This window comes from Helianthus annuus, chromosome 1, assembly GCF_002127325.2.
Source record: "Helianthus annuus cultivar XRQ/B chromosome 1, HanXRQr2.0-SUNRISE, whole genome shotgun sequence".
NCBI classification, from domain to species: Eukaryota; Viridiplantae; Streptophyta; class Magnoliopsida; order Asterales; family Asteraceae; genus Helianthus; species Helianthus annuus.
In genome coordinates this window covers 132,826,372-132,898,460 of record NC_035433.2, presented here as the reverse complement: position 1 = coordinate 132,898,460, position 72,089 = coordinate 132,826,372, and the positions used below count along the sequence as shown (strand labels likewise).

General features: G+C 39.7%; 5 protein-coding genes and 2 long non-coding RNA genes across 12 annotated transcripts in view; 4 read left to right on the top strand and 3 right to left on the bottom strand.

Annotated features, from left to right (window-relative positions):
• Positions 1-3,146, bottom strand: part of LOC110878932 (alcohol dehydrogenase 1) — a 5,975-nt gene extending 2,829 nt beyond the window's left edge. Inside the window, exons 1-5 of one of the 2 annotated variants that reach the window (XM_022127331.2) lie at positions 3,024-3,146; positions 2,798-2,940; positions 2,092-2,129; positions 1,593-2,004; positions 70-309 (exon numbers count right to left, since the gene is read on the bottom strand). In XM_022127331.2, the coding sequence (XP_021983023.1) occupies positions 70-309; positions 1,593-2,004; positions 2,092-2,129; positions 2,798-2,940; positions 3,024-3,117 (927 nt within the window). In that variant the 5' untranslated portion in view covers positions 3,118-3,146. The remainder of the gene's footprint in view (positions 1-69; positions 310-1,592; positions 2,005-2,091; positions 2,130-2,797; positions 2,941-3,023) is intronic. The other variant, XM_035974948.1, reaches the window with a different exon arrangement.
• A 36,025-nt stretch (positions 3,147-39,171) lies between these two features.
• On the top strand, positions 39,172-39,798 carry LOC110939951 (crooked neck-like protein 1). The gene has a single exon (XM_022181513.2). It carries the CDS (start codon positions 39,220-39,222, stop codon positions 39,619-39,621), a length of 402 nt encoding a protein of 133 aa, XP_022037205.1. The 5' UTR covers positions 39,172-39,219; the 3' UTR covers positions 39,622-39,798.
• LOC110931646 (pre-mRNA-splicing factor CLF1) lies at positions 39,676-41,366 on the top strand (the record flags this gene model as incomplete). The annotated part of the gene is made up of 4 exons (XM_022175034.2): positions 39,676-40,065; positions 40,321-40,381; positions 40,476-40,671; positions 41,078-41,366. Coding segments are annotated over 4 exons (756 nt in total), but the record flags the coding sequence as incomplete, so codon positions are not given.
• An 895-nt stretch (positions 41,367-42,261) lies between these two features.
• Positions 42,262-44,332, bottom strand: LOC110878600. Its single transcript, XR_002558105.2, has 2 exons — positions 42,618-44,332; positions 42,262-42,540 (listed from the first exon to the last, which is right to left on the bottom strand). It is a non-coding gene; the product is annotated as an uncharacterized LOC110878600 (long non-coding RNA).
• Positions 44,333-45,115: 783 nt separating this feature from the next.
• On the top strand, positions 45,116-48,434 carry LOC110878606 (eukaryotic translation initiation factor 2 subunit gamma). Of its 3 annotated transcripts, none has more exons than XM_022126950.2 (9): positions 45,116-45,307; positions 45,511-45,621; positions 45,745-45,806; positions 46,097-46,209; positions 46,298-46,400; positions 46,489-46,716; positions 46,800-47,018; positions 47,561-47,821; positions 47,913-48,434. In XM_022126950.2, the coding sequence occupies exons 2-9, from the start codon at positions 45,516-45,518 to the stop codon at positions 48,213-48,215; spliced, it is 1,395 nt and encodes a 464-aa protein (XP_021982642.1). In that variant the 5' UTR covers positions 45,116-45,307; positions 45,511-45,515; the 3' UTR covers positions 48,216-48,434. The 3 variants fall into 3 exon arrangements, with proteins under 3 accessions (XP_021982642.1, XP_021982635.1, XP_021982649.1); XM_022126943.2 differs by having other exon boundaries at positions 45,506-45,621; XM_022126957.2 differs by having other exon boundaries at positions 45,149-45,307; positions 45,490-45,621.
• A 1,732-nt stretch (positions 48,435-50,166) lies between these two features.
• LOC110878625 lies at positions 50,167-53,588 on the bottom strand. Of its 3 annotated transcripts, none has more exons than XR_004861825.1 (3): positions 53,066-53,588; positions 52,856-53,004; positions 50,167-51,553 (listed from the first exon to the last, which is right to left on the bottom strand). It is a non-coding gene; the product is annotated as an uncharacterized LOC110878625 (long non-coding RNA). The 3 variants fall into 3 exon arrangements; XR_004861827.1 differs by having other exon boundaries at positions 50,167-51,534; XR_004861826.1 differs by having other exon boundaries at positions 50,167-51,567; positions 53,066-53,587.
• A 567-nt stretch (positions 53,589-54,155) lies between these two features.
• LOC110931653 lies at positions 54,156-54,644 on the top strand. The gene has a single exon (XM_022175040.1). It carries the CDS (start codon positions 54,156-54,158, stop codon positions 54,642-54,644), a length of 489 nt encoding a protein of 162 aa, XP_022030732.1.
• Positions 54,645-72,089: the final 17,445 nt, after the last annotated feature.

Sequence of the window (72,089 nt, the reverse complement as noted above, 5' to 3'; positions counted from 1 at the left end):
AAACTTATGTTTATAATGGTAATCAAGAAAATCATCAAAATTAACAAATTTGGGTTGTGTTGAGTGTACAATTTTAGAGGCCTCGAGGGCTTCATTCAACAAGGGTGCGACTCCGGTGCACTCGAAGGAGTAGTCGACACCTAACCCGTTTGTCATTTCTTTCACCAAATCCGACACCGATTTATCGGGATGGTTTTGAGGGTTGATGAAATCGGTCATCCCAAAAGCCTTTCCTATTGTTGCTTTCTTTTCATTTATGTCCACGCCTATGATCGTAGACGCCCCTTGCATTTGTGCTCCTTTAATTGCCTGTAAAGTGTTTTAGTATATGGTTTTACCTAAGGGTGTAAACGAGACAAACCGCTCGTGAACTACTCGAGATTGACTCGTTAAAGTTTGAATCGAGTCGAGCATAAACGAGCTCGAGCCTACAAAAAGCTTGTTTAATAAATGAGATTGGGCTGAGCTTCATTTATCGAGCTCAAGCCAACTTGCGAGCCTAAATGAACCTATTATTTATCTAAATTTAATAAATATATATTTTATAATAATCATTATTGGTGTATATAAATAGTTATAAAAATGTTAAAATGATTACCAGTGTATATAATTGTATATAATTTTAACTGATAAATAATAAACGATTCAACCCGAGCTAAAGCTTAAAAACTACTACAAAAGAGCTTAGGCGAACTTGACTATCACAAAACATTTTTGAGATGAATTTTTAAAGGCAAATTGGAAATAAATAATCCCAACTCACTGTTATCGGCCAATAATAATCCCAACTTATGTAATCACCAATAATAATCCGAACTATTCACTTTTGTTTGTAAAATACTCCCACGTTAAAAGAACACTAACTAGATTAAAATATTGCTGATGTGGCTTAACAAGTGTGGACTGACGTGGCTGGTTAACATCTTACCTGTGTATAAAATGATTATCAACCTCATTTGCACACACAATCGACTGAATTTTCTCAATTTGTAGAATTAGGGTTTTGAAGGAGAGTGCGATTGTGTGTGCAAATAAGACTGATAATCATTTTATACACAGGTAAGATGTTAACCAGCCATGTCAGTCCACACATGTTAAGCCACATCAGCAATATTTTAACCTAGTTAGTGTTTTTTTTAACGTGGGAGTATTTTACAAACAAAAGTGAATAGTTCGGATTATTATTATTGGTGATTAAATAAGCTGGAATTATTATTGGCCAATAACAGTGAGTTGGGATTATTTATTTCCAATTTACCATTTTTAAAAGAAAAAAATATACGTAATAGGAAGACGCTTTTGCTATGGATAGCACTATGACCATTTGCGACGAGCAAAAGGTGTTGCAATCCATCGTAAAGTACCATTTTATTACAATGGTTTTGGTTAGTAGCAAAAAAAAATTTTTTTGCTAAATTTATCTCCGTAGTATGCGATAGATTTTGATTTAGATTTTTAAATAACTTTTATATATGTTTTTTAACTTGTTTCGCAATTTGCAACACACTTTTCCAGACAATATTTTATAATTTTTCAAAAATTTATTTTTATATCTCACTACGGATAATAGGAGTAAAAATTAAAGCATATACCCCAAGACCAACAACACCAAGGCCAAAAACCGCAACCGAAGAACCCTTAGTGACCGTGGCTTCCTTCCATGGTGCACCAAGGCCCGTTGTGAAGCCACATGAGAGGAAACTAGCATGTGGAAGAGGCACCCTAGGGTCAACCTTAATAACGTAGTTGACATCAATGACCGTGTACTCAGACCATGTGGCGCAACTAAAGACGTGGTAGGCGGTTTCTCCGGTTACCGCCATAGACATTCTTGAAGTGCCGTCACGCATGAGACCATTCAAGTTAATTGGGTGAACATTACAAATGTTAGTCTTTCCAGATTTGCAATTCAAGCATTCACCACATTCGCCTAAATAGAGCGGCATCACTATGTCCCCAGGTTTGAGCCACGTCCCCACGTCTTCTCCAATGCTCTCAACCATCCTACACCCGAGTCCTAACCATGTTATATACTGTATATTGATTCCAAATAATACATTGAAGCATTGTTATCATACATGGCATACTTACCCTACACCTTCGTGTCCAGGAATACGCGGAAACAAAGGCTGCATGGTTGACAAAACTATTAAAAACAAATATTTAAAACCCATGTTCTCAAAAGTAGAGGGGAACTTTCACAAAATAAATGATTCTACTTCTAAATTCTCATTTAGTGATTTATATACTTCAAGCTCCAGATTTTGGTTATTTGAGGGTTCATATTTTGTTAGCTTAAATAAATGCACACCAAAAGATAGAATAGTTTTACATTTAATTCTAAATTTTATGTGTGCATAAAACAAAAATATTAAAACCAAATATTAAATAGTTAGTATTGAAATCTTAGAAATTATAAAACGATATTTTCAAATAAGATATGACTAAAATTACGTTTAAGTTACTAACTGATATTTTCATATACTTGAAGTAAAATATCTCATATAAGTAACCACATTGAGATATTTAATATATTATGGTTTATTACTATAAATACAAATGCTGAAATAAAAGAAGCGAGAAAAAAGAACATTGGACTCACATAATTAGAATATGTGATACAATCAATTACTTATTTATTAGATGTGTATATATATTAAATTTTATATTATTTCTACCATTACACATTTTTAGAAACCATTCCAACTAGTGAACTTATAAGAAAACTGATTCAGTAACCAGTCCAATTACAAAATCATTGTTGGAAACTTTATGTAAATAGTTGGAATGGACATACAATAGGCATCCCATTGCAACATAGGATGTCAGTATGGCATATACTCGCACACAACGTCTTGATCCTAACTTCCATCGCTTTTGGTGGGTCCACCTTTATCTCCTCCACAACGATTGCTCCACCCGCCTCCCTTACCACGGCGGCTGCATCCCAAATTCGGTTAACGACAACTTTGTTAACATTGTTTTCAAATAATTAAGAATATTAAAAGATCATAAGTATGTACCTTTGCAAGTAATAACATGTGGGATCTTGGATGTCATAGTGTTGAAGATGGGAGTGTGAAAAGATATACAAGGATGGAAGTTATCTGATGGCATCAATATTTATTATATATATTGTCTATATAAAATGAAAGTTCTCAGTACCACAAAAAAGTTATACAATTATTAAAGTAAAAATAAAAAAAAAAATTGGTGCTTGATTGAGTCATAATTGATTGATGAGTATGGGAACGTGGCCTGATATATAAATGGCAATATTTAGTATGGGAACGAGGCCTAATAGATAAATGGCAATATTTAAACATTTGTAGTTGGATTGTTAGATCATGCGTAGTGGGTAAGATCTGGCGTTTTTTAGATCCAACCACGCCCCATCACGCCAAGCACCCCACCCCCGTGGGCGTGTTTGGGCATTTTTTTCGCAAAAAAACCCCTCCGGCGTGGTTTAAATCATGCTTAAAAGGAAAATTGTTGGCCAATCAGATTTATCCCTCTTTTTCTTGGTCAATCTATTTTTTTGTTAGTTTTTTTTTATTTAATTCTTACACCCCTTTTTTACATAATACGCATATCTTCACTACACCTATTTTAGAAAAACGTCCAATAATGCCCCTTGCTGACTGGACTGCCATATGACGAAAAATGCCCAAAGATGGGGGGGCATTATTCACCCTTACCACTACGCATGGTCTTAGAGATAGGAGTGAAGCTTGACTTCAAACTTCCATTGAAGAACCAACTTTCGATGATGTAAACATTTTTTTCCGTTTATAAATATTAGAATACAATGTTTTATTTTAATCATGTCTCAATACATAATTTAAATGTAAATATTTTTTTTTCGTTTATAAATATTAGAATACAATGTTTTATTTTAATCATGTCTCAATGTAAATTGTATTCATTGTATTCTATTCTATTCTACTACATATAAATGAAAATTCTCATAAATAGTAACACAAAAAAGTTACATAATTATTAATTAAAATGGAAGGAGTGGTACTTGATTGACTATAAATGGTGAGTATAGGAACGTGGCCCGATAGATAGCAGTATTTAAACATTTGTAAGCAACTTTCGATGATGTAAACATGTTTTTCGTCTATAAATTTTAGAAAACATTGTTTTATTTTAATCATGTGTTGATATAAATTATATTTTATTTTATTATATTATATTATTATATTTTAAATTGAAGGGGTATGGTCCCAGATCTCGCGTCAGCATGGACCGCGAGTGACCATTACCCTTATCAAAACCCCCACTAACTAACAACCTACTTGTGCCCATGCGGGAACGCGTCGACACAAGGGTTGAATCCAATCTATCTAGTAACAAAGAAGGACTTACATGGAACATGAGAACGGTAGAGTGATGCGACATAGCATCACATCTGGTGTATGAAAACGGAAGTATTCACAGCGATGCGGCATCGCACCGCATCCAGTGAACACTTCTATCAATACAGGAAAGCCTTACCTTAGGCATAGAAGAAGATGAACGTAGCGGTACGGCTGACACCGTACCATACGGACATTTTCGTCACGACAAGGGATGCAGGCAAGACGACGATGCGGCTAGCACCGCATCTCGCGTATTCCTTGATCACAAGTAGGAGACGCGGTAACTTCAGATGTTACCGCACGTAGCGATGCGGCTTGCACCGCATCCTATGTACTCAAGCAAGTGGTACTGACACCACAGTGCAAGTGGCACCAATGGCAGTTACCTGTCAGAGCTACGTAAGCAATGGACTGACGTGGCGTAACCTCCATAACCGACGAGCCTGACACACCTGAAAAGGTGCAGCACGTCGTCAGTCCATCCATCATCATCCTCCTTCACTCCTCGGCTATAAATACCAACCCCAAACCAGGTTTGAGGTATCGACTCACAACTCTCTCACTATTACTACTATCTTACTTTGCTTCCCAAGCAAACTACTGATTCTCACGCCGGAGAGTGGTAACAAGGAGCACCCCCCCACCCCATCCTCCTTGTTACGAGTCACGGCTTGTTTCCTTGTGCAGGAGATCAACCACCGGTGATCCAGCCAGCGATCCTCGAGAGGAAGGGATTAACCCTTCTTGACGAGACCAGTGTGTTAACCCTGCCCGGTTAACCATTGTTTCATCATTGGCGCCCACCGCTACTCTTAGCATTTTCTAAACCATCCCTTTTTCCCCTCTCACGATCATGACTGATCACCAAAACAACACTGCGGATAACCAAAATCCTCCAGTCCCAAACCCGGTGGGGGTCAATGCCTCGACCTCCCAACCCGGACACATTGGCACGTCCACACAAAGGAGCCCCTCCTTTATGTTCGGACATGACTTATCACAGTTCCCATCTGTGATCCCACCAGGCATGACCGTTCATGCCTGGTACGAGCAGCAGGCAGCCACGCTGACTGCAGCATACAACCGCGCTTGTACTGAAGCGAATATACGAGCTGGGCTTCCCCCAGCACCGCACACCCCTGTTGAGCGTATTTTACAATACGACGGCAGGATACATTCACGCCCGGCTTCAAGAAGCCGACGTGAAGAACGGGGATCGTCTTACTGTTCGGTCCACACCCTCAACGAGGATGATTCCTCATACGGGTCCCACACCAGAGGACCGGTACATACCCGCCTTGGCCCCCATGGCGAGGACAGGAGGCGATCAACCTCCAGACGCGGCCCAGGCATTCATAGCCGATTGGGCCCACAACCATACACCGAAGGGTACGGTCATACCGACCCTGACGACCACAGCTACCGCGGTGATTCGCATGACACCAGTAGCAGACCAGGAGGACGCAACTATGTTCCTCCCAGTCACCCCCGCAACACATACCTTAGGGCGGCAAAGCGCCCTGCGAACGAACCATACAGGCCAAAGGCAGCGGCCGAAAATTCCAAGTTCGGCACGCGGATTGCCAACGCCCATGTCACCACGACAAAGTTCCCATTCAACGTTGGGAAATACAGTGGTTCGACCGACCCGGACGACCACATGAACGTCTTCATGGGCGCGGGCATCAACGGCCAGTGGGACGAACCCACTTGGTGTAATTTTTTCCCTCAGACCCTTACGGGCCTGGCCAGGGCATGGTTCGATTCTTTGCCAGTGGGATCACTGGATTCATTCGAGGACTTGCGTACCAAGTTCCTCGCACATTTTTGCCAGCAGCGACGCCACGAACCAGATTCGTGTGATGTCATGAACATCTGGCGAAGGAACGACGAATCGCTCGAAGCATTCGTCGTCCGATATAATAAAGAGTGCCTGGAGATAGGTGACGTGGCAGACCAGATGGCACGAAACCACTTCATCCGGGCCGTCAAAGACAGAGAGATGATCATGACCATCTCTGGCAAGGAGGGCTTGCCCAAAAAATGGGAAGATGTCATGACTGCGGTCAAGAAATACGCCCAGACACAGCGGTCACTCGAACCGCATGTGACAAAGGCAAAACCCCAAGCCGAAACATCCCAACAAGGGTCCAAGCGTAACAATAAACGCAACCGGGACGTTGGAAATCGCGATATTTCCAAACCATACTCCCCGTAAACCAACACGTTCGACCCAAAGAACTACAACCCCGCCCGAGACAGTCGGGCATCAAAGAAAGAATCTCGGGACCGCAACTGGACCGAGATCACCATGTCGCCAAGTGAGTTCCTCCTTGCGGACCCACAGTTCTTGCGACCGGCCCAACCAATGAAGTCCAAGAAAAATCAGGACCTCACACTCTACTGTGAGTACCACAAGGACTCGGGCCACACCACCAACAGCTGCATCAGTCTCCGACTGGAGATTGAGCGCGCCTTAAAGGAGGGGAAACTGCAACATCTTTTGCCAGGTGGGCAAAAACCCACCAAGCGCATTACCCCTCATGGCGAAGGTACCTCCTCCGGGAAGAGAACCATGCACGTGGCTTCCACCCACATGATCCACGGAGGCAAGGGCAGGCCGCGAAAAGCGGCAAGAAGGCCGGAATGTGACTGGAAGGACGAGCAAGTCGTCTTTCCAAAGGTCCGAGGCGGACCGCGCGATAGGCGCGCCGTCGTCATTTCAGGCCAACTGGCACACTACTGCACCGAGCGTCTATTCATCGACCCGGGCAGTACATCTGATATAATCTACGAACAATGCTTCAACCAGTTCGACCAGGAGGACAAAGATCGGTTGCAAGCAGTAGATTACCCGTTAACCGGGTTCGCAGGGGAAACTGTCTTTCCCCTAGGCCAGATTACTTTCCCTGTGCGTCTTTCCAGCGGAAACCGCACAAGGACAGAAGAGGTAAACTTCATGGTTTTACCTCACACCTCCAGATATGACGTACTCCTCGGGAGAGAATCCCAAGGAGATTTCAATATGATTACGTCGGTCCCCCACTCTGCGGTTGGTTTCCCAACCGAATCGGGGGTCGCGATAATCTATGCCCGCAGGGACGTCATGATGTCGGACGACGTACGTCCGACCAAGGTCGCAAGGCCCACCCCCAACGACCAGCCAGAAAAATGGGTTCTCAACGCGAGATACCCAGAACAAAAGGTCACATTGGGTCACGCCTTGTCCCCGACCACCAAAGCGCAACTGAAGCAGCTCCTCTTCAGGAACCAAGACATCTTCGCGTGGACACCCGCAGACATGACCGGGGTCCCACGTGATATTGCGCAACATCACTTGAATACCATGCCAGGTATCAAGCCAGTGATCCAAGGCCAACGCCACCTTGGGTCAGCTAAAAATCAGGCGATGCAAGAGCAGATCGAAGAACTGCTCTCCGCAGGCATCCTGCGGGAAGTTAAATACCAGACTTGGTTGTCCAACCCAGTCATGGTAGAAAAACCGTCCGGGGGCTGGCGCATGTGCGTCGATTACAAAGACCTTAACAAAGCCTGCCCCAAGGATTGTTACGCGCTTCCAGAAATCGACGAAAAGGTCGATAATCTCGCACCATTCAGGTGGAAGTGTTTCCTCGATTGCTACAAAGGATACCATCAAGTACAAATGGCAATCGAGGATGAAGACAAAACGGCATTCCGGACTCCCACCGGAAATTACTGCTATACAAAAATGCCGTTTGGGTTGCGCAACGCGGGCTCAACCTACCAAAAGTTGATGAACGACACTTTCCGCGGCCAAATAAGCAAAAGTGTCGAAATCTACATGGACGACCTGGTCGTCATGAGCATGGAAGAAGATACCATGCTCACAGATATTGAAAGAACATTCCAAACTCTGCGAAGCGTTAACATAAAGCTCAATCCAGGGAAATGCTCGTTTGGAATGGAAGAAGGCAAATTCCTTGGGTTCATCGTGACTAAAGATGGATTCAAGGTAAACCCGGAGAAAGTCCAGGCGATCGAGCGCATGCCATCGCCTTCATCGATGAAGGATATGCAACGGCTAGCCGGCAGGCTAGCGGCACTCAACAGATTCTTAGCCAACCACGCAGCTAAGTCTTATCCGTTCATCAAGACCCTGCGGAGCTGTTCAAAGAAAGAACAATTCCAGTGGACCGCAGAGGCTGAACAGGCCTTCCGGGAAATGAAGGAGTGTTTGATACAACTCCCAACTTTAACCGCACCACGCAAGGATGAGCCACTCATACTATACCTATCCGCCGCGGACAACGCGGTGGGTGCGGTACTAATTGTGGAGCGAAAGGGGGTTCAAACACCCATCTACTACATCAGCAAGATGCTCAACGACCCAGAAACGAGGTACTCAATAATGGAGAAATTGGTGCTAGCATTAGTGCACGCTTCAAGACGGTTGCGACGCTACTTCGTAAACCACGTCATCACAGTGCTAACCAATTACAGGATCGGCCCGATCCTCTCCAAACCCGACATCTCTGGGAGATTAGCGAAATGGGCAATCGAGCTGGGCGCGCACACGATACATTATAAGCCGCGCCCCGCGATTAAAGGCCAGATCTTAGCTGATTTCGCCGCCGAAGTACCGGTGAATCGCATCCAAGAATGCGAAGAAGCACAAACTCCTGCACCAACGCCACCCTCCTCAGAGACATGGGCACTCTTCACAGATGGTGCCTCCAACGATGAAGGGGCGGGTGCAGGTCTGCGACTCGTCAGCCCTGACGGCCAAGAACTTACATATGCAATCCGCCTCGAATTCAAAAGCACAAACAACGAGGCAGAATATGAGGCTCTGTTAGCGGGGCTACGTTTAGCAGTCAAAATCGGCGTGCAACATCTGGAAGCCCACGTCGACTCTTTATTAGTTGCAGGCCAAGTACGCGGCGACTATGCCGCAAAGGGGGATATCATGATCCTCTACCTCGAGCAAGTCCTGCAACTAAAATCCAAATTCGCTTCGTTCAATATTCGCCATATTAATCGAAGCGAAAACAAGTCCGCAGATGCACTATCAAAACTTGCATCTACCAGCTTCCAACACTTGGCAAAGGAGATACGCATCGAAATCCTGCAAAATCCTTCGGTACCCCTGCGCCAAGTCAACGTCATTCAATACGGTTCAACATCGTGGATGACACCTATTATCGCATATCTACAATCAGGTGTGACTCCCGAAAGCAAATCAGAAGCACGCAAACTACAATACAAAGCGTGCCATTATCAAATGGGAGACGGTATCTTATACCGCAAATCATACCTCGGGCCACTACTACGATGCGTCAACCCCCAGGATGCCACATACCTCATTCGAGAGATACACGAGGGCATATGTGGCATACACGCTGGACCACGCATGGTAGTGGCCAAAATCATGAATGCCGGGTATTACTGGCCCGGCATGCACCTGGACGCCGTCAAAGAGTTGCGCAAGTGCATCGACTGTCAACGTCATGCTCCAAAAACCTTGCGGCCAAAAAACAACTTAGTCCCCGTCACAACCGCATGGCCCTTTCAGAAATGGGCAATTGACGTTGTGGGACCTTTCCCTGACGCTCCAGGTGCGGTTAAATTTATCATAGTGGCGGTTGATTACTTCACCAAATGGGTAGAAGCAAAACCACTCGCCTCAACCACTGCTATGATAACAAGAAAGTTCATTTGGGAACACATCATCTGCCGTTTCGGATTACCAATGTGCATTGTCACCGATAACGGCACCAACTTCGCTGCCGACGAATTTCAAAAATGGCTAGAGGAACTACATATTGAGCACATATTCTCATCAGTCGCACACCCGCAAGGGAACGGCCAAGTCGAGAGTATCAATAAAAGCCTAGTCGAAGGGATCAAGGCACGGTTGGGAACGGCCAGGCGTGGCTGGGTCAATGAACTCCCAAGTATCTTATGGGCTCACCGTACAAGCCCAAAAACAAGCAATGGGGAAACACCCTTCAGCCTAGTCTACGGGTCAGAAGCGGTGATCCCCGCAGAAGTAGGTCTCCCCTCTCCTAGAATGTTGGCTATTGAAAAACTAGACAACAACATGGAACGCAGGATCGATTTGGACCTCTTGGAAGAAAGGCGCGAAAACGCAGCCATCAATGAGGCCAAATATAAATCCAAACTTGAAAAGTACTACAACGCGCGCGTCCGCGTTTGTACTTTCAACCCAGGAGACTACGTCCTACGCGACAATGAGGCATCTAATGCCGAGCGCCCAGGCAAACTCGCCCCCAAGTGGGAAGGACCCTACCTCATCAAAGAGGTCTTAGGGAAAGGCGCGTACAGATTGCAAACACTAGAAGGCGAACCTATCGCACGCACATGGAATGCACAACAGCTTCGACGCTGTTATATGTAAGCCATGTTCTTACATTTCTCTATGTAACCTATCGGGCCGCAGGCCATTTGCAAATAAATAAATACGCAATTTTATACATTATTGTTTGTTATTACTATTACAAATGCGTGTTCCACTTTGCGGTATCCCAAAAACAGATTGGCAAAATCTTCATTCGAGATACCCATACAAAGTGGTAACCACACACAAATATTGTAATAGGCCAGCAAAAGGCAAAAAGACTTGCATGTTCATCCGGCCGGATAAACAAGTTTTGTCAAACACTTGACACAATTCCTGAGCCCAAAAAGGCAAACAATGGAATTGACGCGGACTCATACGACAAAGGTATGGAGTACACTTGACCCCATTCACAAATGGGTAGAGTTCCGGTAATATAAGCTTTTACAAAGCTTAAGCAATTCTAAAACCCTCACACTGTAAATAACGGAATTGACGCGGACTCATACGACAAAGGTATGGAGTACACTTGACCCCATTCACAAATGGGTAGAGTTCCGGTAATATAAGCTTTTACAAAGCTTAAGCAATTCTAAAACCCTCACACGGTAAATAACAGAATTGATGCATACTCATACAACAAAAGTATGGAGTATACTTGACCCCGTTCATAAATGGGTAAAGTTACGCATACATACGTTCAGACATGCAAGAATTAAAAACACTTGTACAAACGGAACAAAGAAACTTTATATTCAAAAAATTCAAGTATCCACATGATGCTTAGTGAATTTACATAAAGTTCCTATTCTATACAAGAGGAATACAAAAAGGAGGCACACTCGCCAACCTAAACCCTATTTTGTACCGCTGGTCCCCGCATCTCCTCCGGCACCACCAGCGGGTTCTTCCTCTTCCACATCCGGATAAAGCATCCGCAAGCGGTCAACATAGTCCGCAACCTCCAAACAATCGTCCAGCTCCCCTACACAGGCAAGGGGCGTGTCATAAAAGGAGGCTACGGCAGCTTTCAGACGACCTTCGGTATCCACATCACGGAACCCGGATGCCTGATCAGTATAACCGCCTGCGGAAATACATTGATATGCCCAATGCAGCGGTTGTAACCAGCCTTGAAGCCAGCATCGCGCGCACGTTCCTTAACCAGGTCCAAACCAGATGCGGTCTCAGGGGCATTCATTATAGCCTCAACAATCTGCAATAAAGGGATCATAAGTCTTGGATACTAACCCAAGCAAATGCAAAGACAACGGATACTTACACGCGCGATGCCGTGCGTCCGCAACCACTCACGGTCAGCTTCCAGCTGGTTAAAAGAGGACACCAAGGCATCCTTGGCCTCAGCAGCAGCGTCAGCCCGCTTCTCCGCAGCAGACACGCGGGCAGTAAGGTCCGTAACCGCGACCTCCCGGGCCTGAACATCAGCCTGTCAAAAAATAGTAAACAGTTTACACGATAAACATTTACGAAACACGAAAGGAAATATACAACAAAGGTAAAAGAACATACCTGCAGGCTGGCAACAACTTTGTCCAAACGAATGCGCTCCGCATTCGCCTCTTCAAGAGCCTTAGAAGCACGGCTCTCCTTCTCTGCGGCCTCTTCAAGGGCCTTTGAGGCACGAGCCCCGGCTTCTTTGGCCTCTCCAAGCGCCTTCAGGGCGTCGGCCTTCGCCTGCAGTGCTTTAACAGAAATGGCCTCAGCCGCAGCCTTCTCCTGGCTCAAGGTAGCGTTCGCTGCCTTGGCATTTGTCAGCTCCTGCCGAGCATGAAACAGAATGTCATTCTGCTTAGCCCACGATGCATTCCACTTCTTGCGCTCATTGGACATTTTTTCATTCCAACTCTTGCGCTCATCAGCAAGAAGTTTAGCAAGGGTACGCACCTGTTTCAGCTGGGCAGCGGCAGCCCATTCAGAAGTCTGCTTCTGCTTCTCAAAAGCAGCCTTGTCCTTCTCGAGCTGCCCCGCACCCACACGAGCTGCCTCGACCAACTTCTCCGCCTCAGCCCGCATGCGAGCTGCTTCCTCCTCGCGGCGACCCAACACCTTGTAGTCTTCCAAGATGGCATTCGCCACAATAGAAGACCCTACTAACATTGTTGAGAGCTGGTTTATGCGCAGCTCACGGGGCGCAGCGCGGGCTCGCTCAACCTCAAAAGGGGTGCCTAGACCACCCAGAATCTCCTTGCATGCCGACGGGTCATTGGAAATATCATCCCCCTGCATAACAGTCCAGGGGGGTCGGTGATACACAGTACTACGACCCTGGGTATAGGTGCGGTAGTAGTACTCCAACTCAGACTCCCCAGGCTGAATTGGAGGCCCATCGTACCCCGCACCACCGGCAGACGAGCTGGTACCCTTATCAACAGGAGACTTCTGCGGCTCAGCATCATGCTGCCGCGTTTCAGCGCCAGTTTTTTCCGGTTCGGCATCAGACCGTTGCTTCCCGGTATCAGCAAACCGCACACTCACATTGTCTCCCTCATTGGGAGAAATCAGATTGTTGGACGAGTCAACAGTGTCAAAAATCTGGGTCGCAGCATTCTCTGCGGTACCCTCTGTCCGCACCGTCGACTCCGACACCACCTTGGCAGGGGGTGTCGATGGCACTTCAGTTGCACCCGCATCCGTGGCACGCGGGGCCGACTCCGGAACATCAAAGATAGAAAAATCTTCATCTTGAGGCTCTGCAAAAAACAACGTCAAATAGCTATCAAAACAAGTTACACATAACAGTTAAGACAAGCTAGCATACACTTACCAATAACAACCGCAGGTTTTTTCTGCGTCGGAGCAGACCTCTTGGTTACCAGTCTCCGACGTTTGGTTTCAACACCACCAGCAGCTTTCGGCTCTGGCTTTCTCTTCTCACCAATCACAGGGGGACCCGCAGCTGTCCCTCCCGCGGCCGTCTCCTCTGCCTGCTTCTTCGCAGCACCAGAACGCGACCCCGCGGCTGTACCCAAACCCTCAAGGGTATCAGATACTATCACATAATCCTTGTGTCGACGAAAAGAGGAGTGAGAGATACCTGCCACCTGCGGCACCAGATGAGGCACAGTTGTGACCTCCTTTATCTTCTTTTGGAGAAAGCGCACGCCCTTCACAGTTTGCCTCTTTGGCACACCTTTCGCATCAGGGTCCCCTAAGGCCCCAAGATCACCTGCATAAAATCAATCCAAAGGGTGAATCAATAAACCAACATTATCATCACAAGTGAAAAACCTTCCAAATTATACCTTTGCCTGGCTGCAACTCAACTGCCAGTGCGGCCTCAGTAGGCACCCGGAAGTTACTACGGATGATAGCATTATGATCCTCCTCACCATCCGCACAAACTACGGTCTCAACCGTACCAAGAAAATCCGGGGCAAACATCCTCCATGCGGGAGCATCCTCTGATAACAAACATAAAGTCAGTACCGCAAAAAAGAATAGGGAACTCAAACACATGAAACGTACGTACCACCGCTTTTCTCCCGCACCACGGGCCTCGAGTTTTTGTTCCTCCTCGTCAACATCATACGCAACAACCACAGTTGCGTGTTGGTCAGCTTCACAGACTCAATAGTCTGAAGCTGCGGAAACCACTGCACTGATTTCAAACTGGGCATCGCAATGGTCTCCCCTATGATCGTCTCGGTCACGTTCCGAAACGTCATGTCTGCAACAATGGCAGCAGCCTTGACATAGAAGAATTTCTTTTTCCACATCGTCATCCCCTTGGGAGGAGTCATCAGCTTGGGGCTACCGTCTCGTTGACGGAAAGAAAAGAAACCCAATGACACAGTCATCTGATAAAACCGTCGGAAATCTCCGACGGTAGGCTCTATACCAAGAGCACGGAAGGTGAACTCAAAATTACGAATCCGAATCATACCAAACGGACTCATTTGAGAAATGTGGACCTTGTACCACTCCATGACATCCACAACGAACACCGTCAACGGTAACCGGAGATTACAGTCACCAAAAAAGTCGGCCCACATGGTCACATAACCAGCCGGAGCGTCAGCACCAGTATCACCCTCCGATGGATACTGAGCCCCATACTCAGGGGGCATTTGGACGTCAAGCATAAGACGATCAAAGGTTTTTCTGGTCCACTTTAACGCCGGTAATCCACTACCAGCAGCCCCCTCCTCTTCTTCTTCAACCACTACCGGTTGTTCAGGGTTTTCACCCTCCACATTGTGTGGATTAGATGGTTCAGCCATCAAGAATATCAAAGAAACAGAAGATGGTGAACAGAAAAACCAAAACCCTCACTGGAACTTCAAGGAATTTCGTCGGAGAAGACAAAGAACAAGTTTCTCTCACCGGCAAATTTTTGAAAATTTCAAACAAGTGAGGGGAAACCACGAACGGTTTCCCCTTATATACCCATCGCAATTAATGCGGAGGGAGAAAACAAATGATCACGTTCAAAAAGAGCGAATCATATGACACCACGTGTCGAGCGCCGTTTCCGCTGACGGTTATCACGCGCGCGTGGCCGCCCACGCGCCTGACACAAGAGACGTTTACACTCTTCGCTACAGTGCATTTAATGCCTCGGGCAGTGCAAACGTCCTTTCATTTCAGCACATGCCAGGAAGATCTCACCAACTTCCACCAACTCACACGTACGTCCAGCCACGTATGCAACAAAAAGCGACTACATTATCCAATTATAAGCGGCATGCGGTTTCTCTGGTATACCGCACCATAACCCATACCGCATGTCGTTTTTTAACATACCCCTAAAAATAGGTAAAAATATATATCTCTACACTATAAGGGGGTATAATACCTATCCGCACTACCCACGAGCACACGTGGAATATGCGGACATGCCACACACGAGCCCGTTCAGGTGTGTCAGATGCTCAGAACCAGCGCTGGCCGTTGGACTGAACCGCATCTCAGACACAGGGGAACCGCATTGCCTTCATTCTCTTCAAGCTTCAAATCCCTCCTGCCCAGTTCACAACCGCAGAGGGTACATGAACACCTTCTTTAACAAAAGGAAGGAAGGGAATGCACGCGAACGCACATCAGCAACCCTGTCTCCTGAACCTTCAAGAGCTACGTCCGAGCCACACCCGCTTTGAGCAAATGTGGTAATGCAAAACCACAGACACTCACGAGGAGCTACGGACATAACCATAGCTTCCGCAGAGTGGTTGCTACGGAAGAGCCAAGCTCACTCCACATCACCGAACAATGCTACTGCAAGGCAAACTCGGTATTGGAGCGGGAAGGTAAGTGGCTCCAAAACGAACGCAGAACAGCGCTCTAAATAAACCCTCGTCGAACAACAAGCGTCCGAACAGCGGTAACAAGTCTGCTTATGACTTTGTTAGCCCGACTATGGGCCGCATAGAATAAACAATGGTGGGCATACCCTTGCCTATGACCATGTTTATTTACCCATAGTACGAATATACATTGTTCGACCAAACATGGCCAACAATGACGCAACGAGGTAACCGCAAAGAACGTGCGGTTACTAGAGAGCTATGACGATAAACACGAAAACCCAACAAAAAAGGGATCGTCGTCTCATAACTCGATGCTGAACATAGAGCTTGAGCAAAGCACTTGCAAGCATCAACAACTTTTGATCCCAGTCTCAAAGATTGGTCCAAAAGTTTCTTTTCTTCTTCATGCACCAATTCAACAATTGGTATGAAGAAAAGACCACCTTTAAAGGATGGGAAACCTCCACATACCTTCGAACCACCATCTCAGAGGTTGGTTCGAAGTTTGTGCAGCATTACTAACAAGGTCTCCAAGAGACCTTCGGCACAACAACAGGTGGCAGGCCACCTGGTGACATAAATCGGCTGAGAATCTCGCATCAGACGAGATTCCTTCACCGATACGGAAGAGGCGTCAGATGACCCTTCCGGACCTCCAGCTTCATTTACATACAGAAAAGACCACACATGGTCTAGGATCTTCTCCAGACTCCAAACTACCTTCCAAACACCATAGTCCAGCACTCCTCCCACATACACCTTGTATGTGGCAGCAACACTAGACTGGGGGGACTTGAAGGGGTATGGTCCCAGATCTCGCGTCAGCATGGACCGCGAGTGACCATTACCCTTATCAAAACCCCCACTAACTAACAACCTACTTGTGCCCATGCGGGAACGCGTCGACACAAGGGTTGAATCCAATCTATCTAGTAACAAAGAAGGACTTACATGGAACATGAGAACGGTAGAGTGATGCGACATAGCATCACATCTGGTGTATGAAAACGGAAGTATTCACAGCGATGCGGCATCGCACCGCATCCAGTGAACACTTCTATCAATACAGGAAAGCCTTACCTTAGGCATAGAAGAAGATGAACGTAGCGGTACGGCTGACACCGTACCATACGGACATTTTCGTCACGACAAGGGATGCAGGCAAGACGACGATGCGGCTAGCACCGCATCTCGCGTATTCCTTGATCACAAGTAGGAGACGCGGTAACTTCAGATGTTACCGCACGTAGCGATGCGGCTTGCACCGCATCCTATGTACTCAAGCAAGTGGTATTGACACCACAGTGCAAGTGGCACCAATGGCAGTTACCTGTCAGAGCTACGTAAGCAATGGACTGATGTGGCGTAACCTCCATAACCGACGAGCCTGACACACCTGAAAAGGTGCAGCACGTCGTCAGTCCATCCATCATCATCCTCCTTCACTCCTCGGCTATAAATACCAACCCCAAACCAGGTTTGAGGTATCGACTCACAACTCTCTCACTACTACTACTACTATCTTACTTTGCTTCCCAAGCAAACTACTGATTCTCACGCCGGAGAGTGGTAACAAGGAGCACCCCCCACCCCATCCTCCTTGTTACGAGTCACGGCTTGTTTCCTTGTGCAGGAGATCAACCACCGGTGATCCAGCCAGCGATCCTCGAGAGGAAGGGATTAACCCTTCTTGACGAGACCAGTGTGTTAACCCTGCCCGGTTAACCATTGTTTCATCAGAAATGAAAGATCTAATGAATAGTAAGACAACAAAGTTATATAATTATTAAAGTAAAATGGAAGGAGTGGTGCTTGATTGACTATGAATGGTAAGTATGCTTCACTCATTTACGATAAATAATAAAGAAAAAGGCCATTCCATTTCGACAAAAGACCCACACCCAAGTTCCACGATAGATAGCGTATTTAAACATTTGTAGCCTGATTGTTGGGATATGAGTGAAGCTTGACTTCAAACTTCCATTGAAGAACCAACTATTAATGAAATCAAATTGAAGTAATAATGAACTCAAAATGAAGTTTAAGTAATGTTTGATGTAGGATTAGTTGGATATACAAAAATACAGAAAATAAATAGCTTTAAACATGTTTTCGTTTATAAACTTTAAAACACGATATTTAATTTTAATCATGTCTCAATATAAATTCTATTTTATTTTACTATATTATGAAATGAAAGTTCTCATGAATAGTAACACAAAGAGTTACATAATTACTAAAGTAAAATGGAAAGAGTGGTGCTTGATTGACTATAAACGGTGAGTATGAGAACGTGACATGATTTTTTAAAGGAAAACTTCATTAAAACAAGACCAACCTGAAAACTGGGCAGCCACCCACAACCACACAACATTACATAATTACAAATTTACACCAATCTTCCAATAAGACATGTGACGTGTTCGTAACATGTTATTTTTGTATTAGTTTTGTACACGTTTTAGCATTTAAACGCATCGTTTGGTATAGGTTTAATGTACTTATGTTGTGTTGAGGTTTTTAGGTTTAACGGGTGCTAATTGATGGAAAATGAGCATAAACGAAGAAATTTAGAATGCACATGTCGAACGAGTGACTGAAAACAAAGTGCTGGAAAAGGACCTCCCCTACGCCACGCGGGGGAGGAGTGTGTACTTGGCGTGTGTCTCATGAGTGGCTAAAATACAAAAAAAAAAAAAACTAAATTGTTACCTGTCGCGCCACGCGATGGAGGAAGACGACCCCCTCCCCGCTTGCCGTAGGGGAGGCCCGACACGGAAAATTGTGGGTTTTAACCTAAATCGCTTGGGTATTACTTCATGAAACAATTATCATTCTCTTACGAACTCGGAGCAGCCAAAAGTAGATTTTGGGCATGTTTATTTGTGTCGATTCAATATCTGAAGGTGTGATGACTACCATGCGCGGCTAAACTACTTGTGACTTTTCTCGGGTGAATAATTGTTAGGTTTTGCACGAATATGGTGTTTTTCTGATTATTGTAACTAATACATCTTGATTACTGGTGTTGGAAATATAAACATTATTTATATTTGAACTGTTTGTCTTTTATCAAACGTATTGGCGGTTGGTAATTAGGTGGGTAGTTGGCATATCTTAACAGATCAGTAGGTCGTATGGTTATTATTAAAAATTTCCTCTAATCATTGTTCAAATTCATAAATTTCAAGGCCATGTCTATGTGATGTTTAAATCATTGAAATAGAATTTTGTGTTAAACTTGCAACTGAGATTCCAGATGGGGGTTACTTTCTCTTAATCTTATAACACTTTCTTAATCAATTTTCAAGTTCTTCCAATCAATCAAATAAACCCCTAATTTAGTCCAATGGGTAATTGTTTAATAAATTGCTAAACACTAACCACAAATCTCCTTGTAGATACGACCTTACTTTCCCATACTATTTAAGATATTTAAGTACAAAATACTTGTTTTTAATTAGCACATGACAACTACATCAAAATGGTGTCGTTGTCGGGGAGTTCGTGCGCTTAGTGTTAGTTTAGTTTAATTGTTCTTTCTTGTTCCCTAAAAATATAAAAAACCAAAAATATTTTCATTTTATTTGTTTCTTGTTTAGTTTCGTACTACATGCAGTTTCTTGTTTATTTGTGTGCAGGTGATTTCTTTGTTGCATGCATACTAGATTCTAAGGAAGGTCATCACCACTTCTTTTAGACCTAGAGATTAAAAAGATTATCAAGCAGAACCACATTCTTCTTCAATTAGCAGTCAAAGCAAAATCAAATTCAGCACATATGAGTCAAATAGAGAACCAAGAAAAACTTGGAAACCAACCTCCACCACAACAAGATCCAATACCCAACATGCCATCTCCACCTTTTTCCAAAATCAAGCAAACCAAAAATATCAACCACCACCACCACAAAACTTAAACACAAGTACAACCCCAGCATGGCCAACTTCAAGTAATGGGTGGGGAACTAAAATACCCATGGATGGAGCGTCAGCCAAAAAACCAACCACCGCCACAACCCAACCCGCCACAACACCCGCATCGTGCAGGTAATTTGTTCGATCAAGAAAGCAACAGGGCTAGGGTTGAAGACTAGGAAGATGGTAGATATGTTGAAGGGTATGGTGATGATGAAGATTGGGTTGATGATGATGGATATGTAGGGAATCAAGGGGGTCCGTATGATCCATGAAGGAACAGAAATCAACAAGGGTTTCATCTGAGAAATCTAGTTGGAGGAAATGGGTATCAAATTCCACCAAGGGGATGTAACATCCGCCTAAAACGGATCCTAGAACCAGAACCGTATGTAAACCGAATTCTAATTTTTATAATCAATGAAGTTGTGATTCTTTTTTATTATTATTGTTTGTTTAGATAATGGTCCATATTTTTAGGCGCTCATTAGCTAATAAATAAAATAATAACATCCATAACTTAAACCATCTAAACAACACCCTATATATATATATATATATATATATATTCCCAAACGATATAATACTTTGCAATTCAAACCAAATGCTTTGCCATTTGAACTAAGTGACATCACTAACTCCATATCCAAACGATGGCCACCCTCCTTTACATCCCAAACGATAAACCTCCCCTCTTTTTATCCAAGTTCCAAACGACAAGGATACTGCATCCCCAAACGACAACAAGCTCATCCAAAACGATAGTCCATATCATTTCGAGCCACATCTCAAAAGACAGTGCACTGCAATCCCTTCTTCTCCAAGTTGTCGCAAGTATTGAAGTTATACTCAATCAATTCGGTTTGAATTCGCATAATTGGTTTTATAATTTTCCCCAAATAAGTCTATACATTAATGCACACCTAAAACCATCCAAATACATTATAGAATTTCCTAATTTTATTAAAATCAATTCTCCATTAAAGTTTAAAAAAAAATACCCAAAATTTTTTGTAACACCCCAAAAATGGGTTCGTTAATTATACTAAATTAACCAAAAAATAAATAAATAAATAAATAAATAAATAAACGGGTAAAATACCGTTGGTGGTAAAAGTAAACCCGGTGAATATTAGGATTTAAATAAAAGTTTCTAATATTAAATTAAAAGTGAATAAAAGCTTTTGAGGAAATAAAGATTATAAAAAACAACTTGTTGCGGATTGATGGCCTTGGCGGCACGCGAAGAGAAGGGGGTAGGGGCTGGCGTAGCGTGGCGCTACCTTAATCCGAGAATTTTGAATTTCTTACATTTGGCCCCTGAACTTTGATAATATTATTATTTTAAGCCATAACTTCCATTATTAGCAGGGTTTTAAGTATCAAACATGTATGTAACTATAATTCTAGTATCGTGAATGCATGTATATTGCACGTATAATGAGTATCAAAACATGTATTTAAATGATTGATTGCATGAATAACAAATAAGTATAAAGAACGAATTTCATTATGATCAATCTCGGATTACAGGGCTAGAAATAAAATACGATTACAAGGAGAATAAAAGTTTCAAAAAATAGAAATACAAGTAAACTTTCTAAATAAGGAAAGTTCAAGAATGCGAAGCGTTACAGATGGGGTCTTTCGTGAGAAGGTGAGTGATTCGCACGAATGGAGGCCTGTCGCACGAAAGACTATTGGTTTGCATGAATGGTTCAGTTCGCACGAAGGGTTTCAGTTCGCATGAGAGAGTTATGTCGGGCTAGTTTTGCGTATGTTAGCCGGTTTTAAGTATTTCAAATATAAAAGTGTAGGCATTGTACGGAAGAAAATGTCGATTTCCTATTGTATGGCACGAGATCGGAGATGCGCAAATTACCGGTCCTGAGCTGTTGCAAGAAACGACTGACAAAATCCTCCAAATTCGAGACAATCTGCTGAAAGCTCGAAGTTGTTAGAAAAGTTACGCCGATAGACACCGCAAGCCCCTTGAATTTGACGTTGGCGATCACGTACTCCTAAGGGTTTCACCTTGGAAGGGGGTGATGAGATTTGGCAAGAAAGGAAAGCTCGCGCCTCGATATGTTGGACCCTTTAATATTCTGGAAAGGATTGGCAAGGTGGCCTACAGACTCGAACTACCGGAGGAACTTAGCAACATCCACCCGACTTTCCATGTTTCGAACCTCAAAAGTGTTTGGCCGAGCAGAATTTACATGTACCACTCGAGGATCTACAAGTGGACGAAACATTACACTTCATGGAAAAGCCTGTCGAGATCATGGATCGAGAAACCAAGAAGCTTCGACGCTCACGCATTCCCATAGTGAAAGTTCGCTGGGAAGGCAAACGCGGCGCCGAGTTCACCTGGGAACTCGAAAGTGACATGAAGGCTAAGTATCCACAGCTATTCGTTACGCCTGCGCCTTAATTTCGGGACGAAATTCCCTAAAGTAGGGGAGGCTGTAACAACCCGACTTTTTGAAGTCAAAGTATAAGTCAAAGTCAAAGGAAGAAAAGATTGCTAATCAGATCTATCATTCCTTGCTTAATTATTACTTGTACTATCGGATCTCGATAGTCGATACTTTGGTTTATGTTATTTTAGTTGTATTATGTGAAGTAACAACGCAATAAACGCAGTTAAACGCTATCAACTTACCGCTAATCTCATCGCTATCGCATCGCAACGTGAATCGCAGTTCTGGATATTGTTTTTGTGTGTGTGTGCTATTATGTGTTACTTGTGCATGTTTATATTTGTTTTGAGGTGATTATTCGCAAACGCAATCGCAACTCTACCGCAACGCAATCTCATTGCGGACACAAAAACCAAGTAATACTTTTATGGTTATTAGTGGTTATGTTATTTAATACTATCGCATCGCTTACTCGCAACACAATGCAACGCTCAATGCACAAAACGAAAAGTCGGAAACAAACTTGCACAAGCCATCCGATCGAATGACCATTCGATCGAATGGTCATCCGTCTAGATAACCATCCGATCGGAAGGCCCTCCGATCGAACCACTCCACACTGCATTTCTCCTCTTTCCCCTATAAATACCCACCTATCACATCACTGTTCACGTGATGTGACAGCTCTCCTTCGACTAGCGCATTCTCAGCCACATTTCTCTCGATTCCTCGTGATTCTTGTAAGTTTTCATCTCAAATCTTGTACTTTCTTGATTTACACACACTTTCTCATCGATTTCACCCATAAATCACAACTTTTCACCATGAAATCTATAGATTTGAGTTGTTCTAGGATGATGTCATCATGGGTTCTCATGAACACCAAAGTGTGACCTCATTCCCCCAAGAACAACTCAAATCTAAAGGATTTCCACAATGTTTAAACACTAATTTCACCAAAAATCTAAACATCCTTCAAGTGTTTCAAACTTTTCCTCAACATTCTCAACTTTTCACATAAAACCGATAGAATCTGAGCTCGTTCAGGCCTTCTACTTATTCTCTAGTGAAGTGCCGGTCTGAGAACGGCTTACTATCAACGAGATAACCGACTTAACGGTTGAACATGAAGTTCCGTCAAGAACCGTTACTGATCAGACGGGGCGATTCCCATCCGATCGGATGACTTGGACTTGATGGAGTTTCCGTTGTTGACACGTTGTTAAACTGTCTCGGTTAAACCGCAAACTTTCTAAACTTAGCAAATTTTACAAACTTTCAAAATGAACAGGTTACCGAACGGATTGCCGTCTGATTGGATCACCCTCCGATCGAACGACAATCCGAACGGATGACTTGTGATCCTCAATACTTGAATATTTTACAAACTTCAAAGAATATTAGTTCCCAACGAATAGTCATCCGATCGGACGACCATCCGATCGAATGACTATTCTACCTAGGGACTTAAACCTTTAAAACAACTACTCAAACGAACCACCATCCGATCGAACGGCCATCTATCCGGATGACCATCCGACCGGATGGCTGGACCAATAGAGATACTTCTTGTTTTACAAAATGCTACAACGAAAACTTCAAAGTTCACATCATACACAAACACATCCTTCCCAAATGAATGACTATCCCACCGAACAGTCATCAGTCCGGATGACCATCCGTCCAGACGGTCATCCGATCGGATCACCATCCGTCACTCAGCTCACTCGACACCGTTTTACGCACTGTTCAATGCTTATACTGACGATTATCTGATCAGGCTAACTCTCCAGCGCTCCCTTCAATCCAAGACTGTGTTTATTCATTAAACACGATCTGTGAGTACACTCGATCCCTCTTTGCTTAACACACTTTTGGGTGTTACATACGTTACCTATATCCAATCATATCGACACACGACGCAAACACTTTTATACGCTAACCGCTCTGCATGTTATATGTGTTATTCGATGAATGCTTGTATGTTATGTTTACACAGTGATTGTTGCCTGACACCTTAGCAACGATAGTACTATAGTTTGGACTCAGCACCTGTCGTGGACAGGGGTTGTTAAGGGTATTTCTTCACGTGTCACAGTGGTGATATGTGTTGCGCATTCTACAACTCGCAGTCATGTTTTTGCATATTTCATTGTCGATAACTCGCTAGCTTCACCTTTCAACATGTTACATGCTGGTTATGCGTAAATCACTTTTCGCTACTATATGCTATTAAACTTGTATGCTCACCTTTACACTATGTGTATTGACCTATTTTAACGTATGTGACAGGTGTCTAGGATGTTGTTAAATTGCTGGATGTTATGGAACCAAGCTTAGGTGGTCTAGAAATGAACTATATAATTTATGAGTTGTCGGAACAGTTTTTATCTGTCATTGAGAACAATTTGTCTGTAATAACTTGTTACTTAATATCTTACGGTATGGGACGTAATGATTAAATATTTGGTAACTATAGTTGTTATGGAATCTCTTGGATAATCTGTTTCACTCAGTGCCTCACCCCGATGTTTCCGCCATCGGTTGAGGTGTGATAAGCGTGGAGTAGATCGCGCCTCTAACAAATCTATTTTCAAATAAGTGACATAAAAAAGTTACAAACCAAGCAGGGTTGTTCAAACCGCTCGCCACTCATCGCTCGCTCGATGCTCGTTCGGAAATTGCTCAGAAAATGCTCGTTCAATTTAACGCTCGGTTGAAAATGGGCAGTTCTGCTCGGTTCAGTTTGTAAATGAGCCAAGCATGAGCAAAGGTCCGCTCAGCTCGATTCGGCTCGAATTATTGTTTTTTATTAGTATACATATACATATACAGGGGAAGGATCCACTAAAAAGTGGATTTTGCCTAAGTAGCCTAAGAATGATTGTGATGATGACATGTGACACTCCTAATAAGTAAGAATAAAGGGCATTTTGGTCCTTATAAATAGGAGTGAAAATGACATGTGGCACCTCTTTTGTTTTTTAAAAATACAAAAAAAAAATCTAGTACAAAAAAATCTAGCATAAAAAATCTGGTACAAAAAAATATAGCACAAAAAATGTAGTACAAAAAAATATAGCACAAAAAAATCTAGTACAAAAAATATAGCACGAAAAAATTTAGCAAAAAAATGTAGTACAAAAAAATCCAACACAAAAAATTGAGAAAAAAAAATTTAAGACAAAAAAAATCAGCAAAAAAATTAGCACAAAAATATAGTACAAAAATAGAAGCACAAAAAATGTTATACAACACATTTTAGTGGGTTTTTTTAGTTTTCATATTTTATATAGTAATATGGTACTCAAATTAAAGATAAAAAGACGCTCGATTTTACGGTGAAATTTTATGAAAAAATAAAATCGTATAAAAAAGTTATGAACATTTAAAAAATGGGAGTGGAATATGCATGTACCCTTGCACTCCTCCTTTCTCCTACACTTTCATTTTAACCGTTGATTTGAAAAATGAATGGTTAATATTCTTTCTTATCCTACTTAGCCAAAATAAACTCTTTATTTGATCTTACCCCTACATATACATATACATATACACATATAAACATGTAGTGGAGGGTTCAAATGAGAAGAAATTTTTTGTAAAAATAAAAAAGAACAAATTTCAACCAATAAGAATGCTTTATTTTACTTCATTTAATTTTTGTATTTAATATGGGTGTAAGGGTATATTGGTAAAATTAGATAGATCATTAATTGTTAGTCTTCCTTTTTAATAGCTAACTATATTAAATTTGTAACTTATTTTCAAAAAAAAAATATATCTTTTCAAAGAAAAAAAAATTAATTTAAGGTGTAGGATAAATTATGAGGTGTGTAGGATGAATTACGAGTTGTGTAGGATAAATTTCAATATGTGTAGGATAAATTTCAAAAACATGTAGGATAAATTTTGATGTGTTTAGGCAAAAATTTTAGTGTGGGGGATGATAATCTTTATGACTAATTAATTAGTCAAAAAGAATAATAAATGAGATGAGAGAAAACTATTTAATGTTTTACAATTGTACCCTTTGTTCTTTTTCTTGTCAATTTAATTTTCTTCTCAAATGAACATCCCCCTAAACATGTATATACACATATAGTGTGAGGTTTATTGGGGAACACTAAAAAAGTACGGAACCGGGGAACACTTTTAACAATTTAACTTAACATGTTAAAAATCAATTTTTTTTAAATTTTTTTCGGCGCTTTTCTTTATAATCACTTGTAGAAGCATTTTTAATAAAAAAATAAAAACTAAAAATATTAAAAAACAGTTAAAAAAGGCTTAATTTTTTTTACAAAAATGATTTTTTATTGAAATAGTTTCTACCTATTTTTGTAAGGAAAAGCGCTGAATTTTTTTAAAAGATTGATTTTTAACATGTTAAGTTAATTTTATAAGATATATTATTTTAACTGTTTTTAAAGATTTTTTTAAATATTTTTCAGTTTTTTATTAAGAATGTTTTTACATGTATTTATAAGGAAAACGCTGAATAAAATTTAGAAAAAATTGATTTTTAACATGTTAAGTTGAATTATTAAGAGTATTCCCATGTTCCCCACTTTTTTAGTGTTCCCTAATTAACCTTCCCTTACACATATATATACACAAATATAAATTATACACATATATACACACACCTATATATACACACATACATATATGCTTAAATATAAAATTAAATTTATAGTTTTATATATACTACTCTATTAGATTTTGGTCCACGATATAAAAATTTACAACTGTATCTATACGTACTAGCTCAATCACGCCAATAAAAAATTAATATCAAATATAAAAGTTAAACCTTAAACTGATAAACGACAGTTTGCTCATCACCTCAATGTTCATGTCGTTACCCTAAGTTGATCGTCTGCTGATCTCAACGTCATTGTTCGTGCAATAGGATCATCGTCTCGTCAGTTACAACATTGTTATTCATAAGAAAAATATTATACCATGAAATGTGCCTGTCGCAACCCTCGATCCCTTTTCCCCGGGACCGGGCGGCCGCGAGCCTCAGAGCGGTGGTATCGCTGTTTATTAATTTGGCAGCGGAAATTTCATCAGGACCGTAGTTAGGAAATAGTTTATCAGAGTAAAATACCACACTTTTATAATTAATAAATACATGGGAAAAACCCAAGTTTCCATTATAAACATGTTTTTAGGGATAAACCCTAATTTATTGAAATAAAACTTCTTTCTTGTTTAGGTAAACTTTATAGCCACTTTTCCAAGCCTTCAGTGCTCTCCAGCTGGCTTCTATTTGGCTTTCACATTTTGTTACTTGAAACACGTTTTAGAAAGTTTTATCAGCAAGAAATACTGGCGAGTGAATCCCAGTTTAACTAAAACAAGCTTTTATCAATATACAGTATTGAGGGCATCCGCAATTACATTTGTTTACATCTACTCAATTACCACCCACGGTACTGTCAATCCTGACTTGTAGTAATGTTACTACTCACAGTGTAGTAACAAGTTATGTATACAAAACCACAACATACCGACAGTAATTGTAGAATCACAAATACTCAATTACTGTTAAATATAATTTAAAATAATTGAGGTTTTGTAAAAACAGTTTACAAAAAGAGGAATTACTCACATTGCTATTTTAGATAATTCCTGGTGACTTCCTGGTTATAATCTATTTAAAATAAACAATGCACACGCGTTAGTATAATAACCCAATTTACATTAGATATACCCTCCTCCGGAGACAGAAATCCAACGACTGAGTCGGGCAGAGCCTAGAGATGCGTTACGGAGCTCTAGATCAATTGGGCAGAGTAACTAATACGTAACCGGGGGTTATAATACTTACAACGAGGCAGAGCTTCGCTTTTGAGTGGGTATTATACCCGAGCAAAATTTCTATTAATTCAGAAATTGAGAGAGAAGTTTTAATTTTGAACAATTTTCAACTGAAGCTCAATCGTCCAATTTATAGGCTGGAAACAGGGGCGGCTCGCGCCCCGCAAGAGATACACGAATGGCCTTCGCGGCCCGCGAGCAATGTAGGGTAGGATCTAGGTTTGCTGAATCAATGGTATAGGTTGGACACGACTGGGACACGTGGCGGCCTAGGGACTCGTCTGGTGCCACCTTGTCGTGGCCCACGATAGCCTAGGGTTACCTGCGTCGCTCCCCGCGAGCACCCCAAAAATCTTGTTTTATTCGATTTTTAATAAAATAAAGATATTTCGGGGCCGTTTTTTGTATACGGGGTGTATTTTAGGACATATAAGGATGTTTTCAGGATTTTAACAGAGTTGTTATATCCTCCCCACCTTGTTTTAGAACTCGTCCTCGAGGTCTACTGGAACAGATGTGGATATTTCCTCTACATCTCTGATTCGAGCTCCCAAGTGTATTCTGGTCCCATCTTGGAGTCCCATTTCACTTTGACTAGAACTAATCTCTTGTGCTTGGGAGATTCTTGATCTTTCTGTCTTCAATCTGTAGCGGCTTTTCTACAAACTTAAGTTTCTCATTTACCTCTATGTCCTTAAGAGATACCACTAATGACTCATCTGCTAAGCACTTCTTGAGATTACATACATGAAACACATCAAAAGGTCTCTGGCAGTTGTAGCTGGTAAGCTATGGGTCCTATTCTTGTAATAATCTCAAAAGGTCCAAGCTTTCCTCTCTTTATGAATCTGATCACTCCTTTCCATGGAGAAACTTTTAATAATACTTTATCTCCTACTTGAAATTCCAACGGTTTTCGTCTGTTGTCAGCATAACTCTTTTGGCGATCGCGTGCTACTTTTAATCTTTCCTTGACTTGAATAATCTTGTCTGTTGTTTCTTGCACTATCTCTGGTCTAGACAGTTGCTTTTCTCCAATTTCTGCCCAACAGACTGGGGTTCGGCACTTTTGCCTATAAAGTGCTTCAAATGGTTCAGCATTGATACTGGTATGATAGTTGTTATTGTAGGAAAATTCTATTAATAGTAAATGATCGTCCCAATTTCCTCCGAAATCAATTACACAAGCTCTAAGCATATCTTCCATTGTCTGAATTGTCCTTTCGCTTTGTCCATCCGTTTGAGGATGATAAGCAGTGCTTAGATGTAACTTGGTTCCCATTGCTTTTTGGAAACTAGTCCAAAAATGAGAAGTAAAACAGCTATCTCTATCAGAAACAATAGATAAAGGAATTCCATGTAATGAAACGATTTCATTTACATATAACTTGGCTAATTGTTCCATACTGAAAGTTTCCTTCATCGATAAGAAATGACCAGACTTGGTTAATCTGTCTACAATCACCCAGATTGTATCATTACCTTTTCTTGTCCTAGGTAATTTAGTAACAAAGTCCATTGTTGTTAATTCCCACTTCCATATCGGCATTTCTAGTTGCTGCAATAAACCTGAGAGTTTCTGATGTTCAGCTTTAACCTGTGAACAGGTTAGACACTTAGCAACATAGGTGGCTATATCTTTTTTCATTCCTATCCACCAGAAATTTTTTCTTAGATCTTGATACATTTTATCACTTCCTGGATGTATCATATACTTAGACTTATGGGCTTTTTCTAAAATTCAGTGCCGTAGGTTTCCTTGTTTGGGTATCCAGATTCTTTTCTTATAAAATCTCCAAATTCCATCTGTCCCTTGTTCTAATTCCTTAATCATTCCTTTTAATTTTTCAGTATTTTCCTTGATTACCGATTCCTGTACTTCTCTAATTTGCTCGCTTAAATCTACCTGCAGATTTATTTTAAGAGAACGTACTCGTTTTGGCTTTTCATGATACTTTCGACTTAAAGCATCAGTTGCTACATTAGCCTTTCCTGCGTGATACTGGATATTACAATCGTAATCACTAAGAATTTCCATCCAGCGTCTCTGTCTCATATTTAACTCCTTTTGCCTGAAGACATATCTTAGACTCTTATGATTTGTGAAAATGGTAAACTTACTACCGTAAAGATAGTGTCTCCAAATTTTAAGGGCAAAAATTATGGCTCCTAATTCTAGATCATGGGTTGTATAATTCTCTTCATGGTTCTTAAGTTGTCTAGAGGCATAGGCTATAACCTTTTGACGTTGCATTAACACACATCCATAACCTAACTTAGAAGCGTCACAATAGACTATAAAGTCTTCAGTTCCTTCTTGTAACGCGAGTATGGGTGCATTGGTAAATCTTTTCTTAAGAATTCTAAAAGCTTCTTCCTACTTTGGTCCCCATTCAAACTTAACCGATTTACATGTCACTTTTATTAAAGGAATAGTTATTCTAGAAAAATCTCGGATAAACCGTCTATAATACCCTGCTAATCCAAGAAAACTTCTCACCTCCGTTGGTGATTCAGGGACTTTTCATTTATTAATCGCCTCGATCTTTATGGGATCCACATGAATTCCTTCACGATTAACTAGATGTCCAAGAAATTGCACTTCTTCTAACCAAAATTCACATTTTGAGAATTTAGCACAAAGTTTTTCTTTTCTCAGTAATGTAAGGAGTGCATGCAGATGCGCTGCATGTTCCTCTTTACTCTTAGAGTAAATTAGAATATCATCTATAAAGACAATTATGAATTTATCCAGATATGGTTTACATATTCTGTTCATCATGTCCATAAATGCAGCTGGGGCAGTGGTTAAACCAAATGGCATGACTGTAAATTCATAATGACCATACCTTGTCCTAAAAGTAGTTTTAGGAATGTCCTCTTCATGTACTTTCAGTTGATGATATCCTGAGCGTAAATCGATCTTAGAAAAGAATCGAGTTCCTTGAAGTTGATCGAACAGATTATCAATTCTCGGTAATGGGTACCGATTTTTAATCGTGACTTTATTCAGTTCTCGGTAATCAATGCACATACACATTGACCCGTCCTTCTTCTTAACGAACAATATTGGTGCTCCCCATGGTGATGAACTAGGCTGTATGAAACCTTTTTCCAGAAGTTCGACCAATTTTTTCTTTAGTTCTTGCATCTCTGTTGGTGCTAAACGATAGGGTGCCTTGGCAATCGGTGCTGTTCCTTGTAGTAGGTGAATTCTGAATTCAACTTCTCTATCTAGTGGTAGTCTAGGTAACTCTTCTGGGAAAACATCTGAGAATTGAGATACTACGGGAATATCTTTCAATTCTTTTCCTTTAGTGTTAATGATTATAGAAATAATATACACTAGTGATCCCTTCCTTACATAGCTTGTTGTTTTCATTACAGAGATGAATTTTGTGGACCTGGTTGGCTTGTCTCCTTTAATTGTGATCTTTTCACCATTTGGTGAATTTACTTGTATTGACTTTTGATCACATAAAATATTGGCTTGATTGGCTAGTAACCAATCCATTCCTAATATGATATCAACTCCAGCCAGATTCATTGGGTAAAGGTTAGCAATAAATTTATGGTTTAAAATTTCTATTCTTGCTCCCCACAAGATTTCAGTAATCTTAATGGATTCTCCGTTTGCCGTTTCTATCAGACATTCTTGTTGAAGTTTAGTTAATGGTTGATTGAGAAGTTTGCAGAATGAAGTGTTAATAAAACTTTGGTTCGCACCAGAGTCAAATAATACTTTAGCAAAATATCATTAACTAAAAACGTACTGGCAATCACATCCGGAATCATCTTGGCTTCTTCAGCTGTCAGAATAAATGCTCTAGCGTTCTTGGTAGTTTTGCTGTTTGTTGCTGGAGCTAGTTTTGGACAATTCGGTTTGATATGCCCCTTTTTCTCCACAATTGAAGCATATCACATTACTGGGTTTCTTTCTGCAGTCTTCTTCCTTGTGCCCAGATATTTTACAGAAGTTGCAGTATATGGAGCATCTTCCTGAATGCTTCTTCTTACAGTACTTACAGTAAGGTGCAGAAGTAGAACCTGTATTTTTCCCACTGTTGGACTTACCGTAGCGAAATTCCTGGGTAAGTTTTTGGGCTAGGTTCTTCCTCTGGTTTTCTTCTTGTGTACGTACTAATTCATCTGGCTAGTTCTACGGCTTCTTCTATGGTTTGTGGTCTAGCTGCCTTGACTACATGTCTAATCTCACTTATTAATCCCCAGATGTAATGGGAGATTAACACTGGTTCTGGTGAAGCTAGGGTTGGCACTATTCTAGCATATTCGAAGAATATGGTAGTGTAACCCGTACAGTCAACTCCAGTCATTCTAAGGTTTAAGAACTTATTAGCAATTTGTTCTTTTTCATTGGGAGGACAAAATTTTCTTTCGACCATGTTCTTAAACTCAGTCCATTCCATATTGTAACTCTGTCACTTCCCCTAGACTGGAGAATAGTATTCCACCATTCTAAGGCTGCATTCTTAAATAGATTGGAAGCAAACAAAATTTTACCTTCCTTTGCACATTTGCTTATTTTTAAGACTGCTTCTGTCTTTTCTATCCAACGTAGAGCTGCAATGGCTCCTTCATTGCTAGAGAATTCTATTGGTTTGCAAGACCAGAATTCTTTGTAAGAACAACTATATGACATGGTTCTTCTTCTTTTTGGAATGGGCAATTAAAGTAACGGTCCATTATTCACGTTGTGACTGGGTTCAGTAGGTGGTCGTTTACTTCCATTATCAGTTTTATTATTTTCTGCTTCTTTAATAGTCTTGATGATATATGTCATAGCATCTATGATTCCTTGTGCTACTATGTGTTGGATGGCACTGTTATCTATTTGGTTCCCATTATTATCGTTATTCTGTTTTTCCTGATTTACTTCGTTGTCCATCTGAATTATGAACATTTACCAGGTATTAATATCACACAATAAGATTTAATGTAAACAATCACACAAACACATTGATCAAAATCGTCGAGCATTACGACATTCTACTCTTTATATATATATATATATATATATATATATATATATATATATATATATATATATATATATATATATATATGTTACAGTCTACAACGAAAATTGAAACATACTACTAGTTATGCATCAATAGGTATTAGATTATTTATGATTTTTTTTTCAAACTATACACACACACACACACACACACACACACATATATATATATATATATATATATATATATATATATATATTATTACTACTAGGGGTGGTTCCAGAATTGCGTCTCCCATTCGTCGTATTTCCAAACGAGCTTCTCTCCTATTTGTTTAATTCTCTCTCTTTCCTAACCTAACTCCTCATCAAAAGTACGGAGTTCCTGCACATTGGCTTCACTCATGGTTGGCAATGGTGTGGGTATTGGGTCAGGGTACTGGGGCATAGGTTCTCCGTATGGATATGGGTTTTCTAGTATCTCCTGGACATACTGATCGACATTCCAATATGGATCTAGAGGGTTAAGGTTGGTATATTGTGCTATGGGGTTTGGCATTAGGTTTCCCTGTGGATAGAGTTCCTCATCATCCCTATGGTCATCCTCCCATGGATCATACATTAGAGGGTTAGGTGCTGGGATTCTAGGTATCTCGTTTGGGTCAAATGCTGGTATGGGAATTTGATCTCCTTGGTTAAGTTCTATCTCCATTGGTTGAGTTGGGAATAGTAGCAATGGCTGGGGTGCAATTATTTGGTCTAGATTTGGATCTACGGCAGTGGTGGCTAGTATGTGAAAGTTTGCAAGTCGCCTATTGATTATAGCTTGGGTCTGGGCGTTCATCTCCCTATTGGCTGCTGCTAGTGCCCTTTGTTGTTGCAATTTTCTCATTCGCTTTCTGCGCTCATGTGCTCCCCGACTGAACCATCCTCTCTTTTTCGAAGGGAATGGTTCTTCGGATTGCGCCTTAAATATGAAGATTCCCTCTTCTGTATCAGCAGAATACCCCAAAGGAGTAGGCTGTGAGGAAGTTCCTTCACTTTTGGGAGAACTAGCTAGGTGACGATAGGCGTCAGACGGACCTTGATCACTCATACTGTAAACTAACAAATTGTCAAATAACACAAAACAATAATATACATATATGCATGTAATCACACAGATTATTTCTTAACACAATTGATAAAATTTTGGTGTCAGCAGAACACTTCCGTGGCTTAAATCAGTGGTTGTAGCTCTGATACCACCTTTTGTCGCAACCCTCGATCCCTTTTCCCCGGGACCGGGCGGTCGCGAGCCTCAGAGCGGTGGTATCGGTGTTTATTAATTTGGCAGCGGAAATTTCATCAGGACCGTAGTTAAGAAATAGTTTATCAGAGTAAAACACCACACTTTTATAATTAATAAATACATGGGAAAACCCCAAGTTTCCATTACAAACATGTTTATAGGGATAAACCCTAATTTATTGAAATAAAACTTCTTTCTTGTTTAGGTAAACTTTATAGCCACTTTTCCAAGCCTTCAGTGCTCTCCAGCTGGCTTCTATTTGGCTTTCACATTTTGTTACCTGAAACGCATTTTAGAAAGTTTTATCAGCAAGAAATACTGGCGAGTGAGTCCCAGTTTAACTAAAACAAGCTTTTATCTATTTACAGTATTGAGGGCATCCGCAATTACATTTGTTTACATCTACTCAATTACCACCCATGGTACTGTCAATCCTGACTTGTGGTAATGTTACTACTCACAGTGTAGTAACAAGTTATGTATACAAAACCCCAACATACTGACAGTAATTGTAAAATCATAAATACTCAATCACTGTTAAATATAATTTAAAATAATTGAGGTTTTGTAAAACAGTTTACAAAAAAGGGAATTACTCACATTGCTATTTTAGATCATTCCTGGTGACTTCCTAGTAATAATCTATTTAAAATAAACAATGCACACGCGTTAGTATAATAACCTTACATTAGCTATACCCTCCTACCGAGACAGAACTCCAACGACTGAGTCGGGCAGAGCCTAGACATGCGTTACGGAGCTCTAGATCAATCGGGCAGAGTAACTAATACGTAACCGGGGGTTATAATACTTACAAAAAGGCAGAGCTTCGCTTTTTAGTGGGTATTATACCCGAGCAGAATTTCTATTAATTCAGAAATTGAGAGAGAAGTTTTAATTTTGAATGATTTTCAACTGAAGCTCGATCGTCCAATTTATAGGCTGGAAACAAGGGCGGCTCGCGCCCCGCGAGAGATACACGAATGGCCTTCGCAGCCTGCGAGCAATGTAGGGTAGGATCTAGGTTTGTTGAATCAATGGTGTAGGTTGGACACGACTGGGACACGTGGCGGCCTAGGGACTCGTCTGGTGCCACCTTGTCGCGGCCCGCGACAGCCTGGGGTTACCTGCGTCGCGCCCTGCAAGCACCCCAAAAATCTTGTTTTATTCGATTTTTAATAAAATAAAGATATTTCGGGGCCGTTTTTCGTATACGGGGTGTATTTTAGGACATATAGGGGTGTTTTAAGGATTTTAGGAGATTTGTTATAGTGCCTGTTTTTAAAGACATAATAACTTGGACCCAACATTGTCACTATCTCTCTCAGCAAATTTAAATCGGGCGACATGGTTATCCAAATCGCTTAAACTTTGCTCGACACTCGCTCGGAATATTTACTGCTCGTAAAATGCTTGCTTGATTTGAGGCTCGCTTTAAATGTGACGCCTAGCTCGGTTCGGTTTGTAAATGAGCCAAGCACGAGCAAAGGTCCGCTCAGTTCAGCTCGGCTCGTGAACAACCCTAATACCAAGCCCGTGGAGCTTGATATACCCCATACAACGCCTTTTCCAGCTTGTACACCTTGTCTGAGAAATGTGGATCTGTAAACCCAGTTGGCTGAGAAACATACACAGTTTCTTCTAATTTCCGGTACATAAAAGCACTCTTAACGTCCAACTGATAGACCTTAATTCGTTTATGAGAAACGAAAGCTAAAAACAACCGAATTGCATCCAACTGAGCTACAGGAGCATACACTTCTGCATAATCAATCCCTTCTTCCCGATTAAAGCCTTGAACAACGAATCGGGCTTTATTTCGGACAACCACACCTTTGTCATCGTTTTTGCATTTAAACACCCATTTCATGTTAATGGCATGTTGTCCTTGCGAAAGATCGACTAAATTCCACAACTGTAGCTTTTCAAACTGAGCAAGTTCTTCTTGCGTTGCTTCACACCAAGAATTCTCATTCAATGCCCTTTGATAATTCTTCATCTCTAATTGAGAAATAAAGCATTCATGTAAGCTTTTGTTGTAGTAGTCTCCGTGTTTAATTTCTGTAAACAAATTGCATTGTTGTCAACATCCGACTTCTCGTTTGAACTCCCAAACGAGGATTACCAATGATATTATCAATCGGATGATTGACATTTACTCTCGTTGTTGGGATCACCAGAGCAACCATATTATTCCCAAGATTAGATTGAACCTTCCCCTCAGCATTTGCATTTTTCGATTCTTCTTCATCTCTAATTGAGGTATCATTACTCACCCGATTCTTCTTCATCTACAATTGAGGTATCGTTACTCGCATCTTATAATGCGAATTCATCTTCTTGGGAATCATCAGAATTTTCATTATTGGGTATTGGAACTATAACATTGCTATTTGAAGTACTCGCGACTGAACCTCCCCCTGATTTGACATTCGGAGACACATTTGTGGGAATGCTAGTTCTCCAACTCGCATCCACTTCATCTTGATCAATGAGATGTGAAAACACCAACTCCGAGTTTTCATCTGTCAACACAGGAAGATTGAAAGATTCAAATAATTTTTCATATTAATAACCACTTTTGGAACCGAATTCAAATGGTGGTGGATCAAAACTTAAGGGAGTTATGTCATAAACAATTGCCATGAATTTTCACACCAAGCTCGAAACCATCAAAGCTCAAATTATGAATATGTGAGGAAAAAACTAACTTATTATAAGCAATGTAACACGAGTAGTTATCAAGAACTTCAACCAAAGGGCTTGTGGCTTGAAGGTATCATGTGTTGTATTGGTGTCTCTTTCAAGTCGTGTGGGGTTCAATCTTGATGTGTGCAAAGTGTATATATTGTTTTACGGGTTTTCTTGCACAAATATCATTTTAAAATTATAAAAAATGGTATTAATTTATACAAAACTACACATAATTAGGCAAGTGCACATATCGTGTAGTTAGGTGTGGCAAAGTGGGTAGGTTGGGTAGGTTTGGGTCATGGGTCAAGATGGGTATGGACTAGGATGAGTTAAGTTAGGATGGGTATATTAATAAAATGGGTTAGGATGAGTTAGGGTCATGATGAGTTTAGGTTAGGATGGGATAAAAGTAAAAAAATAAAGTAATAATAAAAAGGTGAAAAAATCCACATTATAAAAAGAAGAAAAAAGTTAAAATAAAATAAAGAAAACTAATAATCCCATGACTACTATGTTGTATAACTAGTGTTTAACCCCGCGTTTTGGTGGTGTGGGTTGTAAAACCGTACAAAGTAGTATGCGAACGACAATTAATACCGGAAATAATCATAAAACAAAGACGTGAATTTATAATGCAACATGACGTAAAACGCGAAGTTATACTAGTAGCCCACATGTTCTAAAACTAACCCTCAATTCAGAGTTATAGTTACATGTACTCAACAAAAGTTGTTCTTTTAACAAGGATGAATTTTAAGTTAAAGATAAATGTGTCTCACTGAACTTATATGCAGTTCTATAAATTTGTTGCACAACATTCTCTCTGCTGCAAGTAAAATATGGTACTTGAAGTTAATAGGAGTATGGCAAATGGCTTTAAAATTGCTCACACGATAAATTAACCCTAAATCATTTATTTCATGACAAATTAACCAAAAAAATCATTGATTTCACAACAAATTAACCCTAAAGTTGATGTTTACCTGAAATTACGCATCACAAATTTTTAGAAATACGCAGCACAAATCTTCAGAATAGATAGATGAGATGATTTGAAATCTAATCGATTCAAAGTTTTGAGTTCTGATAATCGGATTTTAAGTAATAATATTAACCCAAAGCAGCCCATGACTTCTATATTAAAGTCCAAATTAGCCCAAATTCAAACTCTTGGGTAAAAATTGTTGGGTGTATGTGTAGTACTTAGCTTGGTTTAAAACCAAGTGTCGACCCAAGGCTTCGGTGTATCCCACTACTCAACCTTCATTGGTGTTTAGTCAGATAACAAGATAGAAGGGGCATTTTGATGGAGAAAAATAAAAAATAAAAGACAAGAAACAAAATAAAATGGGGAGGCGTCAGTCAGGGATTAATCACCTCTATGGTCTTGAATCCCTTTGATGCAATAAGTAACGTTTAAAGTTATGCGAGCGGTGAGGTAAACAGGGCATCCCAATCCCATCCTGAGATGAGAATGACCACATCGGGCGCACATATCCCTCAAACTTACTTACAACTTACAAGACCAGAATGAATGACCTGCAGATAAGATGAAGTTATAAAAACATCTTAAAGAAATTTATACTTCAAATGTAGAATCCTCATGCTAGGTTAAAACGTTCGCCGGGACTAATAATTGTACGTATAAGCTTAATTAGATTAGATTAGATATAACTTAGGGCACAAGTAATTTCCAAAATCCAAGCCCAATTATCACCCTACATCCATATATACCCTTTTGGATTTTGGAATCCTTCAAGAATTTCTGAATTACCCCCAAATCGATTTGGAGGGAAAAAAAAAAAACAGGAACCCTAAGTGGGTGTTTGGCTTTCCTTATTTGATTATTTGAGGGCAAAAGTCCTTTTTTTAAGGCAAAAGTCTTTTTTTTTTGTGTTTGGCTTTCCTAGGCAAAAGTCCTTTGTTTTGGGCAAAAGTCAGGATTTCTGACTTTTTTTTTCCAAAAGTCCTTTTGAAGAAGTTGAAAATAAGCTAAGCCAAACATGCCCTAAATCGATCTTCAGAATCTCTTTGTTTGTTTATTCATCCATCGAGTGTTATCCATAGATTCGTGTTATATTGTTGGTTTAGCCTCAACTGCCCAAACAGATTCAACAATGGCGAATCGAGAATTAGATCCATCATCACTAGGTTACCTAACTCGAAAAGAAACCGAGGTCAAACTCCCCCGTCCAAGGAGGGTGAAGAACAAAACCCCCGCCCCAATCCAAATCACCGCCGAACAGATTCTCCGGGAGGCCAGGGAGCGAGAGGAAGCGGAAATCCGACCACCGAAACAGAAAATAACTGACCGGACAGAGCTTGGGCTCCAAAAACGAAAGGAATTCGAAGATTTAATTAGGAGAGTGAGGTGGAATAAGAAGTATGCAACATGGGAGGAGTCGCACAAGGATTTTAACCGTGCTAGGTCGGTTTGGGAGCGGGCACTTGATGTGGATTATAGGGATCATACAATGTGGTTCAAGTATCTGGATGCCCAGATGAAGAATAAGTTATAATTGTTGACTTGTTTCTGCATGTTCTTGGTTTGACTTTGTTCTAAATAATAAAACAAACAGATTTTCAACAAGTACATTGAGATTGAGCTGCAGCTTGGTAACATTGATCGTTGCCGGAAGCTATATGAAAAATATCTGGAGTGGTCACCTGAAAATTGCTATGCGTGGAGCAGGTATACTGAATTGGAAAGATCCTTGAGTGAAACAGAGCGGGCCCGAGCCCTTTTTGAGCTTGCGATTGCACAACCTACACTTGACATGCCAGAGCTGTTATGGAAGGCATACATCAACTTTGAGATAGCAGAGGGTGAATTTGAAAGAACAAGACAGCTATATGAGAAGTTTTTAGACCGAACAAAGCATTTAAAGGTGTGGATCACATATGCAAAGTTTGAAGCATCTACCATTGAAGAAGTAGAACAACAGGAAGAGCTACCTGAAAATGTGATAGAGACTGAATCTAAAAGAGATGATGAAAACAAAGCTATAACTATATTGATAGAATGAAGAAGACGATACACAATAATACCCACCGAAGTGGTCTAGGGCTAAGCCCTTCTCATGCACAAGGCAATGAGCCTAATCACTAACTAATTCTCTTCCTATCCTTCACTAATGACTAATGCCTTATTTATAGAAATAGAAATACACTTTACCCCCTCCTATAATAGACAAGTGACAATTAACTATAAACCAGAGTATGATTCCTATCAAAATGCTATTATGGAACAAAGGAAACTTTGCATTCAGCGCGCCAGAAGTAAGCATCTAATCTTGTTACTTACAAATGCCATTTTTTTTATTAATAATCTAATTATCCAAAGTAATGATTTGCTAACTTGCTTTGTAATCAGGAGTATTTGAAAATGCAATAAACTACTACAGAACGTCGGCCCTTGAGCTTAAAGAAGAGAGGGCCATATTACTAGAAGAGTGGTTAAACATGGAAAGCAGTTTTGGTGAGTTGGGTGACCTTGAATCGGTGCGTTTTAAGCTGCCCAAGAAACTGAAGAAGAGAAGAGAGATTGAAATAGTGGATGGTTCTGATGGGTATGTCATTGTTCTGTCCTCTTTTTCCATATACGATGTCGTATTGTAGTGTGAGGGTTGAAGACGGGTTGGGTTGTTCCTTAAAACACTCGTCTTTTATCCATTTATATGTTCTTTAATAAACTAGTAATGCGTTAATCATGATTAAAGCAACAATAATATACAGCTATGAGTAAAACAGATTAGGAGGCTAGAAATAGACTTTGTGAGGGACTTCCAACCTATTTGACATGTCTCTCTTGTTGCTAAAAAGATTTTATTTGGCCCGTTTGGGATAAAACACTACCAAAATGAGGATCACTCATAACATAGTTAAATAAATAGATTGATATTGTCATCCCTAAAAGTTATGTTGAATGAAGCACACATCTAGAACAGGCTTGTTAAATAATTTTATAAATTGCAGGCACGAGGAATACATAGATTATCTGTTCCCTGAGGAATCACAAGCATCCAGTTTGAAGATATTGGAGCAAGCATACAAATGGAAAAAAGCAAAAGGTGGTTTCAGATGATGATGATGATGACGATGACATAGTTGTCAATAGCGGCTATAGCGACCGCTATAGCGTACTATGTAGCGAGGCGACCAAGTGTCGCTATCTGGGTCATAGCGACCAATAGCGTGAATAGCAACAGTTAGGTTTTTTTTTTTGTTTTTTTATGTAAATAACAATTAGATATAGACCAAATGTGTAACCTGCAAACAAAAACAAACATTAATAACTAGAACGTAATGAATCAAAGTTAGGGGTTAAAACTACAACATAACCATATCAAATGGACTATCCATCTAATCAACTAAAAATCATAAAATGATTTCAAATTCCAAATTCATGCACCAACTAGTATTAAGCACCCAACGCGTTGCAGTGGGGCCACCAACACTGAACTTGCGAAACGTAAAACTTAGAAAAAATAACTAAGTTGATCTAGGACTCATGCGTTGCGATGAACTGGTCAAACGGGAAAAATAGAAGATGTAAAAACGTTGAATCACACACACGTTACACCATGTTAACTCACAAAATTTAGAATGAAATGTAAAACGAAAAAATTGCATAAGATGAGAAATATAGGGGACCAAAGTTGAAAGTACAAAAGTTGCGAAGTTAAATTGCAAAAGAAAAATTTTGGTGTTACAAGTAAAAAAAACAAATAGCTTTGGGTTAAAAGTGAAACATCATTTTTTTTTAAATATTCCAAAGTATGTGGTACACGTCTCTATACACATAAATGTTATAAATTTAGAGTATGTAAATTCTCATTGTAAATTGATAAATGAGTAAATTACAGGTTTTGTCCTTTATGTTTACATCAAATTGCAGGCGTTGTCCTTTTGGCCAAAAGTTTACAGGCGCTATCCTTAACCTTCCAAAATCTTACACGTTTTGTCCTTTCGGCGAAACCTGGTTAGAAATCTCAATTAATTCTTGTCATGTGCAATGAACATGAAGGTACAATGGTCTTTTTCCCTCTCAACCTTTTCTAATTCCCCCATTTATAACCCTCACCAACCCCTCAATTCATCTCTAGCATTGCTAGCAACCTCAGTTTTTTTGGGCATCTTCAATCCTTAATTCTAAAACATGTTCATCAAATGCTTATTTTAAAACTTCAGCTTGAATGATTTCTCTGTTCAGATTGTTTAATTTCTATCAGATCCCTATTATCATATAACCATTGTCTAGTCATAACCCAAAATATTCATGTTTCTGTAACCTTTCAATCTGCATTAGGCCTCTTCCCGTAAGGAAACAGCTTCACATGTTGTTTGCTTCTGTCGATTTAATTGTGATGTCATCGTCCCAATTTCTTTCGATAAAGCAGAGGCCATGACTTAAAACTCAGCTTTAATGTATTTCCTCTCTGTAAAAATTAATTCTTTATTAAAAAAATATGAGTTACAAGAAAATAATAATCATAATAATTATAGCAAACTACACCTGAATCGTGTACAGCTTCTTCCATTTTCATTTCCATCTCATTATTCTCATTAATGCACTGCTAGTTGTTCCTCCAATTTTTCAATAGCAGAATCAACAGTATCCATGGGATTTCTTAGAACAATTTACTGATTCCTTTTTTATGTTGAGTTCTTTTTCTTTTCTTGTAACCAATGACCGCTCAATTTGCAAGAAATCTACAAGGACTCTAAATTGTTTAGCTTAAGATTCCCAATACGGAAGTAGATCATTTAGTAAAGTGTAAAGGAGAGAGGTGTAAATGTATTTGCAATCCTGTAGTTCGTTCTGCTCATTTACAAATTAAAGATAGAATTGAGGGGTTGGTAAGGGTTATAAATGAGGGAAATAGAAAGGGTTGAGAGGGAAAAAGACCATTGTATCCTCATATGTACATTGCACATGACAAGAATTAACTGAGATTTCTAACCAGTTTTGGCCTAAAGGACAAAACGTGTAAAATTTTGGAAGGTTAAGGACAGCGCCTATAAATTTTTGGCCAAAAAGACAGCGCCTGTAATTTGATGTAAACATAAAGGACAAAACTTGTAATTTACTCTTGATAAATAAAATGTAATGAATGAAAGTTAGGGTTAAAACTACAACATAACCATACCAAATGGACTATCCATCTAATCAACTAAAAATTGTAAAATGAATTCAAATTCAAATTCATGCACCAATTTTCATTGTAAATTTAAATATGTTTTATTTAGTTGTTTGAAAACTTTAAGATCAGATATTAGAGCATGTGTAATGGGGCTGTATATGGCGTCCTTTTCCTTCATAACGCCCTCATAGCGCCCCGAACACCACTACGGGGGGCGTTATGGGGTAAAAATTTTCTCCTCCCGTTATACATTTCGCGGCGCCATGCTTGTTGTTTCTTTTCTCTCCACTCACACAGGCATATATATATACATATATATGTATAGTTTAAGGGTTTATTAATTAATTGGGTAATGATTAGGCGGGGGCTTTATGACTACGGGCTTAAATGCATAAGGCCCCATAACGCCCACACGCTGACGTGGCGCGCCACGTGTCGCATAACGCCCACAAAGGGGCGTTATAACTACGGATGGCCTTAGTATTACACACCATCGTTACTGTTCTTGTGATTTTCAATTTCTAATTGATACATGTATCTTAATGGAATTTAGAATGGCTTCTCTCTTTTATGATACTAAAATACTTTTCTCTATTATAATACGTTGATACTCTATACTATTATTATCATCATTAGAGGACCCGAGGCGCCCCTGGAACTGATCCCATCACTCGTTGATCAACGTCAAACACCGCCGCCGCTCTATTTTTTCCACGCGTAGAACTGATCACGCGTGCTCATCATCACGCGTTAAAGCACATAAAAGATCTGAAAAAACTAGCAGATCAATCAAACAAAAACAGAACAAACCTAGATCCAAACAAGCAAGATTACATTACATCAAACCTGGTCAAATTCAAGAGGGCAGATCTGAAAGATGAACAAACAAATGAAATCAAAAGTGAAAAGGACACTTATTGAGTCGAAATTGGATCCGAAGTAATGAACCCAGATGAGGATTTGGTCTTGAAATGGCGACTTTGTATGTGCATCAATTTAGGGAAGATAGAGAGAGAAAGAGAGGAAATTATACAGAGAAATTACTGGGATTTGATTTATTTTGTTCAAGAAATTGATTTCTTTATGTGAAAATGGTTTCTTTTTATAATTTTATAATTTTATTGTTTTATTGTTAATTTATATTTTAAAAAAAATATCACTAGTGATGGGCATTTACACTAAAATCCATCACTAGTGATGGAATGAAGCTGGATGATCTAGCGAAACTTGATTGGATGTTGTGAGTGATGAAATTTCATCACTAGTGGAGCGCCCCTACTCCTCTTATGATATAACTTCCAATTTATGATTGATACTGTAGATAGAACTTAGTATAAACTTTTCACTCTTTTACGGTATAAAGTTGAAGAACATTTTTTTAGTTTTAGTACTAGGGGTGCAAAGTCCGAACTCTTAATAACCTATAAAAGCTTAAGTTTGAGTTTGCCTCGTTTATTATTTATTTTATATTATTCATAATTATTATTTTTTTATAAATGTATATATAACATAATATTTGTATGTGTATATATATATATTTTAATTTTTATTCATACTTTTATAGATAACATAATTACTATATAAAATATATAAATAATGAGCTCGTTTAGACTCGCAAGCTGTCTCAAGCTCGATAAATAAAACTCAGGCTTGTGTTCTTTTACTAAACAAACTTATTTTGTTCGAGCTCTTTTACAAAACAAACTTATTTTTGAGCTTCAACTCATTAAAGCCGACTCATTTTAATTGTTTTTTCAAACCGATCTCGAGTAGTTCAACCAACTTACAATCCCACATTTTACTTTAGTGAAAACCCGACCCATTTAGCCGGATTATTCGACCCGACCCGATCCAAAGTCCAAACCGTGGTAGCCAAGTCATGATATTTTGTCAATGATACTTTTCTACTTTTCTCTAGTCACAGAACCCTGAACGAAACCCTAGCTACCGTTTGTACTCACCAATATTATCCACATCATCAGCCACCACCACACACACAGTGTTCATCGAGCACAGAATATCTTCAACACCGTAGCGAATCGCCGATTCTTCACGCAAAAAGGTTCAATTTTCGCTTTAATTTTGATTTCTGCAAAAGCAAATTTACGATCCGTTAATTTTCAGCCGTAATTAGTGTTTTAGTTGTGTTTTATGTGTTAGCGATGAGTAAAACATATGAAACTTGTTATTTGATTCACGTTGTGTGTTTAAGTTAGGGTTTATATGGTTTCTGATTTCGAATAGTGAACAATTTGTGTAGGACAGTGAATATGGCTAGAAAAGGTTTAATGGAGCAGGATTTGAGCAAGCTGGATGTAGCAACGCTGCATCCGCTTTCTCCGGAGGTTATATCTCGTCAGGCGACGATTAATATTGGTAATTTGATGTGATTTAGTTGAAGTTTTGTTCAATTTGGTTATGTATAAGTTGTGTATGTTGCATTGTTGGTCTGAGCTTGTAATGTTAGCTGAAGTTGGTGTTTTGTGTGTGTTTAAATAGGTACTATTGGTCATGTGGCTCATGGGAAGTCAACAGTTGTAAAAGCTATATCTGGTGTACAGGTAGTTCTTCTTTTTTAGTTTAATGTTACTGGAATTTTTAAAACTATCAGAGTGCTACTTGTAGGAAGGGAAAACACTGCTTTTGCACTTCCCATGTAACGTCTACCTGTTTTTTTGTTGTCGGTTAACTGATTTTTAATCAGTTGGTACCGACGTGTAGGATGAAGATAGTGAGCTTGGTTTTATTTAATTTAGTTAGTGTAGATGAATCTAAGGCTTTCATATATTTTCTTGTATCGTTTATAAAGAACCATTTAATTGACACTCTAGTTTTTATTACTTATGTCCAGACTGTTCGGTTCAAAAATGAGTTGGAGCGTAACATTACTATCAAGCTTGGGTATGCCAATGCTAAGATATACAAATGTGAAGATGAAAAGTGCCCTCGACCCATGTGCTACAAGTAAGCGTACAGATAAGGCTATATTATTGTATCTTGGCATTTAGCATCACTTAGCGTGTTATTAAAGCTTTTTTTTTTTAATTTGCAGGGCCTATGGAAGTGGAAAAGAAGATAGCCCTCCTTGTGACGTTCCTGGATTTGAGAACAGCAAGATGAAACTGATGAGGCATGTATCGTTTGTTGACTGTCCAGTAAGTATTCAACATGCCTTAGAAATTATCATTGAAATATATCACCAGTGTGGCTCACTGTTTAATATTTGTTTTATTATATCTACAGGGACACGATATTCTCATGGCCACTATGCTTAACGGAGCAGCTATCATGGATGGAGCGTTACTTCTCATAGCAGCAAATGAAAGTTGCCCCCAACCTCAGACTTCTGAGCACTTGGCTGCTGTTGAGATTATGAGGCTCCAACATATTATAATTCTTCAAAACAAGGTTGATCTAATTCAAGAAAATGTAGCCATTAACCAACACGACGCAATTCAGCAATTCATCCAGGTTATCTGCCATGAACCGTTTCCTCCCTTTTGTTCATTAATGTGAATTATAGATAATTTTAAAGAAAGCATTGATGATTTCAGGGAACGGTTGCTGACGGTGCACCAGTGATCCCGGTGTCAGCTCAGCTTAGGTATAATATCGATGTGGTGTGCGAATACATAATAAAAAGGATTCCCATTCCAGAGAGGAACTTCATTTCACCTCCCAATATGATAGTAATCCGTTCGTTTGATGTTAATAAGCCTGGATCTGAGGTTGATGAGATTAGAGGTGGTGTGGCGGGTGGAAGTATCCTCAAGGTTTGTTCTTCCTTTCATTTTTTTCTTTCTTTTTGTTGCTTCTATCTGTGTCCTGAAACTAGAAAGTGTCATAAATAAAAGAGTAAAATGCCATTTTCGTCCCTGAGGTTTGGCCAGTTTTGCGACTTTCGTTTAAAGGTTTGTTTTTTCACATCTAGATCCAAAATGTTTGAAATCATGCCATTTTCATCTGGCTTGTTAACTCCATCCAATTTTCTCCGTTAAGTCAGGGGTATTTTCGTGTTTTTTGTTAACTTAAAGGGTGATTCGGTCTTTTCAATATATGTACAAGCATTTATCATGATGTACAAGTATTCAAAAGACCGCATTGCCCTTTAAGTTAACAAAAAAAAAGACGAAAATATCTTGTGACTTAACGGAGAAAATTGAATGGAGTTAACGAACTGGATGAAAATAGCAAAATTTCAAACCTTTTGGATCCAGATTCGAAAAAAAAAAAACAAACCTTTGGACGAAAAATGACATTTTACTCTAAATAAAAATATCAAACAGAAATCTAACATAGTTATTGTTTTACACAGGGTGTGTTGAAGGTAAACCAGCATATTGAGGTCCGTCCAGGGATTGTTGTTAAAGACGAGAGTGGTAACATCAAGTGCACCCCAATTTACTCGAGAATCGTGTCACTATATGCAGAGCAGAATGAACTTCAATTTGCCGTACCTGGAGGCCTTATTGGTGTTGGAACAACAATGGACCCTATGTTGACCCGTGCTGATCGGTTGGTGGGTCAAGTTCTTGGAGAGGTCGGGTCTCTTCCTGATGTTTATGTCGAACTTGAGGTAAGCATAAGGAAACGCCTGGTACAAATTTCCTTTATTTATTTATTTATTTATAATTTGGTGGGGTTAAAAATTTCATGGTTTTTTGTAGGTGAACTTTTTTCTTTTGCGTCGGCTGCTTGGTGTGAAGACAAAAGGAACAGAAAAGCAAGGGAAGGTATCAAAGTTGTCAAAGGCGGAAATACTGATGTTGAACATAGGATCAATGTCGACTGGGGCTCGTGTTTTGGCAGTTAAGAATGATTTAGCAAAACTGCAGTTGACGGCACCCGTCTGTACGAGCAGAGGGGAGAAGATTGCTCTGAGCAGGAGAGTTGAGAAGCATTGGCGGTTAATCGGGTGGGGACAAATTCAAGCTGGTTTGACTCTAGAGATCCCACCTTGTCCGATTTAGAGTTTTAGACGACTTTTGAACTCCAGTTTTGCCTGCGCTGCTGATACTCTTCTTTGCTACTTCTGATTCTTGGTTATCCGTTTGAGTTTTTGTAGCGTTTGTGATTTTATACTATTCGATTTGCTTTGAACAAATGCTTTGCATGGTGTTTGTGGAGAGGATCATAAGACGAGTGCTTTTCACCATCAAATGTTTTAATTATTGGTTATTTTTTATTAACTTGTAGTCTTATGATAGAAATTTGAAAGTAGACCTGTATCTTATATCGTTTCACAAAGAGATCCTTTAAATCCTCTACTCAAAAGTATAAAAAAAAAAAAAAAAACAGATTTGTGATCTTTTAGCAAGCAAAACCAACAATGCTAATGTGTGAGAGGGGGATTTTAGATAAATAAGGCTGTCTCTTGTGTTTTTTTCTAACGCAAATTATATTGTTTCATTTCAAACACTAGTTCAAATTATATAAGGATAGCAGGTAGGCGAGCAACAAACTGCGTCGCCATCCCCTTCTGAATGGAAAACCCTAATCTACTAAAGAAAGCCGTGCCCCTGAGGGGTCGAAAAGTTATTGTTGATCACACGTTGAACTCTAGCCAATAACCGAACCGCCACCGGCGCCAAGGAGCCGAACGTGTCAAACGCCAGAGAGACAAAGGCATGCTGATTATTCTCACAAGCTTTCGCGTGCTTTTTCACCTTCTTTGACTCTGCTTTCAGTACCACTTGCCCCGCCACAAACCCATTTTCCCGGAACTCGGCTAGGGGGAATACACCTGTGAGATCGACACAAGCATGTTTCCCGCCCTCCCAACCAAAAACTAGCACGTCAGCCGGGCGTAGGGTAGACCTCCCTTCCGCCGGGTCTGTAAGAAAATAAACGGTGCCTCTTTCTTTGCCGAGATCCCTGCTCCTCTGAGAATATCCATTAACGTGTCTCGAACAAAGTCATGACGATACTTAAACCCCGGCAACTCTCTACAGTATAAGTGTATAACACATGCTCCCCGTATTTATCCAGGCATGCTTTACGGCAGACTAGACAAGTTTCATCATTCGGGAGCATGGGGATCATCAGACGGTACTTAAGGATTGACCGGTACTCCATCGCTAACATACGCTGACCCAGACCTTCAATAGGAATAACAGTTAAGAAATCCTGAGCGTGAGGCCTCTGTAGACATTCAATGACGGCTTTCTGGCGGGGGGACAAATGAAAATCTTCTCCCAAACTTTGTGCGATTCGACAACAAAGGGCGTTCACCAAAGTTTTCTGTGGCTTTTTGGGGGCAGTGTCCTTGTTAGAGAAACCGCCGAGATCAAAGTCAGGTAGAGATTCATGCAAGCGTTCCAAGGCCCTGGCATAATCCGAGTCAGTGTTACCAACCCCACTGTTACGTAAGATATGGTCCTGCAACGCCCAAGATTGAGACCTGTAAGCCACAAAGGCATAGACAGGGCTACATCCCGGGCCGAGAGAAGGCCCAACCCACCAAGCTGCATCGGCAAGGTCGCGATCCGCCACTGGAGTTCACCAAAAAAAGGCCCCCCACATACGACATTGTCTTCTATTCCCCACGTATAGCCTAGCAGGCTGGGCATACAGAAATTGAACCCACGGGAATGGAGGGGCAATGGCGATGGACCTCGTGAAGCAAAACCGAACGGTCAACTAAGTTGAAAGCGTTGGAAAAATCAACCGTAAGCATGGCCAGCGAGCCATCTGAATGAAAAGAATTAAGGAACCTGTTAGCGTTGTGCAGCACCGCCTCCGCCCCTTTGTGGACCCCCACCCCAAATTGGTAGTCTCCCAAGTATTTAACAACTTCTTTCTCAACTTTCTTCATGACTACTTTGGAGACCAATCTAACGTGTTTGAATTTTTATAAGAAATGACATTTATCCAACGTATCTTGTTTGCCTATTTTGTAATTTATGTAATGTAACACCCTAATTACTATTTAACGGTTTTACATATAATTACCAACAATTAGTTGTGTAGATAAGACTACACATACTATAAAAATATGGGTTTATTAAAACTTTTACAAATCATAAGTTATTCGACATAACGTAATTGAATTCGTCGTTTAAAATTTACGACGGGACACTGTGCGGAAGCATGTATCTTTATCGTGTTCGGTTCTCCAATGAGCTTGATCGTCTTCCGGCATCCAAAATGTACCTACATTTCATAAACAAGAAATGCTTTAGTCTTACGGGGGTTATAAACGTGTCTAACGAGTTCTGGGAAACGAAACTGATTAAAATAAATTTTGTTACAGGGTCTACCGTAAATTACGGTGGCTACCGTAATTTACGGTAGCCCCTGAATGTTGATTCTTCCACCGTAACTCAGTGGGTTTAAGGCGTAAAGATTTTTAAGGCTACCGTAAGTTACGGTAGCTACCGTAACTTACGGTGGCCTCTGCAAGATTTTCCAAGTTTGCCGATTTCTAAAACGGAAACCTTCATAACTTTCAATCCGCTTGTCCGTTTGACCTACCGTTTCTTCCTACGTGATTGTAAATTGAACCTCCATCAAATGGAGTGAAGACCCAACATCTGGATTAACAAAATTTAAGACTTTTAAGTCTTCGGCTTATTACCCCTTTTTACCAAATTTGACCCGTTCGTGATTTTATCAAACAAACCTGTTGTTTGATTCTAATTTCTCATTTTTAACCAAATCTTGTTTTCAAAACATTCTGTCTAAATAATTTAAATTCTTCGGTTTACCTATTAAGGTAACCGAATGCCCTTTTTTTATTTTGCCTAACTTTCATAGAACTTCAAATTCTACATGATGAGTTAATCTATTATACATACCTGGCTCGGATCAACTTACTAACCCGGTTTAATACTTTGCTTTATAATTGCTAATTAAGAGCGATTCGAGTATCCATTGGATATCTACTCCTGTAAACATATAACTCGACACCAGAATCATTAGTCGATATTGTCAAAAGGTGATGTCTACACCTTTTGACCCGTTTGGCCGAATTGACCGTTTATCTTTGCGAGATAATATTTATTATCATCTCATCTACATGACTCGCTCCTTTTAACACCGTATGCTCATTTTATTTATAAACCGTTTATTACCACTTTCGGCTCTTTATGTCTTACGCGGGAAAGCGTCTTTTAAAACTAACGATTATTGTCAACGTGTGACTAAATTACCATTTGTCTTATTCGTAGTCAATACGACAAAAGAACATTCTAAAATATATGACTAGTGTAAGTTATACTTACCTTGCATCCTTGCGAGCTTCATACTTGAACTTGTATCCGTTTGACCCGTTCATTTCCAAGCTCCTACCTAGCTTGTCAGAGTCAAACTACCATATCATATCTACAAGATGATTAGATTAGTCAACCATTAACATGACCATCACACCTTATGGATTCACACACTTATTCACCAAAGTATGCTATTTATTCAACAACTATATTATTTATTTATTTATTTTTTGTCATAATTCTTTCCATTCACTAACTGTTTGACCCGTTAGTCAAGTTATTTATACAAACTAGTTAGTAAGTGATTTTGAACACTTTAAGCATGTCATATAAAGTGTTACTTGTTCCTAACAATAAATACTTCATGACTAAACAAGTATACGCAATCATATGTCTTTTTCCGGATTAATAATAACATTATTAATGTGCAGCGATTTTCTATTCAGCTGCTGTAATCGACCATTATGACCCATTTAAAGTCCGAACTAGATTAACATGTTCAAAAATGGATCGTAGAAAACTTCAATACCTTCGCAAGCATATAAGGTACACCTTCTAACGAATTTTCTATGATTTTATATGATTTTTATAAAATCAGCACAGCAACTATATTTTCATTTTTCAACCAGCTTTTAAGTTTTCTGAACAGCAGTTTTAATCGGATTTTTGACCTCTTTAACAACCACATTTGTTTCTTATGATTGAAAACAGTAAAAATTTACTTCATAAGCTTTCCGAAAAGGTATAGAACACCCAAGTCGGATAAACGGTTGATTTTATATGATTTTTTTAAGATTAGTCAAAATCCATATAAAAAGCTACGGAAATCATGTTTAGGTTCCTTTCAAATTCGACCCAAACCATCAAATGCAACCCATTTTCATGGCTATAACCCTTATTAAACTCTTGGTAATGGTTTGAAACCTATAACACAGTGATTGTAGGCTAAGAGATGTCAAAAACATCATCTATTTCAGCACTTTAGTTTTCATTTAGGCATTTTAACAAACACCTAGTGTGCATAATTTTACATATTTACTAACTAGTTCATAACTAGTTATTTTTTACCAAAGTTAACATCAATTAATCAAACCTCTAAGTCTAGTGTTCATGAACTACACATCATATTTTCAGAAATCAGTTTCTATGCATCAATTACACTAGATTAGCATTCTACATCCTAGTGTTCATCATTTTCTCACAAAATCCATGGATGACCTTCAATGTACTCATGAAATTTCTAGAATTTAGGCATGATTTCACATGTTGATGTCTAGGTTTTACTCCTAGATACTATATCATCCCTATATTAACCAAATAGCTAACATGCATCATCAAATTTCAGATTTCCCAAATTCATGAGAATTTCAAACAGAGAATTAACATCAAATTTTACATACCTTACAACCCCCTTGCAATGGGGATCAATAATCTATGCTCGATTTTCGATTTTAACTTGGTTTGAGCCTTCAATTTGTGAGATTAGTGAGTTGCTAGGGTTTTGAGAGTGGGGGTCGCCCTCCTCCTTCTGTTTGATCGAACCAGACACCTAAAATGGTGTATTTTGTTATAACATTACAAAATAATTTACCATGAAGATCAAGTTCTACCTCTACATTTACCAAGCAAGTGGATGAACTCTTTGTCAAACTTGTGGATAGCCTTATCTACTAAATAGTTAATCTTGTCTACCAAATAGTTAACATTGTCTACCAAATAGTTAATCTTTTTGTAGTATAAATACTAGCTCAAGATAGAAGAAAAAATGCACCTCATGTATACACTTTTATAAGTTATACAACTCTCTTATACTTTCTCTTATAACATTTCTAAAATTCTTAAAGTTTTAGCACTAATCTTGTGTTAATTCTTGTTATATTATAACACGTTATCAGCACGAGGCTCTAGTCAAGGAAACGTTCAAGCAATTATAATCAAAGTAAGCATTTGATTAATATATAAACTATAATTGCTATGATAAACTAATACCAGTGCAGATGTATCTTACGATGGATATTCGATCGTTGTTGGACTACAAAAACGTAACATGTCTTTTTATGTATCGTGGGATTGTTTTCCTTTAGGAGACCCTGTTATCCAGACACTCCTATCATAAAAACAATTAAGTCCCATACTTAAAAAAAAAATATGAAAAATAAAGTAAAGAGACTGAAAGACTTGATAGCACTTGTATTTATTTATGCATCTAACTTTTATTTATACGTACATACTAACATTTAATTTAGAGTTTACATTCATGTATACTAACATTTTTTTCTTACTATACATCCTGATTTTATATCTTATAAAATAACATTTATGTAATACATCATTTATTACAAATACATATATATGTATATAACCGTTATATAACGGCTATAAAACGGTAATATAACCGTTGCAAAACGGTTATAATTTACCACTATAAATTACCAATTATCAATCTCATTATTCAACAACAAACAGTTTTCTTTTCAAGGCTATTCAAGAAAGAAAAAAATTCAAGGATGATTCACCCGGTTTTAATATTGGCCGGCATAATATTAATATTATTGCCGACCTTAATGTATGAGCTTCCACCTCATCTTTTTAGTACTTATGTATTCGTTTATTTGTTTATAGCTGTACCTTTGTATGTTATCACATTTTTAATGAGTATTTAGATTTTAATATTTACCTTATTTATGTTTAGCGACAAAAATGGCAAACATCGCAAAAATTGAGTTCCCGGCTCTTAATATCACCGGAGAAAATTATATGCCGTGGACGACACATGTTAAGCGACATCTAAAGTCAATGGGTGTTTTGGAAACGTTAACGGAGTGGAACGAATGTAGCGATCAAGACAAGGCAAAAGCCGATGTCTTCCTACATAAACACATTGACGAAATGTTACAATTTGAATATTCAAATTTTGAGGATCCATACGTTTTGTGGGAAGATTTAAAAAGCAGATTTGATAATCAAAGGGAAGTTTTACTTCCCACTGCTAGAGATGAATGGAACAATCTCAGGTTCCAAGATTTTAAAAAGGTGAATGAATACACCTCTGCTTTGTACAGGATATGCTCAACGCTCCGATTCTGTGGGCAAACTGTTACGGAGGATGATATGTTGGAGAAAACTTTCTCCACATTTCATGCATCAAATATAAACTTGCAACAACAATATCGGTTGCAAAAGTTTTAAAGATATTCTGATCTAAATTCATTTCTCCTCGTAGCAGAGAAAAACAATGAGCTACTAATGAAAAATCATCAAGCTCGTCCCACTGGATCATTAGCCATTCCAGAAGCAAATGTTGTTATTAATGATGATATTAAAGACTCTGGAAGAAAATGGGGACGAGGCCGTGGCCGTGGCCATTTTGGTAAAGGTAATGGTCGAAATTATTCCTTCAAAAGAAATAATAGCTTCCGAGGCAATTCCCATGGTCGTGGACGTGGTCGCGGTCGTGGTCGTGGTCGAAATCAAAGAACCCCCAATTACCACACTCCACAAAATACCAATCCCAACTAGTATAACAAAAGGAATGAAGTTGGTAGGTCCGAAAACAATGGCACTTCTTGTTTCAGATGTGGAAGTGCAAACCATTGGTCAAAGGCTTGTCGTACACCTTCACATTTATGTGAACTTTACCAAGCCTCTCTCAAAAGAAAAGAAAAGAAGATGAACCATGTGGATAATTTTAATGATATCAACGTCGAAATGAATGTCGCCGACTTTAACAATAACATGGAACTCTGAAACGAATGTTGCTAAACTATAATAATTATATGCAACAATTATGTAATTTCCTTTATTATATATATCTTTATGTTTCAGTAGTCTTTCTTTTCATGTAACGTCTTCAACTAATAAATAAACTTCTTATTATAAAATAATTCACAATGTCTTCGTTATACACTTATTATTATTTCTCTTTATATTTTCAAGATTAAAATGAATACCACTGGAGCACAAGAACAGACAAATGATGCAGATATATGTATAGCAGATAGTGGAGCCACTCACACTATACTTAAATCTAAGAAATATTTTTATGAGTTAAAACCAACAAAAGGAACCGTTGATACAATATCAGGTCCTACAAACTTGATAGAAGGAGTGGGAAAAGCTAATTTAATATTACCAAATGGTACAAAGCTCTTAATAGAGAATGCTTTATTTTCCCCAAAATCAACAAGAAACTTGTTGAGTTTCAAAAACATATATCATAACGGATATGATACTCAGTCAAGGACTGTTGATAATAAGAAATATTTACACATCATGAGCAAAGACCATATATTGGAAAAACTGCCAATGCTCCACTCTGGTTTGCATTATACACACATTAATGTGCCTCAAGCACATATGGCAGTAAAGGAAAGTTCTTGTGATCCTGAGACATTTAACTTATGGCATGACAGACTAGGCCATCCAGGATCTACAATGATGAAAAGAATTATTGAAAACACACATGGTCATCCATTGAAATATCAAAAGATCCCCCAATCAGATAAAATGCATCTATGTACCTCTTGTTCACTTGGAAAACTAATTACAAGGCCTTCATCCTTAAAAGTTGACAAGGAATTACCAATGTTTCTTGAAAGAATTCAAGGTGATATATGTGGACCAATTCATCCACCATGTGGACCGTTTAGATATTTCATGGTCTTGATAGACGCATCCAGCAGATGGTCTCATGTCTCTTTATTATCAACTCATAATATTGCCTTTGCAAAATTTCTTGCTCAAATTATCAAACTACGAGCACATTTCCCTGATTACACTGTTAAAAGGGTGAGACTTGATAATGCTGGTGAATTTACATCACATGCTTTTAATGATTATTGCATGTCTGTGGGAATTGTTGTTGAACACCCTGTTGCTCATGTACACACACAAAATGGCTTAGCTGAATCATTGATCAAACGTTTACAGCTAATCGCTAGACCATTAATAATGAGAACAAAACTTCCTGTGTCAGTTTGGGGTCATGCAATTTTACATGCTGGATCACTGATTCGTGTGAGACCAAGTGCAAATCATAAATACTCCCCGTTACAACTTATTTCTGGAAATGAGCCAGACATTTCCCACCTTAAAATTTTTGGGTGTGCAGTTTATGTTCCAATTGCACCACCACAACGTACGAAAATGGGACCTCAAAGAAGGTTGGGAATATATGTTGGATATGAAACAGCCTCCATCATACGATATCTTGAACCTTTAACAGGTGACGTATTTAAAGCCCGTTTTGATGACTGTCGTTTTAACGAGACAATGTTCCCAGCATTAGGGGGAGAAAATAAAAAACGAGAAAATGATGTCTCATGGTGTGTGCCTTCATTGTCTCATCTTGATCCAAGAACAAAACAATGTGAGACAGAGGTTCAAAAGATAATACACTTGCAAAACATTGCAAATCAATTGCCTAATGCTTTTACTGATACAAATAGAGTTACTAAATCTCATATACCAGCTGCTAATGCTCCAGCTCGAGTTGAGATCCCAAGTAAGGCAATAGATAATAAGATAGCTCATGAATCTCAAAAACGTTTAAAACGTGGAAGACCAATCGGTTCAAAGGATAAGAATCCACGAAAAAGAAAAGCACTTGTAAAAGAAATTGACCCCAAAGAGAATGATCTTGATAAAACAGTAAATACCGAAACCTCTCATGAGAAAGATGTTGATGATACTAACAAAGAGATATCAATCAACTATGGTCATACACATATCATATGGAACCGATATGAAATGGAAAATATTGATGAAGTATTTTCTTATTCTATAGCAAGTGACATCATGGGTGGAGATGATGATCCTGAACCAAAATCTGTCAATGATTGTCAAAATAGACATGACTGGGATAAATGGAAAGGCGCTATGCAAGCTGAATTAGATTCACTTAACAAACGAAAGGTTTTTGGGTCTATTGTTGTTACACCTAAGGCTGTAAAGCCTGTAGGGTATAAATGGGTTTTCGTACGAAAACGAAATGAGAAAAACGAGGTTACAAGATATAAAGCAAGACTTGTAGCTCAAGGTTTTTCACAAAGGCCAGGGATTGACTATGAAGAAACATATTCTCCCGTTATGGATGCAATAACCTTTAGATACTTAATCAGCTTAGCAGTTTCTAAAAGGTTAGAAATGCGTCTTATGGATGTTGTTACAGCTTACTTGTATGGATCACTTGATAGTGACATCTATATGAAAGTTCCTGAAGGATTTAAACTTCCTGAAGCGTTAAATTCAAAACCCAAAGAAATGTATTCGATCAGATTACAAAGATCTTTATATGGGTTGAAACAATCTGGAAGGATGTGGTACAATCGTTTGAGCGACTATTTGACAAGTAAAGGTTATACAAATAATCTTATCTGTCCATGTGTCTTTATTAAGAAGACAACATCAGGATATGTGATCATAGCTGTATATGTTGATGACCTAAATATAATTGGGACGCAAAAAGAAATTTTTGAAGCAATTGTTTTTTTAAAGAAAGAATTTGAAATGAAAGACCTTGGAAAAACCAAATGTTGTCTTGGTTTACAAATTGAACATATGAGCAATGGCATACTTGTGCATCAAACGAATTATACTGAAAAGCTGTTGAAACGTTTCAATATGGACAAGGCAAATCCTTTAAGCACTCCAATGGTCGTTAGGTCACTTAATGTCGAAAATGATCCATTTCGTCCTTGTGAGGACAACGAAGAAGTTCTCGGTCCAGAAGTACCATACCTCAGTGCAATTGGAGCACTTATGTATCTTACGAATTGTACGAGACCTGACATTTCTTTTGCAGTGAACTTGTTGGCAAGATTTAGTTCAGCTCCTACTAAAAGGCATTGGAATGGGATTAAACATATTTTTCGATATCTTCGAGGCACTGTTGATTTAGGCTTGTTTTATCCTAACGATTCAAAAGAAGGGTTAGTTGGTTATGCAGATGCAGGTTATTTATCTGATCCTCATAAAGCCAAATCTCAAACTGGATATGTATTTATGAACGGAGGAACTGCGATTTCATGGCGTTCTCAGAAACAAACACTTGTCGCAACATCCTCAAACCATGCTGAAGTCATTGCACTACATGAAGCTTCAAGAGAATGTGTATGGCTAAGATCTATGTCACAACACATAGTGACTTCTTGTGGGCTAGAGAAAGATCGAAGTCCAACTCCTATCCATGAAGATAATGCTGCTTGTGTCTCTCAGATGAAAGAAGGGTATATTAAAAGTGACAGAACAAAACATATACCACCAAGATTCTTTGCATATACTCGAGACCTTATTAAAGACAATCAGGTCGAGATGAGATATGTCCAATCCAGTAACAATTCAGCCGATCTTTTCACAAAAGCACTACCTACAGCAACTTTCAGGAAACATGTTCATGACATTGGCATGCGTCATGTACGGAGAATGTGATTCCTTACAAATTGCAAACTTGAGGGGGAGCTATAGACTGCACTCTTTTTCCCTTAGCTAAGTTTTTTCCCACTGGGTTTTTCTTTAGCAAGGTTTTTAATCAGGCAGTACATAAAGACTCCGAAGTTTGCAAAGTGTCATCCAAGGGGGAGTGTTATAACATTACAAAATAATTTACCATGAAGATCAAGTTCTACCTCTACATTTACCAAGCAAGTGGATGAACTCTTTGTCAAACTTGTGGATAGCCTTATCTACTAAATAGTTAATCTTGTCTACCAAATAGTTAACATTGTCTACCAAATAGTTAATCTTTTTGTAGTATAAATACTAGCTCAAGATAGAAGAAAAAATGCACCTCATGTATACACTTTTATAAGTTATACAACTCTCTTATACTTTCTCTTATAACATTTCTAAAATTCTTAAAGTTTTAGCACTAATCTTGTGTTAATTCTTGTTATATTATAACATATTTGGTTTTATTTTGTTACTTTTATTAAACTTAATAATATAAGTTTAGGTTTTAACAACATAAGCCCCTCCACTTTAGTTTGGTTTATAATTTGAGTATTTTGTTCTTTCACTTAATTACAAGACTTGTACTAGGTTATTTGTTTCCTAGTTATTTATCTTGTTCTAAACCCATTTTATTTTAAGTCCCGTTAAATCTCGGGCCTTTTATATACTTTGCTTTCTCAAAGTATTTCTCATCCTTTTGACAAATATTAGATTTATTTATTTAAATTCTAAAATTTACCGGGTAAATTTTACCACTAACTGTATTTTACCCGTCCTGTAGTATTAACGTGGTTTGATTACCAAACCCGTTTTCGGGGTGTTACATGTAAGGTACCCCTTGGTTCTAAAAATTGCGGAAGACGTTTAGGTCCTAAAAGCCCTCGTAAGCGTAGATAACATAAAAGAAACACCATAACTTATTAATATATTAGGTATACACCTATTAATATAACAAGTATAAAAAATCAATCTACAATTACAAAAACTTTAGGAAATAAAATATAAAAAGGTAAAAAACATGTTCTCATATTTTTATACTATAAATTAGGGGTGTGTACGGTTCGGTTCGGTTCGGTTATTAGCATTATCCGTAACTGTAACCGAAGTCATCGGTTAATCGGTTCGGTTAATTCGGTTAATTTGTCGGTGTTCGGTTCGGTTCGGTTAATTTTCGGTTAATAACCAATTCAAACAAAGGCTAATTTTTTTGGTTAGAAATACATGTAATGGAGGTATAAATACATGAAATAGATGTATAAATACATGAAATTGATGTACAAATAAATGAAATAGAGGTATAAATGCATGAATAGATGTTTAAATAAATAAAATGGAGGTATAAATAAATGAATTGAAGGTATAAATAAATGAAATGAAGGCATAAATAAATGAAATAGAGGTATTACTACATGATATGAAAGTATAAAACATGAAATAGAGGCATAAAAGTTAGAAATATATAAAAAAATAAATAATTCGGTTCGGTTCGGTTCGGTTAATTTCGGTTAACCGATGGTAAAAAAATATCCGTTAACCGACTTTCGGTTAATTCGGTTTCGGTTAATTTCGGTTCGGGTTTGTCGGTTTTCGGTTCGGTTTCGGTTAACGGTTCGGTTATTGCACACCCCTACTATAAATAAGCAAGTTTTTCTTGCATTATTAGTTATACCATATGCATAGGGTGATTTTCAAAAAAATTCTTCTTTCATTTTTTTCATTTTCATTTTTCATCTAACATCTAAAGCTTTTCATTTTAACTTTTTTTTATTGATTTACTTTTAACCCAAAGACTTTCATGTTTTACAATTTAACATCTAACATTTTTTTATTTTCAACTTTAATCCTATATACTTTTCATCTTTTGCAAGTTTTTTGTTCTATGTTTCGTTCAAAATTTGGCGAGTCAACACGCTGCAACGTGTGTGTATGATTCAATGTTTTTTGTCTGTTTTTCCTATTTGACAGGCCAGTTGCAACACGTCTATTATTCTTCGTTTGACAAGTTCATTCTAATGTGCGAATCCTAAATTGACTTAGTTTTTTCTTTCTAAGTTTTACATTTCAGTCTAATTTTTTCGCATTAACATACCGCAACGGGTGTGCATGATTCAATGAATTTACATATGTTATTCGTTCAGAGTTATTTTACTCTTTTTATGTATTTTCTTTTACGAGCTCTTCTGTTGTTGGTGGTGTGGCATTGGGCTACTTGGCACGATTTTACACACGTGTTTAGCCTATTAAATTTTTTACTAAAAATAATTTGTTTCAAATTTACCCCTATACTTCCTTTACTTAAAAACTACTTTTAAGTGCATATTTTTATGTACGTGTCGGTATGAATTCGATTTTCTTTATTCGACATAAACTTTTTTCTAGAAATAAGTCAGATCAAATATAATATTTTTTTGTTAAAAAAAACATTTTACATCCATACTTATATGTATGTTTTGGTATAAATTCGAGTTGGTGTATGTTTCAACTTTTAACGTAAACTTTTTTTTTGGGAAATGAGTGAGGTCAAATATAATATGCTTCCTTGCTTATTATATGAATGTTTCGCAAATTTTGTTTTGAACCGAGTGGAGTCAAATTGTGGTTTCTTTTTTTCTCTTTATTTCCAAAAGTTCTAATTAATCTCTTTCGATTATACATGTCAGTTTTTTTGTTATACCTGTTATGTTTTCTATGATATGTCGAAATGCACGTTTTCATATGGTTAACACATCACATAATGTTTGGACTAATCCATTCAATGTTTGCGATGTACCCGCGCCGCAACGCGCGCGGGTCTTATTGCTAGTTATAAGTAATAAAGAAGCGGAGGGTATGATCGAATTGATTCTACAATACTACCTCTGATCAACTTCTAGCTTGAAATATTCTGTATGTTGTTCAATGTTCACAAAACAGACATTGTTAAAGTAAAATTAGGGTTATGTCACTGTCATATAGTGTGAGGCCTATATAAAGGTGTAATTGTTTTGATAGTGACGTTATTAATTCTATTGGAGAAACTTTTTTTTTTTGAATGGCAAAATTGGATTACTGACGGACCACTGGAGTATCATCGTGCCACCAGCGGAACCACCCGATCATATCCATCTCCACTAGGCCTAATGCCTATACACCAATTCAGGAGGAAACCCAATAAATATGGGAAAACCCCCCTTGTGAGAATCGAACCCAGGACCTATTGGTTCAAAGTCTTATCTCACCCCCAAGATACCACTAGGCTATAAAGCCATGGGTAATTCTATTGGAGAAACTAAACATCCCTTTTGTTGTACTATGGTTGCCCTGTAGGCGTAGCAAAATTGCTATTGGGTATAACCCGGGTTTGCCGGGTCAAATAGGATCTTGTGAGTATTATAGAATAAATCTGTGTCATACCTCTTCAAGTATTACATTATCAAAAACAAAATATATATTAATTATTTTATTGTAAGTATCATAACAACATTGTGAATTTTGAAAGTAAGAAATTACTTCGAGATAGAAGGTAAACAGGCAACAAGCTGCGTCGTTACCCATTTTTTAATAGCAAAACTAAGTCACAAAACAAGCTGCGTCGTTACCCTCGCAGCACCACGCACCACGTCACAAAACATCGACACCTGCCGTCGCACCACCACTGCCCCCCCCCCCCCCCCCCCGTCGAAGCACCGCCACTTGTCGTCAAAACTGTCAAACCACGTCGAACCCCCTGAAACCATCGTCGCATCACCTGAAAACCACCATCGAAGCCCTTGAAAAACCCGTCGGTTGAGAGGTGGAGATGATCGTTGACCATCAGATCTGAGTAATACTCAAACCAACACACTCGAAACTGATGATGAGATAGGATCTGGGTTGAACATTGATCTATGTTTCGTCTTCAACTCTCGTATTTCCGGTAAGAGGGTTTCAGATTTGGGGAAACAACAAGTATGACAAGAAGGTTTCAGGTGGTCGGCGGGATGGTTCAGATCTGGGTTTCAAGTTTCGGCCACTTTGATCCCTGCAGCCACCGTTGCAGACCTTGCTTCGACATGGTTGATGTTCTGAATGTTAGTGGTGTGATTTGGGAATAATAGCAAATCGTTTGTTTGGTCAAAGGATTATTTAATTTCATAATAGATAATGACCATTTTGCCCCTGAGGAAAAAGACAAAATAGCAGGATTTCATAAGACAAATATGACCTGATTTCATTTTTGGACCAAAATGGCAATAAAACTGAAACCACAGGGACCCAGATGCAAAAGGTTTGAGTTTTGGACTAAAGTGGCAAAAGTGACCAAACCTCAAGTACCAAAATGGCAGTTTACTCTAAAAAAATAATAATAAATAAAAAAAATACTATGACAGGACCCCAAGGCTGCAATGCTATTGCTTTGCTGATTCGAAAACTCCAACGTGGCGCAAGAAGCACCACCTCAGGGTGCCTCACACTTAATACACTGAATCACCGTGTAACACCCCGTGTTTTCCAAAAGTCAAAGTCAACGTCAAGTGTTGACTGTTATTGGAATTAAAGATTAATAAAGATTAATTTCATTTTAGTTTCATTTTGATTTTCGTATTATTTGGAGTAAGTGTTGTATAATCAAACTAATCGACCGATAATCGAACTGTGAATCAACGACCGACTGTGAATGATAGGAAGTAACAATGCAATAAAGCTAGTCAATCATTAATCAAGCTAATCGGATCAATCATCGAACTCAAGTGTGGGGATTTTAGTACTTTTATACGTGTGTGTGTGCCTTATGTGTTACTTGTGCATGTTTACTTTATGTTAAAGTGTGTGGTGAATCAATCAAATCAATCAAGAATCGAAGGTGAATCAAACTCAATGGAAATCGAACCCGAAATGGTTGTAAGGATGCTTGTATGTTAGATATAGTAGTTAGGACTAAAAGTAATTTGATTAGGAATTCTATCATCCTCAAATCATCGTTCATCGAACTCGAAATATCGAAAATCGTCGCGAAACACTCAAAACTAGGCAAGCCGTTCGAACAGGGCAACCTGATCGAACAGGCTAGCCGATCGAACAGGGCAACCTGATCGAACAGGCTAGCCGATCGAACAGGCTGTTCGATCGGACAGCTGCTCGATCAAGAATGCTGTTCGATCAGCTGACCCTTTCCTCTTTTGGAAGCCTATAAATAGGGCTGTCTTTGTCAACCTTTCCACTTTTGGAAAAGCTCTGACCGACCAGCCTCTTCTTCTCACTAAATCCCAGATTTCTCTCAAACCGGTAAGTATTTCGCTCTAATCCTTGTACGTTTTTGTTCATTAATCGATTCTCCATCTTTCTATCTTTCAAAATCTGAATTTCATCCATGAAATCACCAAGATCTAGGTGTTCTTGAGTGATGTCATCATGGTGTTCTTGGTGTTCATCAAGAACTTCATGTTCTTGACTTCATTCAACCATGAATAAGCTAGATCTAACCGATTTCCACATCAATAACTTAAAATCTACCAAAGATCTTAACATTTCACGGTGGAAAAGGATTGGAAGATGGGTTTTCATCTATCTTTCAACTCTTTTACACTCAAAAAGGTGAAAACGAGACTTGAACCGATTTACAAATCAATCTATACAAACACATGGTTCAAGATTCGGGTTCTACCGGGAGATATACCGATTTCGGGTTAAACGTTAAACTTAAGTTCCAAACCGCCTCTGGCCGAGCTTGGGTGATTCCTGCTCGAGTCAGTAGACTAAGTAGGGACTTCAGCTTTGTGGTTCAACTCGTAGTCAAAATATCTCTAAAACATCACCAAGTAACGGGAATAACCAAGTGTTAAGTGATAGGTTAACCAAATCGAGAAGCTGGCCGAACGGCTAGGCTGTTCGATCGAACAGCCCAACCGAACGACTATGCCAGCCGATCGGCTAGGCTAACCGATCGACTAGCACTTAGTCCCACAAACTCATGAAGTGTAGTATTGATGAGGTACTGTTCGATCGACTACGCCACTCGATTGTAATCATTACTGCTCGAATCATGAGATACTATACTCCAAAACACTTAGACTTTTCAAAACATTGGAATGTCACCCGATCGAGCATGCCAGCCGATCGAGTGACATATTTGAAAACAATGCAATGCTAACCGATCGGTTGGGCTAACCGATCGAACAGCTGTTCGATCGACCAACTTGAAAGGTAGTACAAACCATCATACACAAACACATCCTTCACATCAAAGGAAGAAACAATCCACTTGAAGGAACCAGCCGATCGAGCCAGCCGGCCGATCGAACGGATGTTCGAACGGACTTTCAAACCAATCGAACAGCCCACTCGATCGAACTGCTGTCCGATCGAATGGCCTACTCGATCCAAGTACATTGTTTACTTTTTCCGCGTTACTCATCGTTGTGTTATCGAACTATTCAGGCTAACCTATTCTCAGTGCTCCCTTCAATCCACGATCAACCACTGTGAGTATACTCGATCCCTTTTTGCTTTCAGCACTTTTGGGTGTTACATACGTAATCTATCAAATTCACAAACAACACAAACTATTTGAACGCTAACCTACTTGCATGTATTACTTGTCTAAATGATTGCTGTTTATTATGTTTACACGTGGAGTGCTATCTACCTGCTTTAGCAACGTAGTACTATAGTTTGGACTCAGCACCCGTTCCCACGGGGGTTGCTAAGGACAATTACTTACATGGATTACGATGGTAATCGTGTATTGCGAACTGTCTCAGACAGTCAACTCGAAGTCATTGGTATCGATGGTCCCATGTCGATAATTTACATGCATCGTTTGCCCTTGTGTACGTGCTTGGTTATGCGTAAACTATTCGAACTCTATATGCTATATCAAACTTGTGTACTCACCTTTACATTATATGTATTGACTTTTATTTTAACGTATGTGACAGGTGTTTAAGCTACTAGCGTGCTAGGGAAGCGAGGCAATAATAAGCTTCTAGGAGTCTGTGACCTTAGGACAGTGTCCACGTACCTGCTCCAGGGCCATAATTATCTGTAGATCTTGCACTGGCACTTGTAGTCAGTAAGATTTACGGATAGCCGTCTAGGAGTCTTGAAACAATATTTACATTTGGTCTGTAATAATTAAGATTTGAGTTGTCGGAACAGTTCCCATATTGTTTAGTTGATTTCTATGATAACTTGTTATTATTTGGGACACGGTATGGGACGTGTTATATAACTGAATTGTATGATAGTTGTTGTGGGAACTTCTGGACAATCTGTTTCGCTCAGTGCCGCGCCCCGATGATTCCGCCATCGGTTGGGGTGTGACAGATTGGTATCAGAGCCATAACTATAGGGAATTAGGTTAGACACGATCTAGTCCGGATCGCTGTCTTAGAGACCTAGACTATAGTTAGGAACCAAGAGACCAAGTTTATGTGCTTATTTTATGTTGTTTCCTTCTATTCTATCATTCCATCCGAACTCCGAGCCAAATTTTGTAATTTGGACGGGATTAGGAGTGAAACCCGCAAATTCCTGCCTAGATTACAAATTTTTGCCAATTACTTTGTGCTAATTTCTATCAACAAAACGGGAGAAAGTTATACCAAATTCGGGGCTGAAACCCATAAATTGATGAAAACTTTCCTCTAAATTTTCTTAAAACAAGGAAGAACTTGCTAAGCTAGGGGTGAAACCCTAACCTTGGCAGTTATTCCGACTTTATTTTATCTCGCCAAGGCAATTGACGGACTCCAACGACCTGAACTCACGAGTATGACCTAGAATGCGCATGCATAATGCCCAAGAATCGAGGCAGGAACATGTCCCCTAGAGTCGAAAGTGACGACAAGTCAACTGTGAATAGTTAAATTGCCATGGTTAGTCAAAGCAGACAATCCATTTTCCGATTTTGAGTGTTGCTTCGTTGATTTTATGTGATTTACCTGTTTACGTGTTTTAAAGATTTGTTGGTTACTCCATTTGTTATCAATCTGCGTGACCTTTGTTACTATCTTATCTCGATTCAAATCCCTGTTGATGTGATCTAAACGAAACCAGTGTGCTATGCTACGCTATACGACTAAGTTAGACGATACAATGTGATGCTATCCGATACACAAAACGAACGACACTCGACTTGTGGTTATAGGTTTCTGTTTTCTGACAACCTCTGTGATAAAATTTCGTACGTGTTTAGGAAATTAAGTGCTCTATTTGCTTAATTGCTTATGTGCCCTAATTGCTTCTGTGCTTATGTGCCTCTATGATTATGTGCTTATGTGATTATATGTGTTACGTGACGAGAGATGCGACGTGATTCTAAGCTTTAGAGATCTAAGAACGTGTGAGACTCGAATTCGTTGTGTTGAGCCTGTGACGATGTCTATTGCAGACCATGTCGTCATCTGGACAACCTAGATCACGCTCGCGTCTTACCCGCCAAGAGAAAAGAGATCGACGTCTGGCTGCTATCATCTCTAAGACCGTGGCAAAAGCCGTCAGTGATGTGTTCGAAAACGCAAGCAAGTCATCTGAGGAATCCCGAACCCTCACGCCCAAAGACTCCAACAAAGCTACTTTTAGCTTCAAACAATTTAAGGCATGTGGGCCAAAAGAGTTTACCGGTGAAGATGGCCCTACGGCTCTGTTTCATTGGTTTGACTCGGTAGAAGTCACCCTTCGTCAAAGCGGATGCCCAGATCACCTCCGTACTCTCAATGCTACCGGTGTCTTCCAGTCGCGAGCTTTGGACTGGTGGACCGCAGAAAGGAACAAGCGCGGGAACGACGCTGCATACGAGCTAACGTGGAAGGAATTGAAAGCGATCATGATGGACGAGTTCTGTCCTCCCCACGAACGCCAAAAGTTGGAGGATGAGTTCTGGAGTATCAAGCAAAAGGAGGGAGACAATGCTGGTCTCACTGCTCGTTTCAAGCAATTGAGTATCATATGTCCCGACCAGGTCAAGACTTCTGACATGACCATCCAGAAATACATCCGTGCTCTTCCGGATTGTGTCGCAGATTTTGTTCACGCCTCCAAGCCCGCATCAATCGAGGAAACCTACCTACTCGCTGCTGAGATCAATGATAAGCGAGTTAAGGCTGGTGTCTGGGATAAGCCATCCAAGTCGTTGCATCAAGTTACTACCGCATCAACCGACAACCCTACTGCTCAAGCCTCCAAGTCCTCGAGAAGAAGAAGGAAGAACAAGAATTGCGCCGCCGCAACCAATGCTACTCCTCTTCAGTCAGTACCGCCACAACAGCAACAACCACAGCGCACTGCGCCAGTGATCAATGCGCCGCCGGCGAAGCGTGCGTACACCGGCCCCCACCCACTCTGTGCTACATGTTCTTATCATCACCCGGTGGGTGTGGCTTGCCGATTCTGCGCTCACTGTAACGTCTACGGGCATTTCACTGCGAGTTGTCGCTATGGTCCCCGTCAAGCTCAAGCTCAAGCCGCTGTCAACCAGGCTCTACTCCCTGCTCCTCAAGCTCCTCAAGCTGCACAGGCCCCGGCAAACAATATTCGGACCTGCTTTGCATGTGGTGACCCTAACCACTTCGCAAACCGGTGCCCGAACAGGGTGGTGAAACAAGAAGCCCAACAACCCCAACAACAACAACAACAGCCTCAACAACAAGCCGCTCACGCCAGAACCTTCAACATCAACGCACGCCAGGCTCAAGCTGATAACAACGTGGTCAATGGTACGTTCCTTGTGAATGGTATATATGCATCATGTTTGTTTGATACTGGAGCCGATAACTGCTTTGTGTCCTTTGAATTTGAGAAGCTTCTTAGACGTAAGCGCTCTTATCTTTCGACACCCTTCGAAGTAGAAATCGCTACCGGAAGAACCATTGCTGTCAATTCTGTGCTCCGTGATTGTACTCTCGAGCTCAACAATCATATATTCCCGATCAATCTTATCCCGATGCAACTCGGAAGTTTCGATGTCATAGTAGGCATGGACTTTCTTCGTGAAAACCATGCTGAAGTTGTGTGTGCCGATAAGATGATTCGTTTTGTGCTAGCTAGTGGTGATATTCTATGTGTGTATGGTGAAACTACTGCTAAAGATCTCAAGCTCATGTCCTGTCTTCAAGCTCGCAAATATCTCCGCAAGGAATATCGAGCCTTTTTGGCCAACATTGTTGTAGCAGAGACGGACAAGAAAAAGAAAGTTGAAGTCAAGGATGTCCCCGTTGTCCGAGAATTTCCTCAGGTGTTCCCTGATGAACTTCCTGGATTACCTCCAAGTCGTGATATCGACTTTCGAATCGACCTTATTCCAGGAGCCAACCCAGTGGCCAAAGCTCCATATCGACTCGCTCCATCTGAGATGCGAGAACTCTCAAACCAACTCCAAGAGTTACTTGAAAAAGGCTTCATTCGCCCGAGCACTTCTCCATGGGGCGCACCAGTCCTTTTCGTCAAAAAGAAGGACGGGTCGTTCCGAATGTGCATCGATTACCGGGAATTGAACAAGCTGACCATCAAGAACCGATACCCCTTACCAAGAATCGACGATCTGTTTGACCAACTACAAGGTGCTCAGTGTTTCTCCAAGATTGATCTACGTTCAGGCTACCATCAGTTGCGGATTCAAGAGGAAGATATACCCAAAACCGCTTTTCGAACCCGATACGGCCACTACGAATTTGTTGTCATGCCTTTTGGTTTGACTAACGCACCCGCGGTCTTTATGGATCTGATGAATCGCGTGTGTAAACCGTTCTTAGACCGTTTCGTCATTGTATTCATCGACGATGTCCTGATCTATTCCAGATCGAGGGCCGAACATGCGCAGCATTTGCGATTGGCTCTCGAGTTGCTTCAGGGAAACCAACTCTACGCCAAATTCTCCAAGTGCGAGTTCTGGTTGGAGGAGGTTCAATTTCTAGGTCACATTGTGAATAGTCGGGGTATACACGTTGATCCTGCAAAGATTGAGGCAGTCAAGGGATGGGTTACGCCAAAGAATCCGTCAGAAGTTCGCTCTTTTCTCGGATTAGCTGGTTACTACCGGCGATTCATCGAAGGATTCTCAAAGATTGTTGTACCGCTTACCTCCCTTACTCATAAAGACAAGCCTTTTGTGTGGGGAACCGCGCAGGAGACTGCTTTCCAAACCCTCAAACACATGCTGTGCCATGCACCAGTTCTTACACTGCCGGACGGAAGCGATGACTTCGTTGTCTATTGTGATGCTTCAAACCTTGGACTTGGTTGTGTTCTCATGCAACGAGACAAGGTTATAGCTTACGCATCTCGACAGCTCAAAATCCACGAGAAGAACTATACAACCCATGACCTCGAGCTAGGCGCAGTTGTCTTTGCCTTAAAGATCTGGCGACACTACCTGTATGGTACAAAGTGTACGATCTTCACCGATCACAAGAGCCTACAACATATCTTTAACCAGAGAGAACTCAATATGCGTCAACGCCGATGGGTAGAACTTCTCAACGACTACGACTGTGAGATCCGTTATCACCCAGGCAAGGCGAATGTAGTTGCAGACGCTCTCAGCAGAAAGAATTACGTGATAGGTGTTCGAAACATCCAGGCTCAGTATAACCTCGAAGCTCTCATCCGCGAAGCACAACACGCTTGCTTTAACGAGCGTACGTTGAAGAAAGAACGAATCTATCACGATGGAACTCAGCTCGTGAGCAAAGCCAACGGGATATTCTATTATCTGGACCGAATCTGGGTTCCGAGGAGGACAGATTTGCGAAAGATCATCATGAACGAAGCCCACAAATCCCGATATTCCATTCATCCCGGTGCGGATAAAATGTACCAGGACCTTCGCTACAAGTACTGGTGGCCTGGGATGAAAAGGGATATTGCTCTATATGTTGGTAGCTGTTTAACTTGTGCAAGAGTCAAGGCTGAACACCAAAGACCTTCAGGCTTACTCGAACAACCGCCGATACCCGTATGGAAGTGGGAAAGCATAGCTATGGATTTCATAACTAAGCTTCCGACCACGCCATCAGGTCACGACAGTATTTGGGTTATAGTCGACCGTCTAACCAAATCAGCCCACTTTTTGCCAATACGAGAAGACTATAAGGTGGCCAAGCTAGCCCAAATCTACACCGACGAGATCATTAAGAATCATGGTACGCCTCGAGACATCATTTCTGATCGCGATGCTCGGTTTACATCGAGATTGTGGGAAACTTTTCAAGCAGCTCTTGGTACGACGCTGAATTTGAGTACCGCATTCCACCCGCAAACCGACGGGCAGACGGAAAGAACGATTCGTACTATTGAAGACATGCTCCGTGCGTGTGTTATCGATTTTGGTGGTAGTTGGAGCAAACACCTACCATTGGTCGAATTTTCGTACAATAATAGCTATCACTCCAGCGTCGAAATGGCACCTTTCGAAGCCTTGTATGGTAGGAGATGTCGCTCGCCTATTGTTTGGCACGAGGTCGGTCATTCACAATTGACTGGGCCCGAGATTCTGCAAGAAACGACTGACAAGATCCACCAGATAAGGGAAAATTTGGTGAAGGCACGGGACAGACAAAAGATGTACGCCGATAAACGACGCAGGCCCCGCGAATTTGCAGTTGGCGACTACGTGCTCCTAAAGGTATCGCCTTGGAAGGGAGTAGTCCGATTCGGCAAAAGAGGGAAACTTGCGCCTCGATTTGTTGGACCTTTTAAGATTCTGGAAAGGATCGGTAAGGTTGCCTACAAACTCGAATTACCGGAGGAACTCAGCAATGTCCACCCGACTTTCCATATTTCAAACCTTCGAAAATGCGTTGCCAACCACGACGCAATAGTACCACTCGACGATCTTCAGGTCAACGAAACGCTACACTTCGTGGAAAAGCCTGTCGAAATCATGGACCGACAGACCAAGCAACTCAGACGCTCTCGCATTCCTATTGTAAAAGTACGATGGGAAGGCAAACGAGGCGCGGAGTTCACTTGGGAACTCGAAAGTGACATGAAGGCCAAGTACCCGCAGTTATTCAGATAGATCTGAAGCGTCAAATTGGTAAAATCACACGGCGATGTACGGTTCTCGGCCTAATTTCGGGACGAAATTCACTAAAGGAGGGGAGACTGTAACACCCCGTGTTTTCCAAAAGTCAAAGTCAACGTCAAGTGTTGACTGTTATTGGAATTAAAGATTAATAAAGATTAATTTCATTTTAGTTTCATTTTGATTTTCGTATTATTTGGAGT

Excerpts from the sequence above, each read along its gene's own strand:
- LOC110939951 (XM_022181513.2), top strand. The coding sequence starts at position 39,220 with ATGGCGAATCGAGAATTAGATCCATCATCACTAGGTTACCTAACTCGA.
- LOC110878606 (XM_022126950.2), top strand. The coding sequence starts at position 45,516 with ATGGCTAGAAAAGGTTTAATGGAGCAGGATTTGAGCAAGCTGGATGTA. Across the intron at positions 46,401-46,488 it reads TATCGTTTGTTGACTGTCCA|GGACACGATATTCTCATGGC; the intron begins GTAAGTATTCAA and ends TTATATCTACAG. Across the intron at positions 47,822-47,912 it reads ATGTTTATGTCGAACTTGAG|GTGAACTTTTTTCTTTTGCG; the intron begins GTAAGCATAAGG and ends GGTTTTTTGTAG.
- LOC110931653 (XM_022175040.1), top strand. The coding sequence starts at position 54,156 with ATGGCAAACATCGCAAAAATTGAGTTCCCGGCTCTTAATATCACCGGA.